General features: G+C 29.0%; 4 protein-coding genes and 1 long non-coding RNA gene across 14 annotated transcripts; all 5 read left to right on the forward strand.

The window, feature by feature from the left end:
* Nucleotides 1–17,068: 17,068 nt before the first annotated feature.
* Nucleotides 17,069–20,438, forward strand: LOC137820808 (root phototropism protein 2). Its single transcript, XM_068625064.2, has 4 exons — nt 17,069–17,371; nt 17,514–17,583; nt 17,680–18,801; nt 19,664–20,438. Exons 1-4 carry the CDS (start codon nt 17,316–17,318, stop codon nt 20,156–20,158), a joined length of 1,743 nt encoding a protein of 580 aa, XP_068481165.1. The 5' UTR covers nt 17,069–17,315; the 3' UTR covers nt 20,159–20,438.
* Nucleotides 20,439–21,900: 1,462 nt separating this feature from the next.
* On the forward strand, nt 21,901–25,177 carry LOC137825540 (uncharacterized). 5 transcript variants are annotated; one of them, XR_011083310.2, is made up of 3 exons: nt 21,901–22,920; nt 23,262–23,393; nt 24,715–25,177. XR_011083310.2 is itself a non-coding variant. In XM_068631231.2 (2 exons), exon 1 carries the CDS (start codon nt 22,062–22,064, stop codon nt 22,845–22,847), a length of 786 nt encoding a protein of 261 aa, XP_068487332.1. In that variant the 5' UTR covers nt 21,901–22,061; the 3' UTR covers nt 22,848–22,895; nt 24,715–25,177. The 5 variants fall into 5 exon arrangements, 2 of the variants coding, with proteins under 2 accessions (XP_068487332.1, XP_068487331.1); XR_011083311.2 differs by having other exon boundaries at nt 21,901–22,895; XR_016515106.1 differs by lacking the exon at nt 23,262–23,393.
* Nucleotides 25,178–38,503: 13,326 nt separating this feature from the next.
* Nucleotides 38,504–44,045, forward strand: LOC137827234 (putative inactive receptor kinase At5g58300). 5 transcript variants are annotated; one of them, XM_068633496.2, is made up of 4 exons: nt 38,638–39,165; nt 39,608–40,083; nt 40,670–42,018; nt 43,083–44,045. In XM_068633496.2, exons 3-4 carry the CDS (start codon nt 40,683–40,685, stop codon nt 43,712–43,714), a joined length of 1,968 nt encoding a protein of 655 aa, XP_068489597.1. In that variant the 5' UTR covers nt 38,638–39,165; nt 39,608–40,083; nt 40,670–40,682; the 3' UTR covers nt 43,715–44,045. The 5 variants fall into 5 exon arrangements, with proteins under 5 accessions (XP_068489592.1, XP_068489597.1, XP_068489593.1 ...); XM_068633492.2 differs by having other exon boundaries at nt 38,673–39,165; nt 39,232–40,083; XM_068633493.2 differs by lacking the exon at nt 39,608–40,083 and adding an exon at nt 39,232–39,405 and having other exon boundaries at nt 38,699–39,165.
* Nucleotides 44,046–46,957: 2,912 nt separating this feature from the next.
* On the forward strand, nt 46,958–47,823 carry LOC137826066 (uncharacterized). Of its 2 annotated transcripts, none has more exons than XR_011083399.1 (2): nt 46,958–47,189; nt 47,625–47,823. It is a non-coding gene; the product is annotated as an uncharacterized LOC137826066 (long non-coding RNA). The 2 variants fall into 2 exon arrangements; XR_016515161.1 differs by having other exon boundaries at nt 47,634–47,823.
* A 3,639-nt stretch (nt 47,824–51,462) lies between these two features.
* Nucleotides 51,463–53,481, forward strand: LOC137827235 (pathogenesis-related genes transcriptional activator PTI6). The gene has a single exon (XM_068633497.1). It carries the CDS (start codon nt 52,315–52,317, stop codon nt 53,155–53,157), a length of 843 nt encoding a protein of 280 aa, XP_068489598.1. The 5' UTR covers nt 51,463–52,314; the 3' UTR covers nt 53,158–53,481.
* The last annotated feature ends 18,608 nt before the right edge of the window (nt 53,482–72,089 follow it).

Raw genomic sequence — 72,089 nt, forward strand, 5'->3', positions numbered from 1 at the left:
TTTCTAATCATAATTAAGTTGCCAAATTTGAATTAGTTGCTTGGGAAGGATGAGATCCAATTTACCTTTATTTTAACTTATAGAACTTAATTATATAAATTGCACTTATCTTTACATCATTCTAAATCATCTTTATAATACATATTCTTATAATAGAACTTATTTATATCTTAAATTGCACTTAATAATATCCTTATTATTTTAAAATAGATATTTTTATATTTTTCATAAAATAATACTTATATTATTTTTAATTTTTAAATCAATATTTATCTCTGTATATATTTTTTAATCAATAATATTCATTTTTTATAACTTCAATAAAATAGAATTCATCTCTTTTATTTTATATAAAAATATTATATTCCCTTAAACTTAAATAAAAAAATTGAAATATTTAAATATAAAAATTAAAGCATTTTAAAATAATAAAAATTATATTTTTATTAAATTATAAACTTTTTAAAATGAATATAAAAAAGTTATATTATGAAGAAAAACATTATTTGAACATAAAAATAAATAAATAGTTATAAAAACATATAATTAAATTTATTAATTTATTATTATGTTTATGTATAATTATAAACAACTATAAATAAAAATAAAATAAAATAAATATAAATATTTCTTTATTAATAGCATAAAGGAGATGAATGTTTCACAACAAGAAAATCATGAAATAAAAAAACAATTTTAGAGATAAAAAATAATTAATTGTTATAGTGACTAAATTAGAGATCATTTTAAAAATTAAAAAAAAAACTTTTGGTTTCTAAATTAGTGTCTATTACTGTTAAATGTGGTTTCTAAATTGGTATATAATTAATTGTACCAATTTAAAAATTATTTAACAATAATAAAAACTAATTTAGAAACTACAATTTTTTTTAGTCTCTAAAATAATTTCTAATTCAGTCATTATAACAACTAATTATTTTTTATCTAAAATTGATTTTAATTTTATGGTTTCTTTTAGTGTTTATTTTAAAATCAGTGTGAGTTTTTTTTTTTTTCTTGAACTAGTTTCTCTTAGTCTCTTAGGTCAAAAATTAATTATGCTTGTGATATTCTAGTTTTTGCTTATTTCAAAACAAATTATATTTTAAATCTTCAATTTTTTGTTTACATTTTAGTTAGTATGTTATTTAAAAAAAATAGAAATTTCATCTCATTAAAAATATAATAAAGATAAATATAAATTACTAAAAACATAAGGAAAGTGATTGTGTACATAAAATCAATTGAAAATATAACTATCCTATTAAAAACATAAATAAAGTATTATTGATTTTAAAACTAAAAATAGGTTTTATTTAGTGTGACATGCCCGTAAGTATAGAATAAATAAATAAAGTCTTCATTATAACATCCGATTCAAACCATGGATAAATGATTGTATTTTCTTTAGTGCATTATATATAGGCTTAAATAACAAAAGTGACGCATCACATTCCATAAATTCAAACAACATATTATATACGATATATTACTATATTCATTCAAGATAAAAAAAATATAAAAAAAAAAAAAACATACACTATTACGAAACGCAATAATGTTCAATGTTCAACAAACATCAGTGGGTCAATTTAAAGATTTTATAAAAATATGATTACGTTTTTATGGATGATTCACTTCAATTTTACATTCCATTTCACACTCATATACACATTTAATATATGGTTTTGATTTTTCAAAGAGTCAAACAATTCTACGTTTTACCGACAACTAAGATTACTCATTTTATTTATCTCAACGACAAATTCCAATTATTTTATGAATATTTATAAAAGTATCATCTTATCCAAAAATTTATTTCTTATTTTTAAATATTTATGAAACAAATAGTGAAAAGAATTCATTTATGTGAACTAAACAAACCTTCTTCTTTTATGATAAAACCCAAAACTAAATATGTTGTAACTTGAAGGCTAGAACATTAAAAAGATAGAGTTTATTTTTGCTATCAATAAATAGAGAGCAATTTAATACTTTTATGATTACTTGTGCAATATCACCATTATAGGAAGCAGAAATATCACAACACGACTCAAAAAAAAAATGCAAAACACTTACAAAATGATAAAGACAGAATACCTGCCATGAGAAGTTATAGATATACTTAGTATTATACATTTATAGTTTAACTTTTCCTTTCAATTCTGGTCATATGCTAAAGAAAAATAGGTTTTTGGGATAAAAAAGATAAAGTATTATTATAAGTTGTTATATTCTTTTTTTCATATATTGTTTGTTAAGTTGATAGAATGATATAAATTTATTATTTTAGCTATACGGATCCCAATATATCTTAACTAGAAAAAAAAAATATTATATATTTATTACCAGTTAAAAACTTATCATATGAGAGTTAGATTAAAAATAAAATATAGAATATAGAATAAAAAATATTCTTCTCCGTCATCTTACTGGTACAACTTTTATTTATTTCATTGACCACTATAATTATTGTATATCATTATGGTCGCCATCACATTTATGTAAATAGAAAACATATCTGTATGAGAAAAAATATGTATATGGGCCTTCTTAATCTTATTGGTCATGTCTCAACAACCCAATTGTCACTCCAAATACTCTTAATACAAGTTCCTTTTATAAAATCCCTAACCTACCCAGGATCACTTTGCAAAGTAGCCTCTTTATTTAAGTTGGTATGAAACCTAACATCTATAATAACATTTATGAGATAAATTATTATTTTGTTCTTACAGTTCTAAATATTTCTTATATGAGATCCTTCGTATTCTTTTTTGAGTCTCTCTTCCTGTCAGCTTATTGGTATGAAGTATCTGTAAAAGTACTTTCACACTCAAGTCATAAGTAGTAGTAGGCAAAAAATCTAGTTTGATCAAACTGCTCCACTTTTACACTGTTCTAATCCAATAAAAAATCATTTATCTAAATCTAATTTTTAATTTAATCCATATTTTATTATATTTTCATATCAAATTTCCATTTTGTTTAAACAGGTTTTAAAATTGGAAAATCCAAATTTCCAATTCAAATATTTGGAAGTAGTCTCTCTCTACTCCTCTACCCAAACCACCTTTCTATATTTTCTTTATAATTTTATTTGTTTCAATATTTTATTTGCTCCAATATTTTATAGATAATAAATTAATATAATATTTTCAAATTTTAATTAAAATACTATAGGTAGGTGTATTTTAATGTTAATTTTTTTTTATATTATGTTATCTTTAATATTTTTTATATTATTAAATTATAATTTTATTATATTTTCTTAATATTTATATAATATTCAACTCTTTTATATATTACTATATTAATATTATGTTAATTGTTTTTAAAAATATGAATTTTGATTTAAAATACAATTTATTTTTTATATAAAAATATGGATTTGGATTTAAAATCCAATCCAAATATTTGGATTTAGATTTTCAAATTGTTTTTATAAAAAATATGGATTTGAATTATAAATCTAATCCAAATATTTGGATTTAGATTATCTAAAATCCAATCCATAACCACCCTTCATAAGTGATTATATTCAAGTTACAAATCCATGGTTTAAACATTCATTATTTTTTATCTAGAAAGTTTTCACCTATTTATCTTGTAATAGATCATTTTCTATGGAAGAGATTATTCTAGACTAATTCAAGTCCAATGTTCGCTTAATTACACTCTTAGGCAATAATCAAGTTTTATTCTTAATTAATTCTATTATGTGTGTAACTTACCAAATCAAGAGATCGATTCATCGTAACATTCTATAATTTTGACTAAATGATCCAAAAGACGAGTTGTTGTGAGTTCAATACTAATGGTTTGTTTGGTCTGTGTACCATGTAACAAGGTGTGAACTTAATGCATCAATCCCTCATAATACAATTTTCATAAAGACCTCAAAAATAATTCCAATTAAAATTGTTTACTAAATATATTCTTGCTAGATACATTTTTCAAAATAAACTCGTTTAATTTCCAGTTTGCAGTTTGTTATTTAAATACGAAAACTTACCTTGATTCTACTGTAAAAATGTCTCTAAACATAATTTTTCATATACATCAAATATTAAAATTTTCATATTTTATTTTTAAATATAGTATAGACTAATGCAAACTCTTTCTAAGTAAGATAAATATATTTATGGATGGGGTACAGTTTGGACGAATAAATTAATTACTTTCGATTTCCTAAATAAGACATGGTTATCAATAAAATTAGTAATGATTGAATTCCTTTAAGTATGTTGTAATGAGTTTCATTTGCTATTATGTGTATGAAGAAAATTGAATCTTCTAAATAGAAAAATATAATTAGAAAGTGAAATTTACTAAAAGAAAGTTAGTCATATTTTTTAGCAATTTTTTTATTATTAATAAAAATCTATATATATGTTACGCTTTTACATATAAAAAGGAGTTGATAAAGTGTATTTGTCCAAGACGATAATTTTGAGTAAAAAATCTTAAAAGACATTTTTGTCACTCAATAATTATTTACAATTAGTCATATAAGTGTGTGAATACTAGTAACTGAAAGAAATATTGAGATTAAAAAGATAGTGAATTGAAGAAAAGAAAAAAGGTTACCTATATTTTGTGTAATTGGATAAGAGGCACCACAAAGATATTCCAATCCAACTTGCATCATCAATCTGTGTCCAACTTGCTTATAAAAACATATGAAAGGGCCCAATTTAGTTGCTGAAAGCAACCTAGTATACAACAAAAGACAAAAATTTGTGGTTTCCACCTTCGAGGAGAAGATACGGATAAGCCCAGTGGGCCTCACCTTATAAACACTTTCATTCAATTCACCTCACTTATCGTGTAATCTTAAAATAATAACCTAAATAAATTTGTTTACCTAAATTTAAAATTAATTATTTTTAAATAATATATAAAAATATATTTTCTAAATTTTAAATATTTACGCCAATTTTTTATTTTTTTATAAAAATTTTCATATTAGGTATAGTGTAACTTACATCTCATATTATACATATTCATAAAGAATTTTAAGAATAAATTAAAACTAAAATTTGATAACAAAAATTAGATATCAATTTATAAATTATTTATCAATAACAAAAACTAATTTAAAAACTAATAATTTATTTAATCTCTAAAATAGTATATAATTTAATCAATATAATAACTAATTATTTTTTTCTCTAAACTTAGTTTTTATTTAATAATTTTTTATAGTGAAAATACAAAGATAAAATCATCAAAACCCAACTAGCATTATCTATCTGTATCCAACTTGCCGTAGAAAATCATAGAAACCCAATTTAGTTTGCAAAATTTAAAGAAAGGTTTCTGTTTATCATTCTTAATTGTTGCAAACACACTTTTTACACATTAAAAATAGCTGTCAACTAACAAGTCCATTAATTATTTTCTAAATTGTAAAATTCACCAAACTAATCCTTTTCGCCACCTTCAATTCAACAAAATATTTTCATAAGCTAATTAAACCTTAAATCAACTTGTTTAACTCCCCGTAACTTAAACCTCAATTCATACATTCATAGCATTTTCTTTTGTCTTGTAAAGTGCCTACACAATTCTTATTACCGACTGTTCCTTCAGTGCAACTACCAAAGATTTTTTTGCCGATTAAATATTTAGTGTTTGGATGTTATCAATGTTGTAATAAAAACGTATATCTACTATGTTTATAGTGTTTATTATTTGATGTGTATAATCATAATAGTATAATTATTTAATTTATTGTATCTTTTTTTTATCTTGAGATTTCTACATTAACCGATTAATTACAATAAAATTATGAAATAGAAATAAATTTTTAGATACCAAAATAATTAGTTGCAATAGTAACTAAATTAGAGACCATTTTAGAAACTAAAAAGAAATTAGTTTCTAAATTAGTTTTTATTATTGTTAAATAGTTTTTAAATTGATATCTAATTAGCAACCAAGGTTTAAAGACCAAATTTATAAACTAAATAATTGGTAGTTATTTAACAATAATATAAACTAATTTAGAAACCAATTTTTTTTTTAGTTTCTAAAATGATCTTTACTCTAGTTACTATTGCAACTAATTATTTTGATATCTAAAAATTGGTTTCTATTTCATGATTTTCTGGTAGTGATTTTCGATACTAAATATTACTAGATCATCCGATTTCATTACAATTTTGCATCCAAAAAAGTGCTCATAGTCTGTGATACTTGTTTAAGATGAATATGGAGTTTATAAAGTTGTCTTTTAAGAAGAAGAAAAAGAGTAGAAGCCAACCTTTCGTTCTCTTGATCCCCACACAATAAATGTTGACTACGTTATCTATTATATATCAAAGTTAAAGAGGCAAAAAAGTTCAAAATAATATTAAGAGAAAGAGTTAACTAATTTAATTAATTTTTTAAAATACTATCCTTTTATCTTTGTTTAAAATCTAAAAAATTCCATTTAAATTAGATTCATTCTTTGTATTCTAATATTTCATTACTTGGCTTGATTAAATTTCTCAAAATTCAAGTTCGATTTTTATAAATAAATAAAAATATCTAAAAGAGAGACTCATTAAAAGTGTTCGCACAAATTCTTCGAACAAAAATTAGTCATTAAAAATATATATTTCACTTCAAATGGTGATTAAAGTAAAAAAAAAAAAAACTAAAAACAAGTAAAAGAAACTCCTCATAAAAAGTTAGTTTCGTTATAATAATCAAAATAAAATATAAATTAATTCATTAAACGCATCAAAATACAGATATAAATTTTAAATGTAATGCCAATTTTTTAATCTTATTATTTCTTAAAAATTGTTATTTTAAATACGTATTAATTCATTTTGTTCGATTTAATTTTCCGTTTAATTTGCAATATATATAAATTGATATGGCCCAATTATTATTTTTTCTTTTAATTTTCAGTTTTCAATATTTTATATATTTGTTAAATATATAAAATAACATATTTTTTAAAATAATTATTTTAAATTTAAACTTGACTGATTTATTTAATTAACTAACTCGTGATAGATTAGGTTAGACAAATATTTTTAAATGAATCCGATCGAACTAACTCATTTATAAGGTGGATTAAACCCAATGAATTGAATTAATTCTTATCTTAAATTGTATCATACATTAAGTTACGAGTAACTTTGTTATTTTGCTTATTCTAAAATGTTATTTCTTTTGTGATACATTAATGATTAATCTAAGCAGGAATAGAGAATTTTTTTTCTCTTAGAGTTTTTTTATCGTATGAGTTAAGTCATAAGTGATGATTTTCTATACTTAGTTCTCTCATATAGTTGAGTGACGTAAATTTTTTCCTAATTTCTAACATTTTTATATTCTCATCTTATAAATTAGACTAATAATGATTAATCATCATCTTACTTATCTCATTGAGTTTGAGTGAGATAACTTTTTTTTTTCAATTTTTATCACTATCTTGCTTTTTCAAAATATCTACATCACAATTCAATCAATAATCCTTCAAAGATATTATGTGAGATAACCAAAAGTTCTTTATTAAAATTTGAGTCAAAAAGATCCTCCAACACAAGAAAGTCTCTTTGGTATCCTAATGAAAAAATGTTTAAAAAATTGTGATAGCTTCTGGCACCAGACTTTTACCATGTAGTTACTGAACATCTTGCATGATATGTTATAATCGTGTTTCCCTTTCCTCTTTCTTTCATTACCCCTTCTTATAACTAGTCTCATGAACCTTCGTATTTGGTGACAATCCTTACGAGGAGAAATGAGTCAAATGTGCAATCAATTATCGAATTATTCTTGAATTTATAATTTGAATTACAAATTTGTCCTTCAACTTGTGAATTGTTTTAAAGAAATTGTGACAAAATGATAACATTAAGGTATACTCTTTATGAGTGGGAAATTTGTTTTTTTTTTCTCTTAATTCATTGATTATTGAAATTTGTTCCTGCCAGTTGACCAGAACGTGCTTCGTCTTGGTTCCAAATCTTCACTCTATCCCGCCGTGAGTACTTGAAACAGAGAGAACAAAGGGCGTCCTCGCGGCCGTTTGCACTCCGACGATCAAGTCAGCAAGCAGAAAACATCAAACATCTCCGTATCGGAGCACCGTAACTGTGATGCTCTAAAGGCGCATAACTTAATTGTAACTAACTTCTCTCTCTCTCCAATCACTCGTGCATACAGTGTGTAAGCGAGCAAATGATTAGAGTCTGTGTAAAAACGTGTAAAGCATACCTCACTAAGCTTTCAGAGAAGCTTATATACCTTGGGTTTTAGTGCTTACTGCCACGTGGCCCTTCTGACTTAATCGCAATTCCACGTGGAAGGCCTTACGACGCTGTAACCCAACTTAGGGAAATTCCAGCGTGTAAGTCTTCCTTCCTCGAAGTGCGTCTGGCACAAGGGGTGACTACCTGGGTGCCAACTCATGCGCCCCAGGTTCTAGTCACTCGCCCCGGAAGTGTATCAGCCTTTCTCTCGTACCATGCACGTGGCTCACCCCTGGGCGTGACCCTCTCCCGGGTCGTATCTGTCCCAAGGATTCTCCAGAGGTGGCGTGGGTACTTCGCAAGTCAGGTTACTCCCTGCTGGTACTGGGAATATGGCCTTGAAGCCACCTTTCTCTTCTCTTTATTACTGCTCTGAGGTACCGGGGCCCGAGGCCTCCTCGCCCGTACCGTGGCCTCTTATCGTGCCGCCCCCTCCATGGTCTTCCCTACCCGTTATCGGGGGTGACACTATCGACGCCTAAACCTGACGACGCCCAAAGCGGTCAATCCTACTGACTTTCCTCCTTGGGACCTCCTTGGTGGGTCCCACCATATGTTTGATTTTGACCTAAGTCAATGTCCGGGGAAGGATCAGTACAAAATTGTTTTCAAATTTTGGAGTAAAAAATAAATGAAATTCCATAACATACATAGATTAATGTTGGATGGATGGAGGGAGACTGTATAAAAATAACTTTTACCCATTATGTTTATGTTGGATATAATCAATTATTTCTAACACGGAACATTATTTTCACTCACTAAATTAACATTTACTTTGTTCGTAACATGGCACAAAGGCCATGTAATTTTCGTTCTAGACATGTTAATGTCAATTTGAAGTTGTCATTTCACATTGTTGAGATTAAAGTGGAGTGTAGACATAACACAAATGTCAACTTTATTTCTTTTAATACCAACCAAGGGAAGCACTAAAATAGATAACACTCACTTAGTTTTGAGTAGGGCACTCAAAATTTATGGAGCCTTCAAATCATTATATTATGATATTTTTAAAGCTTCTAAGCATTTAATAAAATAGCTACATCACCAACACTTTATTTCTTTGACTTTAACCACATTATCATTATTATTAGTGATTACAAATTTTTAAATGGATTTATAGTCATATTAATAATTAAATTTCAAACAACTTCACTAATTTTACAAATATAAATATATATATATATATATAGTTCTAAAATTATAATAAATATTTCTAAATATATTTTTACAATTTATATACATAATTATTCACCATTCAAATGTAATTTCCACACTCTTAAAAAAACAATCCAGGAATATATTAGTAATATTTTACGTAACACAAATTTTACTATTTTCTTAGTCATATCAATTTTATCTCATACAAACTTTTTTTCTTATTTTTCACTTATCTTCTCTTAGTGCAAACCCATCCACTTTTCTATCTCTTTCTTCGTTTTTTTTTTTCTTTTTCTTTCCAACCACCCCCAATTTAAACTTGCATGGAACCCTTTCTCTTCTATCCTTTCAAAGGACTATAATGATTTATTTTAATCAGAGAGGATAAATGTGAAAATTTGAGGGAAGAAATTTAAAGTAATTTGAAATAAAAATATGAAAAAAATGAGATTATTTAAATTAAGATGTATAATGAATTTGTAAGAAAAATTTAATATAGTTTCTAATTGATGTAAGTGAATTTGTAATTTTTTTAATTAAAATTTATAAATCGATTTTTATATTTAAATATATTTAATTAATAAAATATAAGATATTTTTGTATAAATTTAAATTAATTAAAATTTTATAAATTATTTCTGAAAATATTAAATAATTATTTTTAAAAAATACAAACAAAAAGAATCCGAACCTTTCATTATTCGTAAATATTACTTGACCTGGTAGAAACACAGCGTTTAGACTTGCCTGTGCTAATAAAAATAATTGATTTTAAAATAAAGTAGACAATTCTACAAACTTATGTCTTATCTCTCATAGATGTTTTGGTTGTAGTGCAATTTTTTCAATTGTAAATAATGATAGTTTGAATTATGTGGAGTACGTCAAAATCAATGGTACGTCATGTTAAATTTTACTATATTTGTTTCTCTTTCTACGAAAATTACTTTAGAAGCTTAAAATATGTTGTTTTATATATAAAAAATACTAATTTCATCCAACCAAGGTATATCTAAGTTAATAAAGAAAGTGAAAGAAATAAAAAACAAATCAACAATTTCTTATAAAATATTTCTGAACATAAATAAATATATATATATAAAAGGAAGAAGAAGAATTTTAATTTCTTTTAGAAAGTTCACTACATTTTATTTTTCTCTTCACTATTGGATGAATATTTGCCTTTTCTGGCTTTCCCCATTTTATTTAACAAATTATAAAATATCAAATGAAGAAAAATATTTCATAAACGCGTTTCCTCTCATAAATAATAAGCATACATAATTTTGAGAGAGGGACATATTTTCACAATATTTTAACTTTTGTTTGTTAAAAAAAACATTACACTCTGGTAACTTCATTCTCATTTCTGTTTTGTTACACACTAATTACAGGTAGAACAATGATTTTTTTAAATAAAAATTATAAATGAGATACAATGATTAAGTCATTAACTAAATATGGTGTCTAGTCAACTAAACTCAAAAAAATTATTAATTTAATTAAAAAAATATATTAAAACACATATGAATAGAAAAATAATATAAAAAAGGTGTATAAATATGATTTTTTTTAATAACCTAAAATATAAATCTTTATCCGTGTAATACATTCCTCTTTTATTTGCTTAAATTACACAAATTATTCTTTAGCTAAGAAATCTTGATATTTTATGTTTAAAATAAAATTAACTAATCAAGTTTAATTTTCATTTAAAATATTTTTTTTTGGTTCATGTATATTAGTTTGATTTTAATAAGAAATTTTGTTATGTTAAAATAATTAGAATAAAATAAAAATAAAAAATATTTAAAACACGAGATTGCATTGCATAAAAATCCATCATCGAGATTATCGATTTAAAGAAAACTGATGTAAGCTTCATGCATATAGTGGATGAAGATAACATAATAATGTGAATTAAAGAAATGAAAGTGAGAAACAATAATAGTAAACAGAAAACAGAGGAAGGGAATAAAGATAGGACACAATGAAAATCACAAGCTTTAATTCTAGAGGCTTAAGACTAAGAGGAAAGGAGAAAGATAGACATTTAAGGGATATAATTAGAAAGGAGGAGATTGATGTGGCATGTATCAAGAGACTAAGTTGGCAATTATAATCTCGGAGAAATTTCAAACAATATAGGGAGATAATAACATATATTGGATGCACAATGTTGAAGAAAATGGAGACAGAGGCATACTAAGTGTATGAAAAAAAAAAACTCACATTAAGTATAATTAAATATTGTAAAACTGATTTATAATGTGAGATTTACACCCATTTTAACACTATAAATGTTCTAGTCGATAACAAATAGTTTGATAAGCTCAAAAAACACTCATTAGTATAAACTTTAAATGATTCTAACTTATAAGCCGAAATTTGCACTCATTTGTATACTACAAAATGTTATAATATATAGTTGATGTGCGATCTCCAACAAGACTTCATAATTATAGGGGGAATGGAGAAAAGAACAAACAACCTGTCACTATTGTAAATGTGTGCTCTATAGGTATGCTTAGTGAAAATAAAGTAATGTGTTTATGTTGAGTTATTTCGTTTATGAATCGTCCTTAATGTATATATTGGCTAAAACAACATTACTGAAATTATCGCGTGTTACATTATTTGTTAAGTAGATTTGTCGTGTATCTCCTTATCTTATCTTGATGCATTAGTTTTATTCAATCGGTACAAAACATTTAACAATTAAAAAACATATTTAACAAAATATATATAAATATAAAATTTAGCAATATTTTCAATTATAATATTATAAAGTTTAAGCATGAATTAAATATGTTTCGGTACCGCCAATATAATCGTTTAGGAGTCAACGTACTGAGACGCCTTCTAAGAATAAAACCGTGAGGAAACACCTACCTTCAAAATGAACAATACTTCAAATGTGATTGACCCTAACGATGATATATGTCGAACTTGAACAAAATCATTTATAAAATAATCAGATTAAAATGTAACTCTTATAGAATATTACAAATAATCATTTCACTTTTAATATAACTTGCTCCTTTTCAAATTCATAAAATTAATTAAAGTTATTATATTATAAACTAATAATTGGTTTACCATTGTTTAAACAATTCTAACCTTAATTTTAATAATTTATTTATTAAATAAAATATTTCAAATTATTTATTTTTAATTATAAGAATTAAAGAATTAACACTTCCATAAAAGTTCGACTAACCAATTTCTTAAAAATAATTTTAAAAAATGAAACTTCAGGCTAAGAATTCGTTCTCTCCAACCCACTTTTTAACATGAACAGTCATTTATAATATTTAGGTACATGATAATGAAAAATATATATATTATATATTAGGGTTTATATTATTAAAAAAGGTATAAATATGGATAAGAAAGATGGTGGATCCAAGGTGGATTAGACAGGGACAATGTGGAGTGTACGGCTGACGTGGCGCATCTGTATCCTAGTATCATTCTGCTGTCGCTGTCGAAGCGTCACAGCCACTTGTTTTTTTGTGTGGAGGAGATACGCTGCCCTAATTTGCTGAATTCAAATACATGCATGTGCATGTTGCCGTTTCAATTCCTCCCATGCACTTCACATCCCATCGCCATCTTCCACCCAATTCTTCATAATTAGTTTTTGAAAAATAAACGTAGACTCTCCAAAATTTATGAAAAGAAAAAACAAAAGGTAAATATTCTAAACAATTATATTGAAAGTAATTAAAGAAAAAAATTAAATAAAAATAAGAAAACAAACAAAATTATATAATGCATGACTCTAATAAAAAATGAAAAAAAACTATTCAATCCAACAAATATAAATGAAATTGACTCTTAGCAGTGGTATATTAATGCACGTTACTACTATTCTTTACTTAGTACTTTTTTATCGATTAAAAATAAATAATTTAATTAAAATATTTAAGGGATATTTTAATTTTATATAAAAAAATAGAAGCAAGATGCGCAGTATCCAAAACACCAATTTACTTAGTATATAAACATAAATATTTATATATTTTGTTACATTACTATTTAATGTTATTGGTTTGGTTCAAAAAAAATCGTTGCAAGGGTACTCTTTAAATCAATTTAACTTTATTAATTTTTAAGGATCACATAGAGACTAGAGATGAATATATATGTCCACTAGTATAAAATTTTTATTTATGAGAATACATTTATAACATTTTTACGAATAGACGTTGTCTCTACACGGTGATATTTTTTAAATTAAATTCGTCTAAAACGATAAAGTCGCCTTTTTTTATGAAATGTTTTGGACTAAAATGATGACTTTACACCATAGCCGCCGTTTTAAAGTCTTTTTACTACACTAATTCATTGCGCGTAAGTTACGCTTTCATATTTTCTTATCTTGTGACGATTTGTTTTCCTCTTCTTTGCTCTTTATGCTTCTTTTTCATCTCGAGTCATTGTCATTTTCGGACCATTGCCATCTTCGAGCCAATGTGTAAGTTTCTTTCGAGCTCTCTACTTCTTCTTCACCATTGTTTATTTGTTTATTTTTGTTTCTCTTATTTGTTTATTTTCTCCATTGTTGTGAAGGTTTTGATACCTACTAATGTTTCATTGCCTTGCACGTTGTTCTTTGGGTTTTCACTGTGCCTCCATTTGGTTCTTCGTTGCTGTCACTGCCATTGCCATTGTCGCCGCTCTTCACCACCACCATTGTCTTCACTCACAAGGTTGGTGGTATTTTAAATTTTTTTAATATTTTTTTAGTGTTATAAATTTTTTTATTTTTTATTTATTATAATTTATAATTTTTAATTTTTTAATTTTTTTTTTAGTTTTTATGTTCGAGTAGAATTATTAAATTATTAGATTGTAGATAGTTTTATATTATTTACTATTTATAATTAATTAAATGATTTTAATTAGTATATTTAATATTTATTATAATTTGTATTTATTATTAATTTATATTATGTTAGTTGTTAGGTTAGAATAAAATTATTGTTTTGGTATTGAGTTTGAGGGTGTTCGATCCTGGACGATTGATACGTGTTGGTATTGAGTCTGAGAGTGTTCGACCCTCGATAATTGATACCTGTTCTATTGAGTCCAAAGATGTTCGACTCTCGGCAATTGATACATGTTGGTATTGAGTCTGAGGGTGTTCGACCCTCGACAAATGTGAGATTTTACAATCATTAGTAAACACCTGAATAACCACTACAGAACATAATAGATCGAAATTAGATTAATTATGTTCACATAAGTGATGAGTATTAAAGAGGAGTAAAAGAATTTATACAATTTGTTCAACGTAATGCCAATAATAGTGGTAATGATGGAGTAAAGATTAGGTGTCTATGCGTTAATTGTTTGAATGGAAGGAGATTGAATGTTAAGAAAATCATGGAGCACCTTCTATGTGATAAGTTTCTTTGATCTTATACAACTTGGACATGACATTGTGAATTCTTGAATTTACCACGTGTTTCCGTATCTGAAGAATATGTGGGATCCGATGCATTACATGGTGAAGTACATGATGATCGATTGGAGGACATGATTCGTGATGTGGGAGATGAGTCTTTTGCAGAAGCGCATGGATATAAACGTATGTCAAGTTATGCAAAGACTTCATTGTATCCTGGATCAACTAACTTTACACGATTTTCAGCGGTGTTAAGATTGATAAATTTGAAGACAATAAATGGATGGACTAATAAAAGCTTCACGGAATTGCTTCAATTGTTGAAGGATATGCTTATAGAGAAAAATACTCTACCTAATCGTAATTATGAGGCCAAAAAAATGTTTTATCTGATGGGTATGGAGTATAAAAAGATATACATGCATGTCCTAATGATTGTAAATTATACAGGAAATATTTTAAATTGTTGAAAAGTTGTCCGAGGTGTGAGTTATCATGTTATAAGTTGAAACAAAAAGATTATGATACTATGGAAGAGATAGAAAAGCATGGACCCCAATGAAGGTTATGTGGTATCTTCCCATCATTCTAAGGATGAAGTGATTGTTTTCAAACACAAATGATGCTAAGAATCTTAAATGACATACATATGAGAGGAAATGTGATGGAATGTACCGACATCCAGCTGATTCTATTCAATATAAGAAATTTGATGACGAGTTTTCAGAGTTTGGTAAAGAATCAAGAAATATCCGACTTGGTTTAGGTACAGACGGAATGAATCCGTTTAGTAATATGAGTACGAATCACAGTTCATGGCCTATGGCCTATTTTACTAGGAGTTGAAACTTGTTTATTAAGCTTTTCTATGCTAATATTTTTAGCATTGAACTTTATACGGTGCTCAATAATGTGCTTTTTTTTCTTCTCTTTCTTAGGATGGTGACATTAAATTTGAACATATAATATCAAGCACCAGTTTTCCTTCCTGCATTTAATTGGTTTTGGTACACATCTTTTCTTTTTATCACTTTTGATACTTCATCTAGTTAGGATTATCAGCGAGAGGAACATTTTGTCACACTCAAATATTGAGGTAGACATTATTTTATTATTTTAATGTTACATTATACAGAAGTTCATAATCGACGACATGATTAAGGTCAACTCATGTTTTGTTATTTTTTGTCTCTCTCAATGAGAATTATAATTGAGGGGGCGAATAACAAAATCTAACAAGCTGGATATGGTAACTCGAAATTCCTAGGAGTTCATGAATGAATGATTCGCCCAAATATGATATGAATGCAAGCTTTTTTTCTTTCATCCTTTAACTTTTTTCTTCTGCTTGCTATTTACAGGGTTAACCCACCAAATTCTTTCTTCTGCTTGGTAATAACCCACCGACTTTCAGCTTTGAATCAATAACCACTAAACCAATCCTTTGTGGACTATAATTTTAGCAAGTACTATTGATCAATCTGGATAACTTTCCAAGCTTCCCATGTGCAAATTATGTGGGAAGAAAAGCTACACGCCAGAAATCCTAAACATTAAAGAATAAATTCTAGAAAGTGAAAAACAGAAAATGAAGGTTAAGAAAAAGGAAACAGAATAAGATAACCTCAGGAAGAAAAAAAATAGTAGCAAATAGAGGTCGTGTAGCTACAAAAAAATTCATTGCTAAAGGTCAATTTCAAACTTCCCACTTGTATGGAAGCAGCTAGCGGGTTAACCGTGAGCTTGGTTCGAATCAATAGCCTCTAAACATGAGTTTGAGTAGAAAGAAGCAAAGGCAAACAGCTGCTTTTTTCAGAAGCAACTCATTGCTGTGAATATTGTGTCCTTGACGGTGACAGGTTAACCAATGAAAGTTTATTGGGAGTCACTGAACTCGTGTAGAACAGTTTTCATATGATATACATTCAATTTTTTTAACTATAAAAATTAAAATATCACTGTGTAGATAATGATTGCTAAGAATCATCTAATAATTTTCTGAGGCTAGGAATTAAAACATGGAATATCATTAGATAAGAGTACTACATATATAATAATTTTTCATCATACGTGATTAGTTTACTTTTTTCCTCATCTTTCAAATTACCTACTTATCTTATAACATTTATTCACCTTTCTTTTTCTCTTCATATCTATCATCTGTGCTACTCCCTTTTCGAATTAAAAATCTATGAACTGTCTTAAATTTAAGTTATGAAGAGTGTGATACTCTGAGCTTAAAAAGAATCACTTTAATGAAAGGATAAATAAGACAACAACAAGCCAGTGAAAAGAAAGCATGCCAGACTTGGACCACAGTGACAAACTCAACTCATTACTAGACAACAGTCACCGTAATGAAATGAATGTACAGGAATAAAAACAATCTCCTTATAGCAACAACCAAGCACGCCATATAACCCGCTGTTACTCTCAAACCCTTAATCTATTCAGACCACGAAAAACCAACTACATCATCCATGGCAACCCCCAGCCCCACCAGATTATCCCTTGCCATGGAGAGAACCGGGCAATGGTAAACACCACTCGGCTCCTTCATTTTCAATATTCTCACGACTTAACTTATTCTCCTATGCACAGTTTCAAGAATCAATTAGTGAGTTGTGTTAATGTTAGTTGTTATGAGAATAAATTTCATGAATCAATTGTTGTTGCAGGATTTTCTCCCCAGAAATTCCAACCGATGTTATTGTTGCAGTGGGAGAAGCCAATTTTTCTCTCCACAAGGTACCAAAATTTTGCACTGTTGCAAGGAACTTCATCAATTCTTCTTATATATGTGATTTTGGGTATTGAATTTGTAAGTGTTGGATTTGTTAACAGTTTATTCTGGCCGCAAAAAGCAACTCCATCAGAAAGGTCATAATGGAATCAGAGGAGAGTGACTTAACCAGAATAGACCTCACGAACATACCTGGAGGCCAAGAAGCTTTCGAGAAAGTAGTGAAGTTTTGTTACGGCGTCAACTTCGAGATCACCGTTCACAACGTCGCTCCACTGCACTGCGCCGCCGTATTCCTCCAGATGACCGACGAGTATTGCGACGGAAACCTTGCCGGAAGAACGGAGGATTTTCTCTCACAGGTGGGCGTCTCCACTCTCCACAGCGCCATCGCGGTTCTCAAGTCCTGCCGGCAGCTTCTCCCATTGGCCACCGAAATCAACGTCGTTGACCGCTGCGTTGACGTAATCAGCTCCAAGGCTTGCCGCGAGATGAACTTTCCGAGCCAGTCGCCGCCGAACTGGTGGACGGAGGAGCTCGCCGTGCTCGACGTAAATTCATTCGCAAAGGTAATTGCCGCCATGAAACAGCGAGGCGCTAGGTATCTATCCGTCGCCGGAGCGTTGATCACGTACACCGAACGAGCGCTGCGGGAGCTCGTCCGCGACCACAGCGGCGGCGGAAGAGGAATCCTGTCGGCGCATTCCGGTGATTCGGATTCGGAGTCAAGAAAAAGCGAACAACGCGAGGTTCTGCAGTCTATAGTCCCGCTCTTCCCGGCGGAGAAAGCGGCGTTTCCGATCAACTTTCTCTGCTGCCTCCTTCGGTGCGCGATCTATCTCCGCGCGTCGACCGCGTGCAAGCGCGAGCTAGAGAAGCGGGTCACAGAGATCCTGGAGCACGTGACGGTGGACGACCTCCTTGTGCTTACGTTCACCTACGACGGAGAGAGGCTCTTGGATCTGGACAGCGTGAGGAGGATCATATCCGGCTTTGTGGAGAAGGAGAAGAGCACAACGGTGTTCAACGCAGGCGCCAACTTCAACGAACACTTCTCCCCCTCGATGCAGCGCGTGGCCAAAACCATCGACGCATACCTCGCTGAGATCGCCGCTTACGGCGAACTCCCCATCTCTAAGTTCAACGGCATCTCCATCCTCATTCCCGGAGGCGCTAGAAAATCCGACGACGATCTATACCGTGCCGTTGATATCTACCTCAAGGTACACACTATGTCATTGTCATCAAGTTCCCCCCAAAAGAGGGATTAACTAAACAAGGACACCTTTTGGAATTAAACTAATTAACTAATAGTCTGCAAGTTTTTTTTTTAATCACCATACTGAATAACTACCAGTATACTAACACATTTAAAATTAAGGTTAAATTATTTGAATTAATCTTTAATTTAGTATTTTAAGTTTTTTTTTTCTTTCTTTTTTTACTCACTATCATTCTTTCTCTTTAAGCTCTTAAAGTAATTAAATTGCATAACTAGTGCTTCAATTATTGAATATCTATCAGTTCAATTGTTGTTATGTCACTAACATTCCCTAAATAATTTAGAAAATTAATTAACATGATATCTAATACTTAAAAAATTAGTTATGTAATGTGTTTTACTTTAGAAATTACCTAACAGAGAATAACAGAGCATTCTCAGGATATAATTGATTATTTATTTATTTATTTCAAGTATATAATCAAATAAATACATCATTCTCTCTTCTAATAGAGTATAAAGCATATATACAAATTTCTGGATATTAGAAATGATACTTTAAATAATCTTTTAATGTTAAAAATTCTTTACAGTAACTTTGATATATCAGCAAAAAAGGTTGTGCAGAAATAAAAAGATATAATGATAAAAAAAGAGTCTATATATAAATAATGTGCAGTTATTATTTTAAAAATTTATCTAAATTTATATTTTAAATTATACCTAAATTAATAATTAGTTAAAAAATTGTCCAAAATGCGATTAACCATACAAGTAAGTAACTTAGGAAAGGCACGATCTAACCTAAACCTAACCAGTGATCAAGTAACTAACTAACTAACTCCACACGCGTGTTGTTGCAGGCGCACCCGAACCTGGACGAGATAGAGAAGGAGAAGGTGTGCAGTGTAATGGACCCACTGAAACTATCATACGAGGCGCGTGTGCACGCGTCGAAGAACAAGCGGTTGCCGTTGCAGATCGTCCTTCACGCGCTGTATTACGACCAACTACACTTAAGGAGTGGTGCGGCGGAGGACAAGGAGGCGGGAGCGGCGGCAGTGGAGAAGAAACAGCTTCAAGCTGACGTGTCGCTGGTGAGGGAGAACGAGGAGTTGCGATCGGAGCTGATGAAGATGAAAATGTACATTACCGATATGCAGAAAAATGGTAACGGAACGTCGTCGTCTGGGAAGGAAACTAGTGCGCCTGCGAAAAGGCCAACGTTTTTGTCGTCCATGTCGAAGAAACTGAGCAAGTTGAACCCATTCAAGAATGGGTCTAAGGACACGTCACACATTGACGATGCCCCCGTGGACTTGACCAAGCCCAGAAGGAGAAGGTTCTCCATTTCCTAGATTTCTTCTGTTCAACCGTCATCACTGTTCTTACTGAATTCAAATTTCCTGGTTTTTTAGTCAAAATATATCCCGTGAAAAGTATTTTTTTGAAAAGTTAGTTACGTGTTTGTTACTTTTTTAGTGGTGTCAATTTGTAATTAATAAAAAGAGTGAAATATGATTGGATTTCTTATTTCTTATACTAGATTTGATCATATTTGTATTTGATTGGGATAGGAGCTACAAGTTGCAGTGTGAATTAATTATAATTATAATACAATGTTCTGATTGGGGCTAACTTTCCATCTTCTTTCATTCTGCCATGATATTTTGACTCACTTGTATTTTCTTAACTTAACAAATACATTAATTAATCAATATTAGTCTCGCGACTTTCAATTTTGAAAAGTTAACATAAAACATAAATATAATTTGTCCTTAATAAGAAACATATCAGGTAAACTTCAAGAAGTCATAAAATATAGGTAAGTACAAAATTATTAGATATAATTTCTAAGTTTAATGAGATTTGTGGTCAAATCCCTCTCATAAACCTTTTAATAAAAAAGTATTAAACAAATCGAATTCTCACTCCCACCTCACTAATAGAAGTTTTATAAAGAGAATGGGAATAGAATGTTGCTTCCCACAACACCACTGGCAAGAGAGAAGAGAGCGTCAATCTCGGAGCCAAATATATTAAGATACTTAATATATTTTTACCAAAAGAATTATACCTATTTGGAATTTTTCTTGGGATGCAATGGAAGAGCCCATACCCATAATTATCCGTCACATGATGTCCAAGATTACTCAATTAACTGGTAGCTAGGATCCTAGTTCTCACATTAAGACTTCTCGAGCTTAAATGTTGAACCGAGTTCTAATGAAGTACAATTTAAAAGTTTTGCCAGCACATTGGCTGGTACAACTTCAGACTGGTTCAATAACCTTCCTGATAGAGCAATACAGTGTCTTGATGACTTTCTTCGTCTTTTTATCGACCAATTCACAACCAACACTGTAAAGTCATCAAAGTTAAGTGATACATTTGATGTAAGAAAATAAAGTTTTGAGTGATTGAAGGAATATCTCAAAAGGTTTTGCGAGATCACGGTAAAAATCTTGCAACCGAATGAAGCCACCTGCACAAAATAATTAATATGTTGTACGAGGTTGAGACCCTTCTTTGGATGGACTTAAGAAAGGGTTGGAGAATAATTCCTTAAAATAGGATAAGGGCATGATCACACCTATAGAGAAGAAAACAAGTAACACCTATATACTAGTGATAAAAGCGTAGAACCTGCACTCTGGTCAGAGGTGGTGGTTTATTTATAAAATGGGGGAGTACAGATTCAAGGAAATAAAATTAAAAAAAGGTGTATGGGTGTAAATAGCAACTCCCCGAGTTGTTTGCGGCTGAATAGTGACCAAATTCTTCCTACATCCAATATTTTTGAATCTGCAACCAACACAATTTTAAAATTCCGAAAATATCCTTTATTTCGGAAATGAAAATCTAGAATTAAAAATAATGCAGTCTAAAGTAGATATAAAAAACTTTTTATGTTTCCAAAACAAAAATCAAAAGCCCATTCCGAATAAAAAATAGTAATACCAAAAAGAATACATTAAGGGCATTTTCGTCATTTTTTACTGGAATTGGGTGCAGATATGGTGCAGGAAGCAATTGCCCTAATTTATTCGAGTACAGGCCCAACCCACCCTTCTCAAACAAAAACACCTTTGCCATTTCCATTTTCTAGTTTCACCATCTCGTTGTGAGAAAGAAACTGTAAAACCTAGCCTCTCCTTGTATATGCGTCGCCGGAATCTACAAAAGAAAGGCGAAGAGAGAGTTATTCCAATATTTGTCAGTGATAAGATACAAATTTGAAGATAGATAGCGGTATTCAATATGTCTTCAAATAAGAGCGAGGAGAAATCTCAGGCCGCGGCGGACAGAATTAAGGCGGCGGCGTTGACTGCGGCAAAGGGGCTGAGCCGTGCGCAGGCGGAGCGGGCAGCGGCGGCGGCTGCGCGGAACGTGAATGCATACGGGCAGAAGGAGGAGGGGCCGAGCCGATGGCAGGAGAAGAGGGAGGCAAAGCGGCAGATGTATCTGATGAGTACCGAGAAGGCCGTGAAATTGGGCGAAAGGAAGGATCTGAAGCCTTCGAGATCCGCTTCCGGCGGCGCTGCGCAGTGCCAAAAGTGCTTCCAGAGCGGACACTGGACTTACGAGTGCAAGAACGAGAGGGTTTATATTTCAAGGCCTTCGCGGACGCAACAGCTTAAAGACCCTAAACTGAGACCGAGGGTCGATGCGCCTGTCGCGTATGATTTGGATTTGGATGGCGATGTTCCTGATGGTGATGTTAAGGAGGAAAAGGAGAAGGGAAAGAGGAAGAAGAAGAAGAAGAGTGAAAAGAAGCGTCGTCGTTATGATTCTGAGAGTGATAGTGGCAGTGTTACATCTTCTGTCACTGGATCGGATTCTTCTTCTGAGAGTAGTTCGAGTTCTGATTCGGAGGAGGAACGGAGGCGGAGGAGGAGGAAGAAGAAGCAGAGGGAGAGATTAAGACGCAGCAGGAGGAGTCATAGTTCATCTTCAGGGTCGGAGTCCGATACAGATTCTGGTTCCGACTCTGACTCGGATGATAAGAGCAGCCGGAGGAAGAAGACGCGTAGTCGTAGGCGTTAAATGAGATTGTGGCCAGGTCCATGGAGGCAATCATCAACTGCAATTATGGTGATTGTTTAGGAATTGCTAATGGGTAATGTAGAGTTTTGGTGGATTTTGATTGGGTTGTATTTCCTTGTATTCTTTCAACATTTTAATCCTGGTACTCGCAACTTAGGTTTATTTTTTCGACATTTAAATTTGCGGATGTGCTTTGTGTTATTGTGAGGTGCTCAAGATGTTGGATGGTTTTTGTTTCTAGCTTATAATTCTGCTGTACTTACTCATTTTTCTTGCCTAAGAACAGGTCTTGTCAGCACCACGTTTGATACATTGTCATCGAAGTTCTTGTCACTTTTTATTGTTTCGCCAAAATTTAGCCGCTGGTCCATCCCTTGTTTCATCTTGAGCGTCTCTGTTTTTTTTTTTATGCAGGTTTCCATCTCAGTTTGCATTTCTTGCGTCAAGTTAGTCAACCCTTCACGCAGCTACCTTAGCCGTCTTCAAATCTTTTGATCAAAGCTATGGAAAATGACTCTCAATGTTTGCTCCGAACATAGAACCAATGTATTACAACACACTCCATGTTCATAAATGTTTATTGTAGATTATGGAATGAATAAATTTCTTGTACCTCAAAGAATTTAGTAATCCAACCAATTGGCATACTGTCAATCCCAGTAGATTTTGGTTTTCATGAATTCATGCTTCTGGTCAATCGATATTTTGTTCCGCCATCAATTTTAGTCTATCACTTGGTCTTGTTACCTAAATTTGTCGATTTTTTTAATCAGCACTTAATTTCGTTGATGGGTCTAGATTATATTAAACTGACTGAGCATAATTTACTTTATCTTGTTACCTAATTTACTGCATCATGATATTTCTGAAAATGAAAATGGAAAATCATTTCCTATCCTAGGATTTCCATTTTACATATTTCCAATGGCCATTGTGCATCCTGACATTGTTATCTCTTCCTCCTTGTTCATGCTACTTTAGCTTGAGAAAGGGTGTTGGATTATCTTGAGTGTTTTAGATTATCTCTACACTTCTTTAAAATAGATATTTAAAACATTATTGAATCAATTATTCATCTGATTGAGGAGGCAATCTTAGGACTTGTTTCTTAACTGGATTCCCGTTTCTTTTTTAATTAGGGTGGGCGGGCAGTGTTATTCTATTTGTGGGTTTGTGCTTGTGTAAGGAATATTACTCTATCTCGTCATTTTAAAGCTAGGCCTAATGCTACCCAATACTTAATTATCAGTATCAGTAAATAGGTCGCTTGGATTAGTATTTTATATCACATCTGATACATCATTAGACATTATATCAATGTAATGGAGTATTATTGAAAGCCTCCTTCTCTTCCTGCCTAAACCCTATAATTTCTACAGTTTTGAAAAAGTTTGTCTGTGAGTATGCCTTGTTTAGAATCCAGTCTTGATCATTGCAATTTTTTAGTTGCTACTTCGCAGATTAATGAAATCAGAAGATGCAATATTATTATGACCGTCTTTTCTCTCTATTTTTCTCCATGCATGAAATTAAATTAGTATTCTTTTGCTACATTTGAATTTTTTATATTTAATGTAAGCCACTTTCTTGTTGAAATGCTAAAGTAGTTCCTTAACACTTGGTAATAGTGCACCTCGCAGAGTTCACTCTTATTATTTGCAAGTGTCCATGCCATACCATTAAATTCTAACATGTATATGTTCCTGTGTCCACATATATCAATGCATCTATGATGTGTGGGTGAAAGAAGTTTCACTGTTACGCCTTTAATCCGATGAAATGTTTGAATCCCTTTTGAAGTAAAATTGAAAGATACTCATATTTTTACTGGTTCTGGGGGTATTCTGAAATTTCTGAATGTATGTAGGCACCTGCTAAAGCGGGAATGCATGGCACTCATTTTTGTTTGCTGCAACACAACTTGTGGCGACCGTGGCTGGGACTGCGACTCTAAGTATCTTGGTCAAGCCGAAGGTTCAACATAGGGGGATTCAGCATATCATATTCTTCACTCTTGGATACTTTTTCTTAGGGATGGCAAAGCCGGCCAGCCGTCCCGCATTGGCCCGCCCCGCGTTTGGCCCGTAAAAATGCGGGACGGGTTGGCCCGTCCCGCAAAGTTATTGCGGGCTAGAATTCCCAATCCGCCCCGCATAAGAGCTGGTCCGCGGGTTTGCGGGCCAGTCCGTGTTCTTTTTTTTTAAAATTAAATATTTTTTTTTTTTTACATTTTGTTCTTAAAAAATTGTCAAATTAAACCTATATATTTGTTATTATCAAACATAATTTTTTTTTTCTTTTCAAATATAGTCAAACATCAAAACATTAAACATTAAGATAAATATCAAATATCACTATTCTTCCACTTCCAAAACATTAAAAATACCTAATTCCAAAACAACATAAACATTAATTCTAAAACATTAAACATAAACATTAATTCTAAAACATTAAACATAAACATTAATTCTAAAACATTAAACATAAACATTATTGACATTCATCCATTTCAATAACATTAGATGCCACCCTATTCATAATTATAATCTTCTCCGTCATCTGCATATATTAAAACAATGACAATTAATTAATTAATTTTTCATAAAAATAATACAATAAAAATAAGATAACTTTTGGTTCAATTGAAGGCTTGGTCATGGGTAACTTCTAAAATACCTTCTGACTGGTGTCTTGCTCCAAGGGTTGTTGTTCTTTTGCAGTTTGTTTTGAGTTTGTACGGGTTTTTAGTGGTAGATTTTAGTGGTTCCTGTTATTCAATCCTTATTTATTGCTGATAAAAAAAAACAATAAAAATAAGATAAAATAAAATAATCGAATTACCTTCAGAAAATCCATGTTTCCAACTAGAAGTACAAATGATTGCTTCCACGTTTGTGGGCCAGCTCGCCCCGCCCCGCACGGGTTGCGGGCTAATGCGGGGCGGGCTAATGCGGGTTAGCGGGTTGAAAAGGTCAGTCCGCCCCGCATTTTTTACCTGCGGGCCGCGGACCGGCCCGCACGACCCGTCCCGCTTTGCCATCCCTACTTTTTCTCACTGGTTATAAGAAAACAAGTATTTGCGCTCACTCTTTAAACTCCAATCAATTGTTGTTGACATAATTAATGATCTAATCCTTTAGTTTGTGGGTTATTAAAGAAGTTTGCATTTAGTTTATGAGCTCCTAAATAGTTAATGAAAGGGAAGTGTGATGATTAGTATTCAATATAAGGGCGTGTAACAAGAGTCATGTATGTGTAATGGGCTTAAAAAGGTTCAATCTCAAAGCACTCGATGCATACTAATAAAAAAGTACTCTATTCTCCAAAAGAGTTAAGAGGTTGTGACAATAGTCTTGAAATGCATTGTTAGATAAGTCTCTGAAATTAAAAATAACAAGTAAATAAATTTTACTTTATTATTGTTATTGTAAAGTATAAACATTAGTCAATATTATCATATAAATTAAACATACACTTTTGTGTATGTTTCGAGTATAAAATATTTAAAAATTTAATCATTAATTATTATCATTCTTACAATTATCAGCATTATCAATATTATTTCAATTTTATTTTTATATTTAGATTAATATAATTATATTAAGTTAATTAATTTTTATAAATATTGTAGTAAATTTAGCTTTATTTTCGTTGTCTTGTATTCATTATCCATTATCCAATATAGAAGATAAAATTAGTCTAACAACTTAAATATTTATCTTATATTCATCACATATAACAACTTGTTCAAATTACTCACAATTACATTATTAGTATTTTTTCCAAACAAGAGTTCAAAATATTCCGAGAAAAAATTGTTTTAAAATCCCTTGAAAAAACATTATTAGAATGAGATATAGAAAACTTGATAGGGAAAACAAATTGGATATTATTCTTATTATATTTTCTTTAATGTATACCAAACACTTAAATATTTTTTTTTAATTTTCTTATATTTAAAAATTAAGAAGAAATAAAGTAAGCGATTAAATGTGTTTTTTTTTATGTAATGTGAAATTAATTTTTGTTAGTACAAATTTTACTCTTACTGTAGTAAAAAAACTATTAAAAATAAGTTATTATTAATTTTTTTATTCACATTACAAATAAATTTCTTTATATTATAATATTTGTATATGATTCATTATTAATATAAATATTATAATATAATTTATGTTAAAAATTTATTTATCACGTAAGAAAATTAATAATGTTCCAACAATTTAAATTAAAAACAAAAATTAATTTTACATAAAAAAAAGAAATAGAGAAAAGAAAATATATATCTAACCTAAGGTAACTATTACACATTGGATCTATGCATTTATTGGGCCGTGTTTGTGTATCGTTGTCTTGTACAGTGAAAATAGCGAAGCACAAGTCCAGACTCCAAACTAACCCTAACATTCAACAAAAAAAATAATGAATATAGGGGACCATGTTCCATTGGAGGACCATCTCACTCTTCAACTTTATGAATTATTTGTTATAAATTGTTTACCATAATGTTTGTTTTGAAACTCTTAAATGTGTACTGTAAAAAGTAGATTTATGGGTACAGTGTTTGTAAATATGAATATATGATTTTTTTTTTATGATTTCTTAAGAAAATCATTTTTATTAGAGTTTTTTTCTGAATAAGATTACTTCACTTATTTTTTCTTTTGGTTTTTGTTTTCAACTGTGCAACTATAAAGAGTTGCTTGAGTCTCACTTCACATATGAACATAAAATAAATTTGGCAACTGTTTCCCTGTTTTTAATTTTTATAGAAATAGCATATAAAACAATTACATTGATCATTCATTTATTGTCACATCTACAATTCATATTAAAATGTCACCATTTCCCACGAATCATTAATGCACCCTCACTTTTCTTCATAAATGCTTATGTGTTATACTACTGGGAACATTTAATTAACTCGTTTTCTTACCAACTCTATACGCAACTTTTTCTAATATTAATTTTTTCCCAAGATTAAATGAAAATATATTATTAAATTATTTAAAATCAATTATTCATCAAAAATATATTCTACATTTAATCACAATTCACGAAATTTATTTTTGCATGTGTATGTAAGAAATATAATATTTTATAGTATTTGTGTATTGTATAATTATAATTATTTTATCACACATTTCACGCTCTTAAAAGAATTTGACTCAGATGTATTACTAATGTAAAATATTTTATATTATTTGATTATAAAGTGGAAAGTGTAATAAAATCGTTAGTATTTTAGCAATTATTTTAAAAATTACATTTGAGATAATCCTAATTAGCTAATAATATAAAAACTAAAAAATAGATATGTATTTAATTTTTTAAAAAGATAATATTTATTTCTAGTCTTTATTATAATGGTACTGTAATACTTGTTTTTATATATAGGTTTAGAGAAAAGTAGTTTAAATTAAATGAAAATGTTATTTGAAAAAAAGTTATAAAATTGAAGTAAAATATTTTTTTAATTCTTGTAAATATTTATTTTTGTAACATTTTGTCGTCGACATTTTTTTTGTAATTTAAAATTCATATCTTAAGAAATATGACCCCATTATCATTTTGATTTTGAAAAGATAGGTTTAGTTAAATTGAATTTTTTAAATATTAAAATCTTATTAGAAAGGACTTTAAAAACACTTTTTTTTTCTTCATCTTCTTCTTTATTTGAAAGCTAATATAATTCAAAATAAACATCATGTGAATTTGAATGTCAACACCAGGACAATAGTAGACATAATTGGTGTAAGCTTTTTGAAATTCATCATAAGGGCATCTTATATGATAGTATATGGAACCATTTATCATATGATATACCCCACTTTCATATGGTAGATTTTTAATGCCAAATATATTGGCATAAATTTATACAATGATGCATAAGGTGACAATCATAAGCCACGTGAAAACCCTTACGTAAATCCAATTTCGTTATAAAAAATTACATGGCTTTTGTAGAGAGAGCAATGTTTGAACTATAGAAGAATCGATTATTCAAATTGGTCATGATTCATATTTCATATAATATAATAATAAAAAGACAAATCTCTGTCAACAAGTTTACTTCTGATTGTTATCACTGTGACTTGAGTTTGATTATAAATTGTATTTATTGATAGGGGAATCAAACGTTTTTATACTCTTAATATAAACTTTTATAAATAATGAGCTTCACACAAATGTCTTAAAATTGTGTGTATGTGTTGCATAGAATACTGACACTTATTTTTAGTTTAAAAAATATATTTTAAATTTCTAATAATTTTAACATAGTTTTACTATAATTTTAAAAATGAAAAATATATTAATTGTTTAAAAATTTAAATTTATTGTAAAAATTATTTATTATGATTATAAAAATGAATAACAAATTATTTTGAATCCGTCATTAGAAACATCTTTATGCTAAAAAAATTTGTAACATATTTGTGTACATAAATCTTTATTTTCAATTGATATAATTCATAATTATATAATATATAAATATGCATCATCGTGTATTTTACACTTTAGAGATTATACTTATTTTCGTGTTTATGTATACTTATCTCCATGTCTGTGTCGTATACATAGTCGATAAAAGAACACAACTCTCTCTTTATACCCATGAGGAAAATATAATACATATTATTAATATTTTTATCCATAATGTTGTTACTATTCAGTTATTAAATTATAATTATATATATTATCATTGCTAATGTCACTGTTTTATTAAAATTAAGGAATAAGAAGAAAAATATTCAAATGACATATTGTAATGTAAGACATCATTTCAATTTTGATAGTAAAAATGTTTAAAATGTTATTTAATCTTTTTATAAAATTCAAATACTGATACTAGGATACTGAAAGCTGGCTATTAGTTTAAAGTATTAATTGGTGATAGTTATTCACTACCATACTCAATCTTCATTTATACTTATTGTTATTAAAAAAAATAAGAGATAGTATGTGTAATACGATTTTATTTTTTTAATAGAGCGCAATGTAATTTTAAAATTCAAGTAATAAGAGATAGTGTGTGTGTGATTTGAACTTTTTTTACCATTAGAGTTAGTCTAATAATAGTGGACGTTTGAATACTTTGCATAAAGTCTTAGAATTAAATTCTAATAGTGTTGTTCAACACCAAAAATGCATTTAAAAAAGTGAAAAATACTTCATTTTGGTTTTCACTTGAAGGTCGTTAATAAATAATAAAAAAATTGAATATATCTCACATATTTTATAATTATTTTTTTAGTTTAAATATTTAAAACACATATCTTGACGTTTCACAAGTAACTTATAATCTCCAAGGTAAACAACACTATGATTAGTAACTAATAATCATTCCTTTTGTATAAAAAAAAATGGATTAGAATATGAACAACACTATGATTAGAATTTGTTCTAAGATTAGTTTAAATTCTTTAATATTTTCTACGTATCTGAGTTTTTCTTCTTATATTCAAAACTTATACTAAAAATATGATTTTGTTGTCATAAAAAATTATATGTATGATTAGTGTGTAAAACATTAGTACGATAGATTTACTTTTTTTTTAAAAATGTTATATGTATACTATTAGAATAAACAGTTATATTTACGCTTATAATTTATTTCTTTTAGATAAAGATGAGAGCAATAAAAATAATATCCTAATACCTAACTCCTTTTGGCAATAGCTAACATTATTTAGTGATGGTTGTTTTTTAATCATGATATTCAAATATGATTATGAAAAAAGAAATAATTTATAACTAAACATTAGTGTGGATTATGCTAGAAGGGATAGCTCCATCTTATAAGTGTGGATTATACTAGAAGGGATAGCCCCCATCTTTTAAATCACTCTGATAGTAAATATGACAAATAATTTTCCTACAATATATATAATATTTGGAGTAATTTACTAGTATATAACATTTTCGGTGAATGAATATCAGAATTAATTTATTATTAAATGTACTATCAACTATCGAGTGATATTATTATATATCAATCATTTAGTTCGAATATTTGAATAGTATTTTTGGATATCGATCATTCAATCCAAATATAAATCACACCAAAGAATGATTTGACCTTCAAGCATAATGGGACCAATCAGTATAAGGAACTAATCATTCTCTAAAGATGATTACGGGAGTATTAAGCTTTCATGGGCCTGAGATAATCTTCAGACCTATAAGAAAACTATAAATAGATGAGGATCCTAAAGGAAAAAAGATAATGATTCTCTAACTATAATATTCGTAATCTAAACATATCCACAGTTGACTTGAGCGTCAGAGTATCTTTGCAAGTACTCATCCCAATATACCAAAAGATCCAAAAATGAAGTCTTCATAGAGAAAATTCAACCTTTCATGGGTCTGGGATAATCCTCAAACCCATAAGAAAACTATAAATAAATGAGGATCTAAAGAAAAAAAAAGATAATGATTCTCGAACTATAATATTCATAATCTAGACATCTAAAGTTGACTTAAACGTCGGAGTGTTACTCATCCAAAACACCAAAAGATCCAAAACTAAATTTTCATAAAGAAAATTCAACCTTAATCAATTTATAAAAACACTAAATTTATTAATTTAGTTATAGAAAACTTGTGTTATACCGTTGTTCACAACTCTATGATTTGTTTCTCTTTCTTTTGATGAAATTTTGGATGCCAATTCACAACTTTCAAAAAAAACTGGTGGCTCTTGTTCCACCAGCATCTTGTAATAATGTACTTTAGGAGGCCAAAGTAGAGACATGATAAAAGAGTTGGAGCTTTAAATTCGTTAGGTTTCTCTATTATTGACCATTGCTATCATTGAAGATTCAAACAAAACCAACACAAGTTTTTTCAGCTTCCATCATCATTGTAGGTTTCAAAAATTCCAATATGTATGTTAGAAAAACATCATTATTGTATGCTATTCAAATGCTATAATGTTTATGAATTAGTTTACCATATTTCATCAACATAACATATTTCAAAAATAATATTTACAGAAATACTTTAAGTACTGGTCAGTAATAAAATTTTCACATTAATATTAAACAACTCACATTCTTATAATGGATGTTTTGTCTTCCAAACCTACCTGGAGTTTTTGGATCCCCATTTGTGCATAGTTTACTTCACCATTTTATGTATTTCTTAGTTACTAGTTTTGGAATATAAAGTTCATTTAATTTTGTAGCCATAATAATAAAGATTGAGATCCCAAAAAATAGGTGGAAGTGGTTGGCAAAGAAACAATGGGAGGAGTAGTTGGGTGCAGATTTGTTTGTTTGCTTTGATCTCACTTTCTCTCTCTCACTCATCTTTTTATCATCTGTCAAATCACCATCACTAAACTTGTGCTTTGACTTACTTAGCACCACCAACTCCTACAAAATAAAACATTGTCTTTTGCTAACATCACGGATTTACTTAAATAAATACATTTCTAGATACCTTTTTTTTTCAATTTGGTTATGTTAGCCATTTAAATTGTTCTCTTAGATTCAATTGGTGTGCTTGATCATTTATTACATTAGTTTAGTTAATTTAGTAAGTTTTAGAAAACTATGACATAGATCATCATGAATGAATGTTTGTTACCAGGTAAAATAATATTGTTAATGTCAAAAAATACGGATTAATGGATATTTAATCTAATAAAAACTAAGATTAAAGTATAAATTTTTAAAATAGGAAATAAAATTGATAGTTAGATAAATGTATCGTTTTTGTTAATATATGGATTTTGATCTAATTCTCACATATTTTTGTATTTTTTGTTAATAATATTTTATTTATACGATGATTGGAAAAAAAGTTCAAAAAAATTACAAAATTGTCACCGCTTCGTTTTTTTATGACGGATTTCTTCGAACCGTCTTTAAAGAGTGTCGTTAATGAAATATTTTGTACTAGTGGTTGTTAGTGTCAGCATAATTAATTGAGATGTCAAGTTGCATAATGATACCTAACCTGAAAGTTTTTATTTAAAAAAAGAAATAAAAAATAAAACTGAAATAAATAAAAAATTAGAAATTATATTTTATCTCCCATGTTATTGATATATGCATGACTGAATTTGAACCTCTTGATTGTACCCTCTGTTATTCTGTCTTCAATGTTGAACAAACAAACATATGATACGACAAATTTTGGTTGGAGATGCGAACTCATCTTGTTTAAAAAACATGTTGACTTTGTTTTATCAAGATTCGAGGATTGAATCCAATGCTTGGGAAGACTGAAGAGAGTATAATAGTTTTTATTTTATTTTATTTCATTGCTCTATCATGGTCTATGAGCTCAATTAGAGAACCATTAAAATTAAATTTTGTGTGTTCAAACTTATTTTCAACTAAATATGCATTTAATATAATTTAAAAGAAAAATAAAATTACTTTTCAGAAATTCTTTAATGAATTTGTGAAACAATTTAAGAAAAATAATTTTCTAAAATAGGTAAATCGAACATAAATTGAGTTTATTAGATCTACTTAAAAATAAAGCTCTTCCCACAATTTTGTAATAACACTACAAGAAAATCATGAAATAAAAACAAATTTTAGAAACAAAAAATAATTAGTTGTTACCGTGGTTAAATTAGATATCATTTTAGAGACTAAAAAAAATTTTAGTTTCTCAATTAATTTTTATTATTGTTAAATAGTTTCTAAATTGGTATCTAATTAACTACTAAAGTTTTAACTATCAATTATTTAGATTCTAAATTTGGTAGAAAAACCTTAGTAGCTAATTAGATACCATTTTAGAAACTATTTAACAATAATATAAACTAATTTAGAAACCAAAAGCTTTTTAATTTCTAAAATGATTTCTAATTTAATCACTGTACCAACTATTTATATTTGTTCTCTAAAATTAATTTATATTTCATTCCTTGTTTAGTGTAGAACTTCATCAGCATATTGAATTGAAGCAGATTTATCTAAATAAAATCTGTAGATATTCTAGCATTTGATTGTTTTCTTTTTCTACCACTTGGTCTTATTATTATAAATTAATTCTTATGATTACTTAACATTTCTATTTTTTTCTAAGAATTAATTATTTTTTAGTGCAATAAATTTTTTATTTTAATTATTTTTAAAAAAAATATTTTGTATCCTTTTATAGTTGAAGTTTGTGATTTAAATCATTCTTTAGTTAGTTATATCTTAAATAAAACATGATCTGATTATTATAAGTGACGCTGTAACTTTATACGGTTAAACTAGTCTCAATAAATATAATTTTAATCAACAAAAATAAGTTATTCGTATAAACATTACAAATTTATTAAATAGTTCCATTAAAATATGAAGTAACTAGTATAATCACTATAGAAAATGTGAACTGATATAAACATTATCGATTAGAATTTACTTTAAGCAAATAAAATTATACAAATAAAAAATCTCAAGTTTCAACATTGTTTATGTTACTAAATAACTTTATTTTCCACAGAGGCTGTAGGAACTCTCCTAAAAAAAGTATATATGTTTACAAAAAAAAATCATTCCTACGAAGAACATGGCTATTTATTTTAATAAAGTAGTAATAATTTAATATACATATATCTTCCCATTGCATTTTTTCCACCAATTAATCATGTTTCCTAAATTCTATAAAATAAAGACATGTTTGTAATGAAGACAAACTAAAATGAATAAAACTATTTTTTTTTGGCAACTTCAAATTAACTTAGACGTTATTTAAAAATGATATTTTATATAAATAAGTAGATTTTTTTTTATAAAACCTAATCATACATAAATTAGAGATATAAAACAGGTCATCTTCACGTATTTAAACTCAATTCGATTTTGGAATTCCAGAAATGGGTTGGTAGAGTGTACAAATGAAAATAAATTTGAAAATTAAGAAAAGAAAGTATTTTATTTATCATAAAATCTAATTAAAATATATAAAATATAGATATTTTAGTGTAAATTTCATTTAAACATTATTTTTTTAATATTAGAAACATTATATTGATAGAATAAACTAACAATGTTGACAAATACATATTTTATTTGTTTTTAAATATTAAAACATAAAAAGAATATATAATATAAACTTTAAACATAACTTTTAATATATATTTATTTTAAAAAATAGTTCACGAGCTAGTCTATATTGATTCATCAATATTAAGATGAAAATATGAGATGGATTATATTAGTATAGATTTGCATAAAATGTGCTAACCCACCTCACGCTTATGTCTAATTATTTTTTGTGTTTAATATTATTAATATTTTTATTTATTATTTTATGAATATCACATATCTATCTATAATATTTCTTATTTTATTTTAATTTTAATTATTATGTTTCTTTATTAACTTGCATTAAGTAACAAATAATTAAATTGAATACATTACCAAGATTTAATACGATTAATGAGCAAATTACACAAAATTAAATATGTTTATCTTATTTTTAATTCAAAACTTTAAGGTCGAGAAATTGTAGATTTTTTTTTAATCATTCTCTTATTTTTACTCGTGAGACTTTCAACTCATACTTAAGTTTTAAAAAAGTCTCTTAGTGACTTATTGGTGGTGAATGTTTCCAATATAAAAAAATCATTGTGATATCAAAGTTGATGGTTTAGCTTGATGATAGACTCAAAATGAAAATAAGCATATTTTGTGCGGTAAAAACCTAACAACAATTAGAGTTAAAAAAAATGTGTTGGGATAAATGGGAGGAGGTGATAAACATGTTTCATTATCATAGAAAATTCATGGTAAAACGGTAAAATTTTATTCACACTTGAAAGAGAAACTATTAGAAATATAAGTATGAATTTTATATCTAGTATAAAAATGAAAAAGTTAAAATAACATACAAAAAAAACACTAACAAATTGATCATAAAGTTTTTGAACTAATATACTTTACTTAATTCTTAATTATAAATATTTAAATTTGGGATAAAAAAAAATTTATGACTTTTTTTTTTCATACCCACAAACATCTCATATGAGACATATATGTAAGTCTTATGTGAGTTAATTTGTCTCATTATTTTTTACAGACCAAATATTTGATAGATTGACATGCATTATCAGTTAGTTATCAACCACCTAGAGGAGGACAATTTAAAATAATAAAATTGTTTGAAATCTTTTACCTAACTCTCATATCTAACTCATTTTGTCATTTTTAACACAATATAATTATAATATTTATAAAAAAATCCAGTTTCTTGTTATTTTCTTTATTAAAAGTAATGATGAAAAAAATCTTTAAATATACTCTCAATAATTTATGCAGAGCAATACTTTTCATATTGCATCTAATAACAAATTATTAAATATAACAAAGTTATCAATGTTTATGTTAATTTATTTAAAATTATATTAAAGAGAATGTCTTACTCATTCAATATAGAAAAACTTTTACAATCACATTCTTTAAAGAAATAAAATTAAAAAAAAAACCTCGTCCACTAGGAGTAAAGGCAAACTACAAAGAAACACAATTTTTTAAAGCATTTAAGTCTTTTCCATTATATTTGGTTGATTTTCTCGAAATACAGAACATTTTGCCTAGTTTTATGAGCATATTAATTTTCAATGGAGAGACCCCATTTGACTCTCTTCTTTTACCAATTTCCCCACTGCCACAAATAAATGAAGAAATAAATACCCACTTCCTTCTTTTCTTTCAATATTCAAAGAGTTTCACTAATATTATATGCAAAGTTGTCTAATCTTTTATACTATAATTAGGAGATGACAAATCATATACAAAAACTATTTCACCCTATTCATTTTTTACAACACATCATCAATCAACTTATTTTCATGTCAAACATTGTTTTATCATTGGATTCGAATCACTTCTGACCCACAATGTTAATAAACTATTTTCTTTTTTGATACTACATAAACTTATACAAGAAATTAGGTTAAGAAATATAAGAAAATGATAAAAAATGGTAAGAAGAAAAGATGTTTCTTATTCTCTTATGTGTATATTACATCAGTCATGTATAGGAAATATATAGGAGTTTCTCTCTCACAAATTACAATCTAATTAGGTAGGATACTAATCATGAGATTCTATAATTATTAAATTAATTGCATATAATTGGGTACAATATCGTCAAATATTGCATACAATAATTGCATATAATTTTATAATTATTATTTCCTTAATAAGAAAACTAATTAAATACAACTTTTTTTTTCCTTTTGATCTAATATATTTATTTTATGTAACCACGCTTATTGTTGATAGTAAATTACTACCAAATCTTATAATATAATATTTTTCTTTCTCCAACTTCTGAGATTATTGAAAGATAATTTGTGAATATCTTTTTTAACAAAGAATGAAATGAATAAAATAAAAGGATACATTTGAAGAATTTGTGAATATTGTATTATTAGATTATAAACTATAATAAATAAAATTATATTTAAAAATATAGTATGTGTTTTGCCACACATTGACAAAAGAAATTACGTGAAATCGAGAAAAAAATGTTTAAGTTACTTTAAATAGATTTACGCTGGATGTTAACCATTTGAATTTAACTCAAACTCTTTCTTTCTTTCTTTCTTTTCTAACTTTCAAATTCTATAGAAGTAGGAATTCAAAACTAGTTATGATAATATAATTATTCACTCACAAAAATGGATCTTAAATTATATGCTTGAAGTTGGTTTCAGAAGGGAAGATTAAAATTTCCATTTCTAATAATAATATATAATTTCTAATTTTCTAATTTTAAAAAATAAAAATTATATGTTAATATGTAAACTTAATGTTTCAATCATTTATTTGTAACTGTTATATAACTCTTTTAACTATTATATAACTCTTTTAATTTAAAAATGAAATATTTTTCATTTTATCTTTCTGTATAAAATCCAATTGCTCGATCATGGTGCCTCAATGGATTCCTTTCATTAAAATGGACAACATTTTGATGTGAATTAATCTTTCAGAAAAGAAAAAAACATAATTTTAAAACAAAAAGAAGAAGATTGTGTAATAAAGTATCATTTAGGTAAAGGAAATTTACTTTTTGTGTTGTCGTTATAAAGTTATACGAATTTGTTGTATTGCTTCTCTCTGAAATTATCACTTAATTTACAGTAAATATGCACTGTAAATACTATTAACAGGGTAAAAAAAATACTGTTTTCTTGTAAAATAAAAAGTAAAATTTCTGCTAAAGGAAAAAATGGAAAAGAGAGAAAAACAATGAGAAGATAATGGAACAAACAAGTACAAAAAAAAAATGAAATGTGTGTAATGAGAATGAGATGCAGAAAGAAGTGAATGGATGATTCCATTAAATGTGATGGCAGTCCATGCATGTGATGCGAGGTATAAAAACTTTCAAATAAAGAAACCTAATTTCTTAAGATTGAAAGGGAGAGGATCAATAACAAGTTCAACTCTTCCTATTTTCTCTAATTCCTAATTAGAGAGAAACCCTCTTTCCAATTTTCTTTTATTTTTATTCATTTCAAATTGTATCCATATTTTTGCATGTACTATTGCAACCCAAAATGTTCAAAGAAGGGATTTTTGTAACAGTAGAGATATATATTTTATTTTATACATTACATTTGAAAGTCTATTTTTCTTTATTATATCTCTCTCTAATTATCAATTTATTTTACAAATGACATTTTTCTAGAAAATAAAAGGTAAACAAACAATAGGGATTGGAAGAAAAGCATATAAAATTGCTTTGTTTCCCCTGTCATGTGCAATTGCTAATTTTTTTACAGTGCTTTTGATCTGGGCCGTTTAAGGAGTTATCACACAGTATGATAGTCGTGGTGCTTCGTGTGCATTGTTATCTGACTTTTCACTCTCTTTCTCTCTCTTCTGGTTTAGTCAAGAAGCAAGAAAAGAGGTCACTGTGTGTTATGCATTGCTCTGCTGGCCAAACCATTCTTTAATCCTTTGCTACCTTTTTGTTTCCTCTTTGCTTTTTATTTATATCTATCTTCAACTTTGACATAAATAATTAAAGTAAAAGGGCTCACTTTCCTGAATCTTGAGCCTTTCTTACTTTAATTTTGAACTCCCTAATTAGCCATGCGTCTTCACTTCTTCTAGCTGCTATAGTAAGCTCTACCTCAAAACGCCCCTCCATTTTCATGCAAATTCTCTGGGGTGTTGAGCTTTCATGCTCCAATCGAGACATCATTTGTTAATTACTTGAGAATCTGAAGCATAGTTCAAGACTGCAACTTGCTCAGCTTCTACAGTGTGAATGCATCTTGCCTTGTGGTTTAATCTCTGAGCTGTTCCATGAATCCTTGTGTTTCTTCCTGTTTGCTTCCTTTCAGGTGATTACTCATTGAAAAATCTTTCCTTTCCTTGTCTCTGCCTGCTAACTTATGCTTGTAACTTAGTTTGCAGATCTGGGGTGATTTGTTTCAGTGGTTTTCATGAATGCCCACTTATGGGCTTCAAACTATAAAATGGGTTCCACATTGTGGGTTTGGCTTCCAAGGATGTGTGCTTCAAAGGGAGTTTTGGGGTTTCTTTCTGGTGCTAGTGTTTGGTGTTTTTCTTCTTGATGTGGGGTGCTACTTCTTAATGATGTGAACTCTTGGGGTTCTGTTTTTTTATTTTATGTTAGATGTTTTGTTTTTAGTTTTTTCGATGAAAATTTAGTTGTTGAACAACTTTGACTATTAGTGGTCTTTTAACTTCCGTCCCAATACATTAAATGTGGTGTGTGAACAAAATTTGGGTTCATAATTCATTCATTTGTATTCAATGTAGAAATTCGGGTAGTTCCTCTTCCGTGCAGGAAAAAGAAAAGGCAGGAAGGAACCTACATTGGTTTCTGGTTGGCAAGAAAATGTGTTCTGAGAATTAACTGCAGAAATGTTAGTTCAAGTTTTAAAGTCACAAGAAAGCTAAAGTATCTACTCCAACAACTTAATTGGACAGTAAATGTTGTTCTTAAGTTCTTTTATATTCTCTTCAGCTAAAAATCCTGGGATTCTTTTCTTTTGGGGTTCATCTACTTGGCTTTCTACTTGGGACCATTTGTTGGAAAAGCTTCTGTCTCTCAAAAATGGCTAATGTTCCAGCTAGTTGACTAATAGCTTTCGGCTAATTAAGAAGGAATTGGTCATTTCTTAGACCAAACATTTCCCTTTTCCTTCTTGACCAAGCTGTCTTAACATTCTTTTTTGTAGTCATCTTCTCCACTGCTCATTTCTCTTTGTAATTGATTAGCAGCTATGATTTAGGTATGGCCATTGTTTGTTTCAACTGTAACTTGAATATTCTCCTTGTTGGTATAATTTTCATTTGATATCTTTTAATGTCCACTGTTCAAAACTGAAAATGATGCTATTGTTTTCATTCAACATCATGTAATATTTTTTTATTTTCATTTTGTCACTTATACTCTTAGTTACACTAAGCAAGGATTGTGACTGATGTATATAACCTGCTCCAAGATGAATGTTTTCGTTAGGTTACTGTTGTGCTGTCGTTTGTAAGTGTCACACTGCAAAGTTGAAGCTACATTAGGCATTTTTAAAATATTAAGTATGTTTCTGAATATCAAGTATTTTTTGTAACCTCAAAAGGTTTAATCCTCCATTACAACTGTGATGGTAATGGAAATCTTACATTAAGCAAAAAGATATTGCAAAATTGATTCAGAGCTTGCAGCTACCTAAATATTTCTTGGTTGATTCAGATGTTCCTTTTAATTAACTGTAATTATTCTATGAATACCTTCAGAAATGTTGTCATGATAATTGATAGTGGTTGCTTCTTCATGCTATTGTATTCTAACTTAGATTTGTGCTCATGGTACTAAACCAGGAAAATATGAAGGATGGCAGATATTACTTCAAATTCAAGTGTCAATATCTCATACCTTATCACCAAAAAACTCTCCATGAAGTTCTACTTCCCTCGAGTGCATCCTTTCCTTTTCATAATTGTTATTCTCTGTCCTATGGTCTTTGCTGACTTAAGTTCTGACAAGCAAGCCCTTCTTGATTTTGCTGCCGCTGTTCCCCATCGCCGTGACCTTAAGTGGAATCCAGCTACTTCAATCTGTACATCGTGGGTAGGAGTCACATGCAATCCGAATGGCACCCGTGTTGTTTCTGTCCGGCTTCCTGGAATTGGACTAGTCGGCACCATTCCGGCCAATACACTTGGCAAGATTGACTCACTCAAAAACATCAGCCTCCGTGCCAACCTACTCAGTGGAAGTCTTCCTCCTGATATTTCTTCTCTTCCTTCCCTAGAATATCTTTACCTCCAGCATAATAACCTTTCTGGTAACATACCTACCTCATTGTCCACCCACCTCAATGTACTTGATCTGTCATACAATTGCTTCACCGGTGCTATTCCAAAGACATTACAAAACTTAACACAACTAACTAGGTTGAACCTCCAGAACAACTCCCTATCTGGTGAGATACCAAATCTCAATGTCACTAAGCTCAGGCACTTGAATTTAAGCTACAACCATTTGAATGGCTCTATCCCTGCTGCCCTTCAGACTTTCCCCAATTCTTCTTTTGAGGGCAATTCTCTATGTGGATTACCTCTAAAGTCATGCTCTTTAGTCCCCCCTGCACCTTCTCCATTAAGTCCTTCCCCACCAAGTCCTTCAAGACATAGCTCCAAAAGTAAATTGAGTAAGGCTGCTATCATTGCAATTGCAGTTGGTGGGGGTGTGCTATTATTACTTTTAGTAGCTCTCATCATTTTTCTGTGTTGTTTAAAGAAAAAGAATGACGGAAGCCCCAGAGCTACTAAAGGCAAGGGTCCTAGTGGTGGGAGAAGTGAGAAGCCAAAAGAAGAGTTTGGAAGTGGGGTGCAAGAACCTGAGAAAAACAAGTTGGTTTTCTTTGAGGGCAGTTCTTATAATTTTGATCTAGAGGATTTGCTGAGAGCTTCGGCTGAAGTTCTTGGAAAGGGTAGTTATGGTACTGCATATAAGGCTATATTGGAAGAGTCGACAACAGTTGTAGTGAAAAGGTTGAAGGAAGTTGTTGTAGGCAAAAGAGAATTTGAACAGCAGATGGAGATTGTGAGGAGAGTTGGACAGCACCCTAATGTTGTGCCACTTCGTGCTTACTATTATTCCAAGGATGAGAAGCTTTTGGTTTATGACTACATCCCAAATGGCAATCTATCAACCCTCTTGCATGGTATGCATTTCTGTTTCTCTTTATTTCAGTTAAAACTTCTAAGCTTGTTTTAGTTTTCTATTATTCTGTATTTGAGTTTATACATATTTCGCATGAAATTTTACGTACAGAGTTGAACTTCATGATATTTGAGTAGAAGGACTAGATCTATTATTATTAAATAAATTGTAACAAAAAGTAATGGGGAATCAATTTCTGACATCTCCATTGAATGTGACTATGAAATGTTGAAATAAGTGATCCATTGCTTCACTATGAGGTGATGACACTTTATCTTAGTTAATTGATAGAAAATACTCTTATATCATTAATCCCGCAAGTAAAGCTGTAATATGTTTGACCTTATAAGTAATATGTATTAAGTTTTGACTGAATTTAGTCAGCATACTAAAACTGGTAAGTACATCATTGACCACTAGTTATGTGATAGAACACCTATTGATGAAGAAATAAATACATTACAGAACACATAATCCTACATTATACAGCAATACATTTGCTGTCTTCGAGACAAGTTTAGTGAGTATTTTCTACCCATAACTGCAAGTCATACACTTGCCTAATTACACTCCCTTTTTTTAATATACTGCTAATACACAACAGCCATTAGTTATTTTCCATGAATAATTGCCATCGTGTAGTTTCTATTACAGAACTAAGAATTACAAATACAAGTTATTTTATATCATATATAGTCCTTATTATAGGTGTCTCTAATCCATCAATGAAAATCCTTCCTAGCCCATTTTGTAATTAGTTCCCATCATTATGTACCTGCAACTGAAACTGCACGTAGTTTCCTTATTGTAGTCTGTCACAATCATCATCATATATAGCATGCTATTTGCTTCGCATATTCACACTGAATTTCTTGTTTACTGCTATGAAAGCAGTAGAAATATGGTCATATTTGAAAGAGATGAAAATTCTTATCATAGTTTTGGAAACTATTCTATTGTTTGAATATGTCTTTTAGGATAATCTCATTTTCTGTACCTGTTGATGTTGTTTACCTTCTTATGGTATATGTACATGAGTTAAATTGGATCTGATTTCAATGACAGGTAACAGGGCAAGTGGAAGAACTCCATTAGATTGGAACTCCCGAATAAAAATCTCTGTTGGAATTGCCAGAGGAATTGCTCACATACATTCAGTTGGTGGTCCAAAATTCACTCACGGAAATGTGAAATCCTCGAATGTCCTCCTGAACCAGGATAACGATGGCTGCATCTCTGACTTCGGCCTGACCCCACTTATGAATGTTCCTGCAACACCTTCTAGAGCTGCAGGCTATCGCGCCCCTGAGGTGATTGAAACTCGTAAGCACTCTCACAAGTCAGATGTGTACAGTTTTGGTGTTCTCCTTCTGGAAATGCTGACCGGAAAAGCGCCTCAACAGTCTCCAGGACGCGATGACATGGTTGATCTCCCAAGGTGGGTGCAGTCTGTTGTTAGGGAGGAGTGGACTGCTGAGGTTTTTGATGTGGAGCTAATGAGGTACCAAAACATTGAAGAAGAAATGGTGCAAATGTTGCAAATTGCCATGGCCTGTGTGGCAAAGGTTCCAGATATGAGGCCTACCATGGAGGAAGTAGCGAGAATGATTGAAGAGATCCGGCTATCTGACTCCGAAAACCGGCCATCTTCAGAAGAGAATAGATCCAAGGAGGAATCAACTGCTCAAACTCCATAATTAACTCTGTCTTTCTTTCTTTCTTGTGTTCCAAGCAAATTGGTTTCTTGAACTTGTTTTTTCAGAAAGCAACATTCAGTGGTATATATAAGAGTGCATGAAACAGTTCTCACAGATGGAATCACTTCAGTTGTTTTGTTCCCTAGGAAGGTTTATTTTATTGTATTCTTGTGATTAACGTTGTGATTCAATTGATGATCTTCATTCAAGAACAATCTGTCCCCTTTGTTCTACTGATTGTTAGAACTATGCAGTGTTTCTGAATCACCAAATCATGCCATGGATAGGCAAATGATATGATAAATAATTAATACCCTGTTGTTTGTCTGTTGATTCTTTCAATTACAGTGTGGTGATGTCTTAATATATGCTTCAAAAGGCATCTAATATATATGGATAAATTTAATATTCATTTTTGGCATAAATTCCATGTACATACATCCCAAAAGTTTCACTTCACTGGTTTAATAAAATCTACCAGTTAATACTTGTTCATTGATATATTCCATCCAAATAATGGCTCTGATCGATAGCATAATACTACTGGTTTATTGTAAGATAATATTTTTCATAAATTTTTATTGAAAATGAATTTTATTTATTCAATTATTAAATTACTTGATAATTTAAATCTAATTAATATACACTTATATTATCATCTCTCCATAATTTGTTTTATATCATGACATTATTAACTTTACCATGTATCTTAAAACATGTCATACTTCACTCTATCACATTATCTGAATAAATGAGAATAAGAGAGATTTAACATCAATGAAACATAAATCAAACTTAAATAAGGGATTAATATACCTCCAATCTAAAACCTTGATGAATTTGTTAGTCTTTCTATTTTTATTTAGTGTGACATTTAGACTAACACTTTAAACTTAAACTTACACTCTTGGGCATGAGTATCCCAAATACAGGTTGAAAACTGGGTGAATAGAAATAAATTAAATTTTTATCAGCAGCTTATCTCTAATGCATGACCATGTCACCTTTTTCACTATTCTAAGTTCTATACATTAAATAAACTAACAAAAAAGCCACAATCATGTTGTTGGAAGGCCATTATCAATCATTGCCATTTTTGTAATCCAAAGATTTCAATAATGACTGCTTCTTCTTCCTTTTCCCACTTACCAAAAGAAAGTTAATTGACTGTGATTTTTGCTGTCTTTGTGTATGTCTGCATTGCATTACTCATATAATTTTAGGAAATAAAATGACCTGGCTATTATTATTTTTTGAAAATTTAATGTGCCCTCTTTTTTTGCCTCCTTTCATAGAAATGACACTGGTATCAAGTAAAATCTATTATTGTCTTGACGAAATTTTATTAAATAGTCTTAAACTATAATCTCTTGCCTCAGTTAATATTTGTACTAGTTTTCTCCCTTTTGGGGTTTTTGTGGATGAAATTTCCTATGAGGATTTGGGGCAATCATGGATGTTCATGTTCCTGTTTTTCCTTCTGTCTATTTGATTTATGGTTTTCTATAGGTATTTGTTTCTTTCAATTTGGTATTCATAATTTTATTTTACATATTAACTATTTTATTAATGTTTTCAAATTTAAATTATGAAATTACATTATCTTGAACTTTATTTGTTACTTTATTGTCTTGTCTCTAGCACCAAAATTTTGTTTTTTTTCTATAACTTTGTACTCAAATTTCTTGAGCTTCAGACAACTTCGGATCATTTATACTTGGAAGGATTTCTCCATTTCATCTAAGATGGGAAAAATTTGTTCTCTTTAAGAAGTTGAATAAAAGAAAAGAGAAGAGATCCAGATATAAAGAAAAGTCAGGTGTGTTTCTGGATTGATGGTAAGAAAGAAATTTAAACAAAAAATCTCATTGGAATGTATTAAAACTAAAAAGGAAAGAATACACAATAATAGAAGTAGAATTAATAAACAAAAAGTGTGAAAAAAAGGTAATTTAGTTTTTAAATCCAACTTTTCCATGTTTTTCTCTCAAAATAAGATGAAGCAGACTTAGCTATTAAATTCTCCCTTTATCTTCATACCTTCTCTTGCATCTTTATATTTTTTTTAATTTCAAATTGAAATGAACAAAACCTCTAATCTATAAATAAAAAGAGACTAAAAAGATGTTTCCAATAAAGTATAGGAAATAGTTAGTAGAATTTTTTTTTTTTAAGAGATCCCTTTAATTTTGTTTATTTTTAAGTACTAAAAAAAGTTAAATAAAAGTTATTTGAGCTAATTGTGTCATAAAAATAAAAATTAATAATTATTAAATTATTTCTTTTTTAATAATGAAAAATTAAATCAAATAAAACAAAAAGATATTTAAAAAATATGTTGTGAGGAATAGAAGTATTGCGGTTGGAAAAGAAGTATGAAATTGCTGTTGAGGTTATTTAGAAATCTCAGGCTATCCTTCATTTAAGATCATCTAAAATTTTAAAAAAGAGGAGGTGGAGGAAGAGTTTGTTCATTTAGCTTCTTAAAAAACTTGAACATTGAACCAAATTTAAAACAGCCTCTTATTAATTGTGGGCTTAGCATCAGTTTTGGAATCGAACTGGTTTTAAAGCCAGTTTTGAACCTAAAACCCGTTTATAAAAAGGTTTCGTATTGGTTCACATAAATCCAAACCACTTTATATAAAAAATATGGTTTGGTTTGGATTTGGTTGGGCCTTTTCAAAATACAAACCACGCCCACCCCTATTGTCTAAATTCAGCATAAACATGTACGTTGCAGAATGAGTTGGCATGAATAGGTTTTGTTTAAAAAATAGCAAGTTTTTTGCTCATTGAGCTGTACTACATGTATCAAACAGCACATCAGTGTCTTTGTCGAAAGCGAAAACGTAGAAATACTTTATGATAAGGGTCTTAAATGGTTTCTCTTGTTGAATATATTTCCTTAAAATGTAAAAAATTTGTATACAAACTTTGTTGTTATTATTATGATTGGTTTCAGCATTGTACTAGCATTGCACAATTGTCTTTGAATCAACAGGCATTGTAGATACTACTGATAGGAAAGATTTTATCTTTAAAATCATTTTCTGTAAGAAATTTTGACCCGAATGATACTCTTTTATGTGGAAAAGAAATTTTCACTCTAATCTTCTATCTAATTTGAATGAAACATAAAAGCAGAAAAGCAAATTATTACTTGGAAAAGTAAACTATCGGGTTGTGTTGGGTAGGATTTGACGTGTTCTGAAGTCCAGACCAGAGTCCAAACCATTCCCTCTCTTTCCTCTTTCGCGTCTTGCTTGATTCCTGATCTAAAAAGACCAAAAATGATCAATCAGCTTCTAATTTATATATTTGATCTTCGAAGCAAGCTAAACATAGCCTACTTAGATGTGATGACACTATCATGCTTATGACTAAGGTGTTCCAACTAAGCATCAACAGCAATGGCAGTATATGTCTTGACATTCTCAAGGAACAATGGAGCCCAACACTAGCCGTTTCCAAGGTTTTATTTTACTTTGCTTTTTCATCTTGATATTTATTACTTTTGCATAAAGATTGGAGTTGTATTCAACTTTCTGATAGAAAAGAGATGGATTTTCTGAATCACCATCTCATATTTTGTCTGTGATAAGCTAAATCAGTGCATGTTTGAGCATTGGAATATAGTAAAAGTTGTGTTGAGTAAAAAATTTCAAAGCCTGTTGTGCTATTGGGACTTGAGGGTTGAGAAATGGGAGCTTGTAAGTACATGAACAGGGGTTATTTGATGTGTAAAAGTTGTCTATTAGGATATGCATAACTGATTTTCCTTTTCATAACTTCAGATTTGTGTATGATTGTCTGTTCAAATTTTTTAACTTCTGCACAGTTGACTTGAACTGCAGATTATATACTAAAGAAATCTTGATTATTTGGAAACTAATTCCACTATTTTTAGGTCCTTTAGTCAAATGGCTCATTTTGGACGGATCCCAACAACAATGATCCACTTGTACCAGAAATTGTACACACGTACAAGACAGAATTATGCCTTGGGAGATGATCATGTGTTAGCTGTTTAAATGAAGCAGCAAAATCTTAATTTATGTAAAAGAACAAAATATCTTTCAAATGAATTTGAATACTTTTTTTCATTATTAGCAATTTCTGGGGACTGGAGAATGTAGTGCTATGCAAACTTTCGGCTAGTTGAGTTGATATTTCAAACAAATAATCATTACAAATTAGGCAGTGGCTACTTATACTTTTACAAAAGAAAAATGAAATTATGATGTGAGCATGTAGTCTATGTAGCAAAGTTTTATGCAGTTTTATCTATCATTTTTGGTGTTTCTTCCCAAACATCAGTCTAGCATAAGGGGTAGAGAAGGACTCATAAAATATTAGTTTGTAATTGTAGAAAGTGGATGTTGCAAAGACCAAGGTATTGATATTTAGTAAGGTCTGTCTTTGAACATTATTTTGATGGAGACAGTCCAACCTCAAACTTGTCAAGATAATGAGGAATATATTTGTCCTTTGGCATAAACAAAAGGAAAGTTGAATCACTTGGGCGTGTTTATTGCCTGCTTAGTACTTGGAAAATGAAAGGCATGCTATGGATATGTTCAATTATAAGGGTTCTTCAGATTTTTTTTCCACAGATAAGATTTGAAAGTTCATGTTGGTATGATGTGATGCTGCAGAGGAAGAGGAAGCTCTTCACTTGTATTCCTCCCACTTTATCATTTCATATCATTCCTATAAAAAAAATGGTTGAATCATGACTAATTTTTTCCTGTGTTCTGTTTGCCAAATCATGCAGTGAAATTAGGCAGATATCTAAACATAGTTGAAGGGTGAGGTTGAGTTGTTGTGGTGCATGAAAAATGCATGGTTGAAAGGCACGTTTGTGTGTGAGGTCATAACAAGTTGCTAGAATTGAAGTGAGTGGTTAATAGAAAAATGAAAGACTTGGAGGAAAAGTTAAGGAAAAAAAGTAATGAAAAAGAGTCTTGACTTGGTTGACAAGCAAATTGCGGGGTCACAGTCTTCTTGTCAAATGTTTTCGCACTCCCAGAAGGGTAACACCACACGTGTTTAACTATCTAGCACCCTTATTTTGCCTCTGCTTCTCCTTCAAGCCAAACCCTAACTAAACCTTTTAATTAAGATCCATCATATCAGGTTAACATTCCCTCATTTTACTCATTCCTCCTTCTTACGTGTATCATGCAACTTAATCAAATAGATTAACCCAACTGTTATAACTCATCTAATATCTAAATTAAGGGGGTTTGAATTTTAGTTCGGAGATTAACTTAAAAAAAGTAATTAGCTTTAAGTTAGTTGGAGTTTTATCTAAATTTTGCATTTAACTAAATCCGAATACAAAACAATAGTTGACCCAATATTTAGTAGAAGGTAAAGTTAAAATTGGTTCATTTGTTGCAACTAAAATCTAAATACTCTCTAAAACTTCAAACAAAAATATCGAACTCTTCAAACTATTTTGAATCTTTCTTTGTACCCATCTTATTTTGAAGCCTATTTTGTGGCAGACTAATTCAAGTCTGTCAAAATAGTTTGTTTTAAAAGTAGTTTAATTTAAAAATAAAAAAAAAAACAGATGACGTAGTTTTTTGTTTTAGTTAATTCAGTTTATTTTTATAATATAGCAATTTTGATAAAGCATGCAGAGTCCTTCTTGTCTAACTAGAAATTTCAACGGTTGAAGTATTAATTATTGGTCCAACTCATGCTTCAGAACTTGTGTTTTAAGATTATGATGTAGACTGGGAAGAACATCACACTTTAAAATTGAATTTCTTCATACCACACCCATACGAAAATTTCTTAAGAGCTTAAAGTGCTGTTTCAAGAGTTATTACAATTAAAACTTTAGAGGAGATCAAGGGAATTTAGAATAGGTGATGGTAAATGAAAATATTTAATATATTAAAAAATTGTTCAACTCTTGCTTTTTTTTTTTAAGTAATTTGAAATATTTATTAAGATGTGTGTTATTGTTTTTACATTTTTACAGTGTATATATTCATAGTCACATAATAGATAACCTCTGACTTCAAAATTTGAAACAATAATTTGTCCATAAACCGCCATTTGAAGACGACAATTTACCTTAAAAGAAGGGTCCATGTCTGATTATGATAGTTAGAATTAAAAAAGGAAGAAGAAGAAGCAGCAAGAGACACGTCTCTGACGATTGAGAATCGTTTGTTTGCCCTTCGAACAATGCAGAGGTGGTCAGATAGGGCGAGGGGAGACATGGGTGTGTCATGGTCTTCCTAGCTTTGTGTTTTGTTTTATTTTAGTTTTTGCTATCAAAACAAATATTTTTATCAGATGTCAGACATAAAATAAAGCATCTATTAACTAAAACGAAGAAAAAAAAATTCACTTGTCTAAATTAAAAGTTTAGTAAAAGGGAAATAAAACTTTGTTACGTAATATATTTTAGCTCTGTGTCCATAGGAAAAGATTAGATTCAAATGGTTTATTTGCGTTTAATGGCGTATTTAGTGATCTGTTTAAAATAAGTAAACCCTCATTTAACCCTAATCATGCAAATCCTTGTTTGTTTGTTTCATACTTTGAAAAGTAAATTTATCAGTTTCTTGCATTTCTTTCATCACATATAATAAATGTAATTCTTTGTCTTGTTTCTATTTTTCTCTAGGTATGAATTAGCATTTAAGTGTGCATGGATGGTTTTCACTGAAATCAGAAATGATTTAAATAGTAAGAGGTTGTCCATTTGTAGAATCCTAGTTTGAAATACAATTGCGGTAAGTGTATTGTGGTTTGAGATAAAAAAGAATAGGAAAAAACAAGTTTCTCGGCCACCACACAAATTTGGTTTGGTTGGTGAAATACAATCCGTGCATGATGATTTTTGGACCTTTTTTGCTGCAGATAACTAATGCTTACAGCGGAGCAGTGTCCTGAAAACTCTGGGTAGACAAATGCTGCACAAGTTTGTACTGAAAAGACTCTCTTACAGCCTCATCATGAGTTGGACTAACCCAGCCCAATAGTGTCCTTCCTAAATTATACATAACTTTTCATCAAAACCTTCTGTAGATAGGTAGAAGGGAAGCAAGACAGTGAAATGGAGTAGAAGAATGAAGAAAAAAACAACACATAGATGTCTTAACAAAATATTTTTCACACTAACATAATTAAACTGTTGTGGAGGTATTTAAGGAACACAATTATCTGAGTTAGAATTTGTTGATGTGAAATTATATGTTAGTTTATGTTAGTGATGACCCTTTCATAATTTGGTGTTTTTGTTGCATGAGGGTCTTAGGTCATTGGACCGCGTTGGCAAAAACTAGAAAGCAAGACACATTGACACCAATTTCAACGGTAGAGAAAAAGTTTCGAAAGTCAGGGCTGGTGAATTGCGTGGTGCGAGGGAGCTAAGGTTGAAGAACGTGTAAAGCAGGGAGAGTTTTGGTTGGACCCTCTTTCTCTAAACCCTTCTTCACTGTGAAAGCATACATTGGGAGTAATAAAATAGGTTGAAAAGTCATAAAGAAAGTTCACATGAGGTATTGTCAGCCATGCCCCCATTAGGAAGCACGCCCTTGTGCATATAAGGCCCGCTGGAAGTAAAAGAACAAAATGAAAATAGGTAGGGCTTAAAAGGAGATGATGATTATGAATTTTGAAGAGTAAAAGGTATGAGAGTTAATTGGGGGGAGTGGGAGTAGGAATATATATATATATGTAAGTGAGTGGGATTTTTTAGTTGAGGGAAACTTGGGTTGGGACACGTCACCACTGCCTGCCAGCTGGAACCTCTGATTTTTTCTACTCCCGACAAGGACACATTCACACTCACACGCACTCTCGCAGGTTACCACCCTCCACTCACACACTCACACTCACACCCCTTACCTCACTCCAATCACTCCAACTCAATTCCCTCTTCAATCCAAAACCCCACTCTCACGAGAAAAATGTTTTTCACAATCTAACCAATGGAGAAACACCACCCCGTGCACTATAAATACCCCTTACCCTGTACCCCTTCATCTCGTTTTCTTCTCCGTTTCTCTCCAACCTCTCGCTCTCTCTTCAGCCCCGGTTGCCGTAAACACATCTTTGCTCTGCCTTCCCGCCAAAACGTCCCCTGTCATCACCAAGGATTCAAGGTTCGGCCTTGAATTCTTGAACCTTCTTCTTCACTGTCTCTTCACTCACTCACGCTTACCCCGTGTGTGTTAGATCCTTCCACCAAAAGTGGAGTGAGATTTCATTAGAAGCGTATCCAAGGTTGGCCATATTCTCTTCTCTCTCTCTCTCTCTTGGAATATATCTCCGGAAGAAAAGCAAAAGTTGTTAGTTGTTACCCATAAACATCTCGGTTTCTTTCTGCATCACCAGCACCAAAAGTTCTCAAACGTCTCAATTCCCCCAGCATATACATCTACTTGTTCACTTTTCCCCCATACCCTCTAAATTCTCTAGCTCTTTAAACCCACCCTTCATGCACTCCAACACCACCACCACTTTCCCTCTTCCCCCTCTTACTCTCACACTCACTCAAACATAAACAGCCTTCACAAAACTTTCAATTCTTCAGTTTTCTTCCATATCTCTCTGTCAACCCTTTAGACATGTCCGTACACTCCACAGTGAACCTCCACCCCATGAACCTCGCCACCCCAAATTCTCATTTTGATGATAACCCACCATGCAAAACCAAGACCAAAACCCAAAAGAGGCTCCTTCGGATCATAATCACCGACCACGATGCCACTGATTCTGACTCCGACGACGAACAGCAACAAAACAACCCAAAAGCAAGAAAAGTCAAGAGGGAAATTACCCAAATCAGTATGCACCTTCCTCTCCCTGACAACTCCTTTTCTTCTTGTTCCTATTCTTCTGCTTCAGCTTCTGTTTCCACTTGTTCCTCCGAACAAGCCTCAAAGTGCAGAAAACCCAAAAAACCTCCACCATCCTCCGAGGCGGCCAACGGCCGTAGTAAGTTCCGCGGCGTCCGCCAGCGGCCGTGGGGGCGGTGGGCCGCCGAGATCCGCGACCCCAACCGCCGGAAACGCCTCTGGCTCGGAACCTTCGACACGGCGGAGGAAGCCGCCACCGAGTACGACAAAGCCGCCGTCAAACTCAAGGGGCCCAACGCCGTCACCAACTTCCCCCTCACAACGCCGCCTCCGGCGGCGGCGTCTCCCTTCGCCGCAATCGACAGCTTCAGCACCGACGGTGGCGCGTCGTATTCCGACTTGGTGGCCTCGCCCACGTCCGTTCTAACCTACGACTGCGACTCGACGCCGTTCGACAGTTTCCCTTACGGCAACGTGGACGCGCTCGGGTTCCACATCGACGCGCCGTTAAGTCTAGCGGACGTTGACGTCGCGCTGACGTGTCATCACGGGAAGGAGGAGGAGGCGTTCGATGAATTCGATCTCGACGAGTTCATGAAGTGGCCTTACTAAAAGTCTGAGGGACAGTTTGGTAATTGTGTCGCGTTTTGGCCCTTGGTGCAGTGTGAAAGTTGAAATTCCGAATGTGCCCCTGTCATTAGTTTGAAATTTTGTCGTACTCGTTGGATCTTTGGAAGAGTGTAGAGTTTCTAGTCCCATTTCTACTACCACCTGAAACGGCGATTCTTTGTGTCGTATTTGGCAGAATTTAATTTGTAATTATCACGAAGAGTATAAAAAAGTTGAGTGTCAAAACTAGTGAATGAGAAGGAGATCTTTTAAGCAAGGATTATATTGTAATTTGGTATATAAATTTTGATAATTATTATTTAAAGAGATTTTGATGTTATCTATATACAATGATGGGTTAGTGCAAAGAAGGGACACACACATTCATAAAATTTGGCTGCTCAATCCCTGCCATCAATGTTCATATTTGTTTGGAATCATTCTATTTTCATTATAAGATATTTTAAATTTATTTATTATTTCTTGGTTTGGTTTAATTGATATCGTGCTTTATGAGTTATTTATTTGCATGCTTTGACGAAATTACTAGCTGATGGATCTTTGGGACAGCACAAAAATCATACCACTCTCTTATTAGTGTTGTTTAAAGAAAATGCTTTATAATAAGATTCTTGCAAGTGGGACTCTACTGATTTTTGAACTATACGATGTTGATTTACCTAGCTAAAGAATAAATATTAAAATGCATATTCTAAAAATAATTGACTTCAAAAGAGAAAAGAAAAGTCCTGAACAACTATTCGAACTTAGTGTCTGCTACATGTTTTTAAAAAGTTATCTAATCGTGAATTCGAAAACATGAATCATTCACCATACCATAAAACATAACAATGTCTGTTTGTTGAATATTACAAAACCAGTCAGTAACATAAGATAATCTATATAATTGTAGGAATATTTTTATATGACCAGTCTCTTATGAATTACATGTTTTTTAATCCTTAAAATTCTCCAATTTGTATGGTTGTTATGTTGTTCCAAGAGCCTTTTCTATAACTAGTATTTGCATTTCTGAAATAGGAATGATTTTGTTAAAGTTAAGCTACGAAATAGGCTTCAGTATCGACCAAAATTTTGAATAACACGTATTTTTCAAAATTTATTCATGTTACTACTCACTTCTTTAACAATTTATCTTATGTATGTGGCAATGTGTCTCTTGAGGTAATTTGAAGGAGGAAAAGTGCATTTATGATAGTAATGAAATTTATATATGGATATATACCATGTATGTATATAGAAAATAGTTAAGGGAGGAAAAAAAACAAATAAAAAATTGACCTGATTTTATGAAATTAATTTCGATAAAAAAAAATACTTAAATTAGTTTAGTTATGTATGGAAACATTTACTTGAAAGGTAGGTTTAAAGTATTGAATCGTGAATAAATAGTATTGATATAAATCTATTTTAAAAACCGTGATTACTAAAATGGTATATAAAATTATGTTAAAATGATTTTGTTTTCAAAATACACAAGATTTTTTTTATCAACGGTAATTAACTTGAATAATACTATATTCGATATATTTAAATCAGGTTTGGAGTTTATGAAGTGTTTTGATTTTGTATAAAATTAATAAAATATATTTATGGAGATTTTGATTTATTATACAAACTTGTTTTTATTTTAAATTTTATATAAACTCTCACACACATCTTATAAAGGTATTATATATATATATATATATATATATATATATTATCTTCAAAATAATGGCTATTAATTTATCATTATTGTAATAAAACCTACTGAAAACATAATATCATAAATTGTTGTTACACAATAATAAGTTGGATTAAATTAATTTTATGGATCAATTAAAGTTATAAAACAAAAATATTATTCAAATTAGAAAGGAATAATTTATTTTTGTAAATTTTTAAATTTATAATTAGAAGAAGAAAAAACAAAAGGAGTGAAATGATGAAGGACGCCAAGTGATGATTTTGCTTTTGTGAAAAGAGGCATTTTTTTGGTGCAGACGATGACATTTTATAAACATATTCCTGCTCACAGTTTTTGGATTTTAAAATAATAAAAAAATCCTTGCATAATGTTCTTAACAAAATATATTAGTTAGGGTATGTTTGTATGTTTCTAAGAAAATATTTTAAAAAAAAATCTAAAATAGAGAAGAAGCTTAAGTAATTTTTTTAAAAAAATAAATAAAAAATATTGCAATACTTAGGTTAGATGTGAAACTTGTTTTCTAACAAAATCTATAGGAGTATTATAAGAAATCTGGAAATTTATTCTATTTTAAATGGATTTTATTACTTCACGTAATTTTGTTAATAACTCACAATTTTGTAATTTTGTTATTTATATTGTAATGTTTTATAACTTAAACTACCATTGAAATATTGATTTAGGGTTTAGGGTAAACTCTTGCATTTCATTGAAGATGGTCAACATCATATAATAGATTAGAGGTTGAGAAAGTGTGGTCAACCCTCTAAATTTGCATTTATGTTTTCTAATCCTCTGTAAAGTGAAAATAATTAACACTGAATTAATTGATAAATTAAATTACAGTTTCTACCATTTTCTTCCGTCGAAATTTTGATATTTTTAACTAGTTTTGTGACTGGTTTTATTATTTCTGTTATTTAAAAAACAATATCATGTTAGATTTTATGAAGTTGTTATTTTATTTTTATTTTTAATTTCAAGAAGTTTTCTATCTCAAACATTTTATCTTTAAGATTTTTATTTTAATTTTGTTTCAAGATCACATATTACAATTTATTAGTTGATGAGTTTGAATTTTTTTTTCTCTTGATTGAGTAAGATTTTTTTTTCTCTAAATAAACTTTGTTAATTTCTTTTATTTTAATATTTAAGTTTAATATTGGTTAGATCAATTGATAAAAGTGTTAATTTCAACAATTGTTTGGAGTGGCTAAATTGAGCATTATTAAATATTTTGGACAAATTTCTTTTAGTCTAAATTTGTTAGAATATTTATTTATATAGATTAATGTATTCTTGGACGAGTTGTGAGTTTAATAAATAATAACATTTGTTTATATACAATCAAGCTTGTATTCGGACAACGCTTAATAGATAATTTTAACTTTAAGCAAATATGACTATCACTTGATCAACTAATTACACATTTATATTTAACATTTTTAAAGTCTAAATAATTATTAATTCAAAAATTAAATATAACAATAATATGATATTATATTATGTTGATTTGGATGATTATATATTACTTAGACATAGTGTTAGAAGAGTATGTAAAATTACATTCTGTTTATTTTTTTTTAAATAAAAGTTTTCCTGTTAGGCATCACTACACCTCAAGTAACAACCATCATTTGTCATCACATGAAAAAAGTATTATTAAACAAAAGAAAAAAGAAAGAAAATACAAAAATACGGGAGACTAGACCAAAACCCATATGTTAACAATACATAGGTAGACTATACATATTCATAAAGAATTTTAAGAACAAATAAGGTGGAAGCCTGTTATACAAAAAAAAATATTCTCTATAAAAAAATTATAAATTAGCCAACTTATCAATACATGCATTTATTTCACGAAAAATATGAGTAACCATAAACCTAATTTTTCCATAGTAATTAAGACAAGCATTTCATTGATTACGAAGCATCCAAGGAACATTTGCCCTAGCAGTAAACGCAACACAAATCAAAGCAGAATCGCATTCCAGCCAGACATTCTCTTTATTTATATATACATATATTGTTTATTTCAGTATATGGTATAAGTATGAACTAAATAGGAGATTTATTATATTTTTTAATTTGAAATTATAGTTTTGGGGCATTATAGAAAGTGAGTGAAAAATAAATGACTAACGATTTTTTTAATAATCTCTTATATTTATTGAAAAATAACCTTTTTATCATTTCATTTTCATCAAGGATATATCCCTTCATTTTTATACAACTAAAAAAGTATCTGTCTTTTTCTCTCATTTATTTTTCTACCAAATAGGCTAAAATATTATTTCACCCTCTAATTTTGTTCCACTTTATTTTCGTACCACCCACCATATTAAGCACTAGAGAACCATAGAATTCGGCTCATACATTAGTTGAGTCAACTTTAAACATTAAACAAAGGTTTTTTTTTTTTTTTGTGAATTGGGAGCAAGTCATGATAAATACCAAATGTATTTTAATGCACAAAAGTAAGTTTTGATAAATTTCTTTATGAACCGAACATAGATTTTAGTATAAGTAATTAATAAAAAGGAGTGTGAATAAAAAAAAAACTCAAAGAATGAGAACACCTCATGCACTGACCAAATATATTTATTTAATTTTTGACAATAGCTAAGTCTTATCACCCCATGCTGATTTTATAACATAATCATAGCCCTAGAGCGTATGTATTCAAAATAAAGGTCCTAAAGCAACATAATAATGAACCCTAAAGTTCAACAACTTCAAACTTTGTAATTAAATATCATAAATAAAAATAATGTTTGTGGAAGAAAATCAGAACAACACTTTATTGCTCATTAAAATGAATAAATACCAGGTGTTGCATATTAAAAACAACAACAACTTCTGATTACAAAAATCAACACTTTATTTTGTAATCAATAACAAACACATATAACTTTGAATATTTTTTTCAAAAAAGTACTCAAATTAATTTTAATAAACTTAATTTCTAACCTAGCCTGTTCCCATCTTTCTTTGTGCTAACTTAGTTTTTTATTTTTAATGATTTGAATTATGACATCAGTAATCAAGTTTATAGTTGACATCCAAACTAACGTAAACATTTCTTTTTTTCTTTTTTTTCTTTATATGCTTGATTCAAATATTGTGGTTAATCTATACTTTTGACTTCGTACAAGAAAAAAGTAAATATATATCAAATTTTAAATAAAATCTATCTATATATATAAAATGGAATAATTTTTAAAAAAATAACTAAATTCATTAATATCCTCGTACGGATCAAAAACTAAACCTACTGTTTAACTGCAACATCTGACAGCATCCTAGCTACAATTCTAAATTCTAGATCTCATATATAGGTACAAAGGGTCACTAATTAATTTTTTCTACAAAATATAATTAATATTTTTTCAAAGTCAAAATGTTATCTTTTTTAATAATTTATTTATAAAACTTATAACATCATTGGCATCTTGGTTTTGGTGAGAAAGATATTTCAATCTGAACAAGATAATTTCAAAACCCTAATTTTTTTTTTTTACTGCAATTGTGGTTCCCCTGTCCCCCTCCTCCTTTTCAGTTTTTACGTGTCAAGATGAGACCAAATCTAAGTTTGATTGACCACAGTTTAAAGACAAGTAACAAAGTGGGCCCGTGGGGCCCATGAGCCCACCAATAGGTGGCTACACAGTTAATTATAATAATAGCGGGAGGGCCCACTAAGCTGCTTCGTGCTTGTACATAATGGCCTCTCCATTGGGCCTGGGGCCCACCCAATAAAGAGTTACCGGCGGCTGAGGCTTCCCAACAGTAGACACTCTCAAAGGGTGAGGTGATTGGACTTTTCAGTCACAAAAAATATTTGTTTTAATATAAAATAATATAATATTAATACTTTAATAATATTGCTCCACATTAGTTGCATTAATTAGCTGAGATGTGTTTGAATCTGTTGACAACCATCTGAAGTTAACAAGTAAGATTTGTTTTTGTTTCCTCACAAGCTATTTTTTATTACCTTCTCTTTTTGTTAACAAGAAAGATTAATTATTATTTTTTACTCATTATTATAATTACTTAATAATATAAATTTAAAAACTAATGTAAAAATATTAATAATTTTTCTTCTTCTACTTAACACAACATTTATATACGAAGCTAGTAAATGATCAAGACATTAAATGATACATATTAGGTCTAACATAAAATTTATTGATTGTTGAATTTTATTTTTAAAAAATAACAATCCAACACACCCTAAAATAATTATTTTTGTTTCCATGTAGCTCTTTATTTTATTCGATACTCTTAAAACAATTATTAACACGGAGTTTAAATTTATTTTGAAAAAAAAATATTACATTTACGATCTTGATGTTGATTCACCAGTAATCGCCTTTCTCGAAAAAGGTTTCAATAAAAAATAATTTGCAACGTCTGCTAAAATAATTTTTAACATTACATTACATTTTATATTTATGTAGTACCTATTTTTTAAAGGTATATTATTAAATAGATAAAGAATAAAATATTTATAAATACAGTGTTTATGTGTTTTTTAAAAATTAGTATATTAGTTAAAAATTATACGTTATAATTTACATATTATTTATATGCATCTATTTAATATCGAGATGTGACACGTTTCAACCTTGCAGTGGATCCGAAAATTTGAGATAAAGATAAAGATAACGGTTTCTAGTTTTTTTTTTCTTATACAAACACGGTATTGTCACTATCATTATCAGTACATTCATATTTTTATTATATTAAAAAAGTATAATTTTATTATTTTTATTAATGATTAATTAAAAGTAAAAAATAATACATTTTAATGTATATATATATACTTTTTTCAATAATAAACTAAAAAATCATGTATTCATTATTTTAAAAAAGTTATATTAATTATTTTAAAATAAAATAAAATAATTTATTTTATTAAATAAGTAATAATATTTATTTTATCTGATAAATATAAAAATATTTTAAAAAATAATTTAAGTAGAAAATAAAATATACTACAATGTAACAAAATTACAATTTAAGCATCTATAATTTATTTTTTAAAGGATAGATTATATATATTAAAGTGTAAGTCATAGTTATAAATAGTAGTTATTATTTTAAAACTAAATTACTATAACAAAATTATTAAATAAAAATTAATTTTAAAGATAAATAAATTAATTGTTATATTAATTAAATGTAAGACCATTTTAGAGACTAGTTTTTTTCTAGTTTCTAAATTAAGTTATATTATTGTTAAATAGTTTTTAAATTGCTATTTACTTAGCAACTAAGATTTTAAGTAACAATTATTTGGATTTTAAATTTGGTAGCAAAAACTTTGGTATCTAATTAGATACCAATTTATAAACTATTTAACAGTAATAAAAATTAATTTATAAATCATTTTTTTTTTAGTCTCAAGTGGTCTCTAATTTAGTTAATATATAGCAATTAATTACCTTTTATCTCTAAAATTAATTTTTATTTAATGATTTTATTGTAGTGAAAAATATTTTTTTTAATTAATTATTAAAAGAATAAATATTGTATAGCTGATATATGTAAATAAATATTTTTAATTTATTTATTAAAGTTAAATTATTATATATAGGCATTATTTAAGAAAATTTATTTAAAAAAAATATTTAATTATTCATTTTATTAAAAAATAAATAAATTATTTTTTATTTATGAAAGGATAAATGATTTAAATATTATTCACTTTTTTCTTTGACAAAAATATTATTATTTTTATAATTATTGAAATAAAAATTAAATTATAACAATATTTTTATTAAAAGTAAATATAAAAATAAACCTTTTTTAATTATATTATAAATAATTTATTTATTGTGTATGAAATTTTTTATTATAAATAATTATTTAAATTTAAAACAATATTTAAAGAATAAAATTGTATGAAATTATATATAATTTATCTTTTTATATATTGTTATAAATCATTACATTATTATTTGTAAAGTAGGAGTTTAACTCGCTACTAATTCTTAATATCAATCACAAAACTTAGTTTAGGGTTTAACTACCAAGAATATCATCAAATAGAAACCAATTTTTAAAATCCAAAATAATTAGTTGCAATAGTAACTAAATTAGAAATAATTTTAGAAATTAAAAAAAATTGGTTTCTATTATTGTGAAATAATTTATAAACTGGTATCTAATTAGCTATCAAGATTTTAACTACCAAGTATTTAGATTCTAAATTTGGTAGCAAAAATCTTAGTTGCTAATTAGATATCAATTTAGAAATCATTTAACAATAATAGAAACTAATTTAAAAACCAAAAATTTATTTAGTCTCTAATTTAGTCATTATAACAACTAATTATTTTTTTTTCTATAAAAATTTATTTCTATTTCATGATTTTGTAGTGGATTAAGATTTAAAATAAAATATATTTTATAAATGTTATTAGTTGAATTAACTAAAGTAGGTAAGTGATAGTTAAAGAGATTTAAGAAGAAGAAGAGGGTTTGATGATTGAAGATCTTGTTTTGTGAATTGGTAAAGTAATTGACTATAAAAGAAATCTGAAAATGAGTGGATTTAAATAAGTTGGAACTTGAGAGAACATGAATGGTGTTGATTTGGTGGGTCCCACGGTTGGTGACCGAAAGAGATACGAAGTTGAGAAAAAACCTAAACATGACGACCCACCTCCCTATCCTACGTAGCCGCCTTCCACTCCGCATTATTATTTATTATTATTATTATTTTTTAATTTGAAACACTTACTTACGTTGTATTTGTATGGTCATAGGTGGAAATTTTGAAGTGAAAGCATGATTATAGTAGTACTAGATTGCAATTTGTGTCCAATAATTTGCATTATTAAATGCTCACACACTGTTCCAAACCAAATGCTTCTGAATATTCATTTCTTCTTTCGGATGCGGATAAGAAGAAGATCCTTCCACAGAAAACAATGTCTTTGCCTAATTGGGTAAACTACACCTAACAAAATATCCACACACCACAACTATTTTTTTTTTCTAAAATTAAACTATAATTTTATAATGATATTAATAATAGAAGACTTTTTGGAAAAAACGGGTAATTTTCCCACTAAAACAGAACCCGCTACCCGACAAATAATATTGAATAAATAAAGCGGAATAGTAAAAGAGATAAAGAGAAAAAACACACCAAAAAATTGTTAACGGAGTTTGGCCAATTTAGTCTAATCTCCGAGCACAGCTCAAATAGCCAACTTTTATTATTATGGGAGAAGATATTACAAATTGGTATATATAACAGTAAAGGATGAGGGTTTAATTTATAACCCTCAAACCTCCTTCCCAAACATGAACCCACCGATGTGGGACTTGGGATTAAGCCAAAATCAACAAGACTTTCACTGAAAAATATTTTACACCATTAGTAAATTAACAACAAAAAAAAATTAAGATGTTAAATATACAAATTAATAAATTATTATAATAATTTGTGCAGGGCAACCATACGTTATAGATCGATCTAACTGACTAGGAATTAGGTAAATCAATCTAATTTGGCTCCTTTATAGTTGAAATTTAAAGAACTAACATAGATATTATTAGTATAACATATGTTAATATATATAAAAATAATACATATAAATTATCATTTAAATATAAACATTAAATTATAATTCTAAATTTCTGGATTGAGTATTTATTATTAAGTTAAAAATTATAATTGATGGTTAAGATACAACTTTCAGTGTAACAACTCAAATTTACAATTTTATTGTAACTTGACATATATAATTTCTGTTTGGTAATATCATCTATAACATAAATAACATTCAAATCAAATCTAAACCCTAAACGAGATGAACACAAAAATTTTAAAGTTTGAAATATTTTGATTTTGAGAGAAAAGAAGTAAGAAATTAGGAGACTTAGATGGATATGTATTTTTATCATCACATTGTTCAGTTGTGTTAAACTTACACAAAGTTAAAGCATTTTTTATTTTATTATTAACGATTGATGTGTCAATTTAGTATAAGATTTAGGATTTAGTTAAACAAATAAGTATTAATAAGTTGGGTTTAATTTATCTATATATCAAGATTTGAATATTTATTTTTAACATCTCGCTTTTGATCTTTTAGTATATGAATTCACTAACTTTTTTTAATCTTAATTTAGTGTTTGATTTATCTTTTTAAATTTCATATTACATTTATTCTATAGAGAAACTAAAGTCTTGTACTTTTTTTTAAGATTTCATCGTCCAATTACAATAACTTCTAAATATATGCCTTTTTTGGATGTAAAAAATCTTATGTGACATTATTAAACTAAATCAAGTTACAATACTATATCTCAAATTTAAATTTGAAATGAAGTATGAATTTATAAGTTTAATCATTCATAAAAGATATTTTTTTCTAGTTTTTCTTTTGTTTGATATTTGTTTTGGATTTTTCTTTCGTTTGGTATTTGTTTTCGACTTTCTTGGTTGGAGGCTTCTCTTGGAGTTTTGGGTATGTTGTTAGGTGTTAGCTTAATTATGTGTTGTGTTTCTTTTAATGTGTCATGTATATCTCCTATGGTATGTATAATGATTGAATTATCCATGAAGGGATCCTTATTTATTTATTTATTTATATTTTGTTCATAAAAAAATTTATAAAAATACGTTGTAAAAAAGTTATATTTCTACTCGCTTTATAAAATTTTGAAAAAAAATATATTTTAATTATTCTTTAGAGCTATCTTTCAATTTTTATAAAAAAAATCGTAACTATAAATAATTTTTAAATGAAAAACATTTCTCACTATAATTAAATAAAAATATGTCGGATAAAATATGATTTTTCATCCTTCTAAATATTGGTAAATTAATTTTAGTTACTCAAAAAAATAATTATACATTTTTTCTTTATAAAATTAAAATGTGTCAATCTAATTTCATATAGTATTTTTATAAACGAGAGACCTGCATCTCAAATAAAATTAGTAATGTAAAAAATACTTCAGATAAAATATTTTTGTTATTGTTAAGATAAAATTCTCGGTATGTCAAAAATATTTTGTATGATTTTAATTCTTATAAAATAAAAATTGTGTCATGTGTACTAAGTTAACCATTATTTTAGTAGTTTGTGTCCTTTATTACTCAATGAAATACATTGATATATAATATTCTATTTTTATTTAATACTTCGTTATGAATAAGAATAAATAATAACCCTTATTTTTGTTATGTTTTTGAAGGTGAGAATGGTTGTTTAGAGAAAGTTGAATAATGAAAATATTGTAGGTCATGATTTCTTTATAGTTGGTGACTTGTTTATTTTTCATTGAGTAAAGAGAGAGTAATATAAATAAAGTTATAAGCATAAGTGTAGGGTATGTTATAAAGTTAAAACCAAATTTAAATTTATTTATTTATTTATGAAAAAGTTTTTTTAATTGAAATTCTTTAATTTTATGAACAATATTTTTCATTTTAAGGGATTTTTTATAGTCAAGAATAAACACTATCGTTTGTCATAAATATATGAATTTATAGTCGAATTGTTATCTGTCTTCTCTTGATAAAATATTATCTTTTGTCAGAAATATATGAATTTCTAGTCAAGTTGTTATCTATCTTCTTTTAATAAAATATTATCTTTTTATGTTAAATTCTTCCTATTTTTTGTGTTTGATCTTGTTTCTAATTTTTTTTATAACAATAAACACTATCCAACATTTTAAGTCAATTTTAAAAAATCATGTGTTTTTTTATAACATTAAACACAGTTTTAAAAAATTACTGCATTTTGAAAGAAAAAAATTGTACTTAATATGTTGTATCTTATTGTTGGACAACTAATCTACTTATATCTACTTATATTGTGAACTCGATCCATGACATCACAAAACAAAAAATAACATTAAGTATATTAAACAGACTACAAATTAACTATCAATATTTTTTAAAAGGATTAAAAATGAATTCCACATGTTTAAAAGTTATTTATTTGATCAAATTACTCATTTCCCCAAATATAAATTATTTTAGTTTTGTGAGAAAAAAGAGAGTAAATTATCCAATTGAAGGTAATAAAATTTAACATATATATATATATATATATTAGTTTAATATGTTTTATAAATTAAGAGGAAAAAAGTAAAGAAAAGGAAGCATTGGCAACAGCATATGTAGACTTATCTAGTTTGTGTTGTTTGATTGAGATGATGGATACATTTAGTAGTACAAGACAAAGAGACCATAAAGTTTAAATTGTATCAACAGCTCAAGTGGCTGCTTTTGCAAACCATCAATCAATTTCACCACCTTTTCATCAAACATACATATAAAAATGTCACTTCTAATTTATTTTTTCCAACAATTTTCTCATCATTTTTAACTTGGAGGATTTACTATCATGTTTATACACACATATATGCTTTAACCAAGAACAATAATTTTGTGTTTTTTCTCCTTTTTCCTCTTCATCATTTAAGTCCTAAAGGACTCTCACTCTTCCGAAGACCCTTTATTATTATTTTTCAACAGGTGAAAGAGACTTTTCTTCCTTATTTTCCATCACTGATTCGTGCATTATTACAATCTAGAAGGAAGCAGGAAGGACCAAAATCATACATGGCTGTGCGACACAATTAACCTTGTAGAGATATGTTTCTATGCTTTTAAATTTTTTCATTCATGGGAGACCCAGCCATCGAAGCAAATAGTACATAAATTCATTTTACACATAATGTTTGTACATTTCTTTCATTTTTACAGACTGTGCACACCTTTCACACACACACAAAAATTGCATTTTTCTAACTAATTAAACTCTATCATGGATAATATTATGTTTCTTTCTTTATTTAACACGGTTACATACTTAAAAAACTTCATTGTTTAGAGTAAATTGATAGAAAAATATTAAAAAATCTATTTCAATAAACATACATTTAGTGTATGGTTATGGTTCTGATTAGTTTGTCTCAAAGGTATTGATTTGATGTTAGAGGATTGTGGTGTCATAAATGGGATTCGAACAATTTTTAGATTCTTGTAAATAAGAATAAAGTTGACATGGATACAGATTTAAATAATAATAAATATTTATTGTATTATTAAAATATTATAAGAAAATTAAAAATAGGACTGAATAAAGAAGAGTGAGAAAGATAGCCCTACAAGAAAATCATCAAATAGAAACTAATTTTAAAAACTAAAATAATTAGTTGCAATAGTAACTAATATAGATACCATTTTAGAAACTAAAACAAAAATTGGTTTCTGAATTAGTTTCTATTATTGTGAAATAATTTCTAAATTGGTATCTAATTAGCAACCAAGGTTTTAGAGACCAAATTTAGAAACTAAATAATTAGTAGTTAAAACCTTGGTTTCTAATTAGATACCAATTTAGAAACTATTTGACAATAATAGAAACTAATTCAGAAATAATTTTTATTTTAGTTTCTAAAATGGTATCTAATTTAGTTACTATTGTAACTAATTATTTTGGTCTCTAAAAATTGGTTTCTACTTCACATTATTTTCTTGTGGTATAGATAAAGTATAAAAGAAATGTATATGATAAAAAAAATCAAACAAAAAATCGATTGTTTGTAGCTAAAACTGAATGTTATAATTGAAATTCATTCTTATTTACTAAAACATTGTTGTAAAATTTAAAAATGAGGAGTATTAGAAGCAATTAAAAAAAGAATGTTTATGTGAAAGAGGAGAAAGTATGCAGGGAGGTTATTGATGTGACAAAAGGAGAAAGAAGAAAAATGTAAAAGAAAGTATTGTGAAAATGTGGTATAATAAAGAAAAATGATTCTGAAGGGGACCCTAAGATTTGGCAATCTGAGTGGTACAAAGAAATGAGGGTAGATGTTGAGTAGGGGAATGACATAAGGCAATGAGAGGGTAGGAAAAAGAAGAAACAGAGTTGTGAAAATTTACATGGAAAAGTTAGGGACATGTTGATGGAGTAGCCATGATGTGGCATATACAGAGTCAGTTACATCCACATGCTGATAATTGCCATTCACTTCACACTGTGATGCTAATGGGTGGCTACAAAACCCCACTCTCTATCTTCCTTTCCCCATTCACATCCTCTGCATTAATCATCACCATCTCTTTCATCACAACTTTTCAACCTGTGTCTGCCAACTCCCTTCATTGCACACTGCAACTTTCTTCCTCTCTAATCTTTTCCACTTTCTATATCTCTTCACATTAATCTCAACTAAACATCTTATAATTCTGAAAAAATTGACCCTATTGATTCATCTTGATTTGGTTTTAATTTAACTATGGAAGCTTTAGTGTATATACTTGTTGTTTTAGCTTCTTACAGAGGGCAGAAGGACCCTGATTCACACTGGGAACAACTCATTTTCGTTACCTTTTATAGGAATCTACAGATTTTGGTCCCAACATCTATAATTGTCTTACTTTTCTTTTCTGCACATTTGAAAATTTGACAAATTTAATCCCTTTTTTCATTTAATTTCAATGTGTAATTTTGGGTTGACTGAGACTATTCTAAAGGGAATTTGAGGTAGTGGCAACTATAAAAGATTTATGAGAACTGTGTTTAAATGGCAATGTTTGTAACTCCCTTAGGTTCGGTATTTTATTTAAAAAAATACTTAAATTAAAGATAAAAGTAAAAAATAATAATTGGATTTTGATTTCATTTTAATATAATATAAATTTGAACTAAATTAATCAAATAAATATTTTAGAATTGTATTTCAATTTTTTAATACAAAATTGTGAATTAAAAATATATAGTATGTTTTTTATAATACAATACTTTGAAAATGAGTATATATAGTATGTTTTTTATAATAAATGAGGAAACAACTTTAAAAAATATATACATGTTACTTTGTTGTTAATTAAAGTTAAATATATAACATTAATGAAGTATAATAAACATTTTGATTCAGTTTACAATTTTAATTTGAAAAGAAAAAAAATTACTCTATAAAAATTGATAAAAAAAATATATAAACTCATCACAATCTATTTACACTTTTAATAAACTATTTGTCCTTCATTTAAAGTATTGAGATAAAATTTTGTTATGACTGTGCTTCTCACCTTCTTAGAAAAGAAGGTTGAAATTTAACGAAAAATATGTTATTAATCATATTTTATTAACTCACTAAGATAGGATACCATATTACGAAAGTGAACTTTAAGTCTAACTCAACTCCATAAAACCGGCTAATAAGATTGAAGTTTGCACCACTTATATACAATGAAAGACTCTAATCTCTGGTCGACGTGGGATCTCCATCAGTTATATCCTATTTAAAAATAAATTTAAATTTAAATAAACTTAATATTAATTTATAACAGACTTACCTTCACCTATATTATATATATATATATATATATATATATATTTATATTTGATCTTACAGAATTGAACAAAATACATCTTATCATATACATTTCATCCAGTTTTACTCTGTTCATCTGATTTCTCTTGGTCAACCCAAACATGGCGGAAAGTTAGGAAGATTAGGTGAGGAATAGGAACAGTGTTTTTTATGAGACAAAACTAAGGAGAAAATGGAAAAAATAAAGAAAAGCAACAGCAGATTATTTTTTTGGTTAATACTTTTTACTACAAATTTTCTAAGTTCAAGCTACCTAAGAAACCAATTGTCACAGTTGGTGTTCAGTCCAGAAAATCATTTATTTTGAAATCGTAAGGCAGAAAAGAAGAAAAAGTTTTGGCATACTCCTCCTTTGCCACCATGAATTCTCATTGACCATGTCTTGTCAAGACAATAAAGACTAAACATCACATAATGGAACCAATCAACTCAAACCTTCAAAATCTTAAGCATTTCCAATTTAACAAATCCAACAAATTTCATTAACCAAGATACACGATAAGCAACACATCTTTTCAATACATGCATGAGTTAAATAAAATTTGTCAGAAATTATAAAAATTAGTCGATTACATGATTATTTACTTAATATCTCTTGGGATTTTGCAATTTTAACATAAAATTAAGCAATAAAAAAAATATTAAACGATAGATATGATGATGAGGTGATGGTAGGTGGATGAAGGGGTCAGAAAATAATAGAAAGTAGAAACAAGTCTAACACGTGTTTTCCCTCACGCAAGCACACGGCACAGTGTATTGATGAGAGAAGGACAAAATGTTGAAAAGTGTAGTTAGTAGAAAATTTGTGAAGACCAATTAGCATCCATAGCACCCAAATCAGTGGTTATAAACAGTTTAATTGTCAATTTCAGTGAATAAGGCCATCACTTGTTCCGAATAAGACGAAACAGCTGCTAAATGTGATTAACTGATAAAGTGAATAAGAACAGAGAAAAATCTTGTATTCTGCTCTTTTCTATGCTTCCAAACAATGTTTCTGTGTTTTCTTAGAAATCTCTTGGTCTTTTGGTCCTTCAGACCCGTTCTCAAGATCTTGTGAATGCAGAATTTTTGTTAGGCACAGTAGTCAAATTCAGAGAAGAAAATTAAAAATTGAGCATAAAGTTATTAAGTATGTGACAGTAATTAATTAATTAATGGGTGGATGGGTTTGTAAGTTTTGAGTGGTGGATTGAATAGGACGTGGAATGGAAGGGGGGCTGAACCTTAAACCGCCCTTCACCTTAGACATTTTTATTTCTAATTTTAAAGTCTTTTTCTTAGGGATCTCACTTCATAATTTTAAATATATGAACTTTATGGGAAAAAATATCAAGTTATTTTATTCATTATTGTAAATTGATTAGTGACTTTATTTAAGAGTTTTATTACAAAGTCGACTTTTGGTTTGCACAAAGCACTTTTTCATGTTGATAGTGTCTTCGTGCGTGATATTATATTATAGGTGGTTCGATAACAGTTTGATAGCGGATAACCTGATAAAGACAACTAACACTCATTAGGATATGATCAAAATGGTTTTAATATTATATTACAAAGTGAATTTTAAACTTAATTCAATCTCATAAAACAGGCTCATGAGAATGAGATTTGCACGCACTTATATACCATGAAATATTCTAATCTCTAATCCATGTGCGATTCTAAAAAGTTTTTTTAAAAAGAATATAATGTAAGCAAAAGATGCCATTATAATTTAGTTTTATTTTATTTATTATTTTGGCAAAATTTATGTGCAGATATATTTGTATTAATTAGTGTACTTCAATTATGTTGAATACAAGGTCTCTCTTTGCATGTGCACTCTGCATACTGGTGACTCAGGTGTCTTTGAATTCAATAAAGGTTTCTTTTATTACAGCTTAACACTCACACCATGGTCAACACAAATAATTTTATGTATTTATTATATATATATAACTTTTCTTTTATATTGGTGGATACCATAGTTAGGGTTTTGAGTTTTTCATCGTCGACCAGAGCTTTTGATACTTTTTCTAATACAATTTTAATATTTTACAACAATGGATAATTTTTAATTATTAATTAAATATATTACAGACATTTCATCATGTTTTATTGAATTTGTCCATCAGAAGACCAACTTTTTGACTTAATAGTGATTACGTGTCCAAAACTGAACCACGACTACACAGTGTTTTTAGCCAAAGAAACTACTAATTAATTAATGTTATCACCATAAGATATTAGGAGTAGACTTGACCTTAATACCAAAGTGATATCATTTTTAATATAAATGTCACAATTTGTTTTTTTTTTATTTATAATTTTATTTTGTATTTCAACGTTAATTAAAAGAGGGATAAAGTTAAAAACACATTTAACTTTTTTTTCTACTCAAACATATTGAACATTTAAGGCAAAATAAGAGACGCAAACTAATATTGAAGCTCAACATACCCACCACATTATCCATGGTGTCTTCGAAAAGTGTCTTGATATTAATATTTTTATAAATTTCCATTTAAATTGTTTACGCCATTATAAAAGCATAACAAAATATTGCTTAATGTGGATTTTGTTCTAGATCCACTCCACAGATCTAGACCCACACAAATTTGGCCCAACAGTACTAGGTCCATTGTAAATTTCTAAACCTAATATTTTATGAGAATTGATGGATATAACGTGATATAATTCATAATAATTTTTTTTATCCTTTTAATATATGGTCAAAGTTTTAATTTTCAATTATATATATAGTCTATTAAAATATCTTGGAGAAATCTCAAATATTTAATGAGATTAAGAAATATGTAACTCATAACTATGTGATTTCACACTAATAAATTTTATACTAAAAATGGTATGTTATGCTTAAGAAATATTAACATGGAGTGTGTGAATTGAAGGAGATGAAATTCAGAAGATGGAAAAGTAGGAATGGAGTTTCTAGATGGAATTGAATTTTGTAGCAAACCATTAATTTGATTTTACCTACTTCAACATGTGGTGATAATATTTATTTGGAGGTTGACTTTAGGTAGGTTTTGATCTTAGAGTGAACACATGCCATGAATTCATTGGTGAAAGTTGAAACATGGTTGAGCTTTTTTTATTTATTTTTTTATTTTCTATTTTCTAGTGGAAAGGAAACTATTGATTGCCATGTGCTATGCTTCCTTGCCTTTGATATCTTTTTTCTACGTACATGAAAGTTTCTTTTATGTGTATATACATATGGCAATAATAAATTTCTCTTGGAGTTTTCCCTTTCAATAATTTTGGCTTAATTAATTATTTCATTTTATAACATAGAAGCATTTTAGTTTTAATATTTATTTGTTTATTTTATCTTTATTAAATTATACTTTTCTTTGTTTGTTTCAGATTCTCAAACAAACATGATTAACTCGATATAAAAAAATGGCATGTAAGTATAACTCTTTGACTAAATAAAAAGTGATATGTTAGTAGGTACTAAACAAATATTTTTTTGCATAGACCAAAATAAATAAATTATATTTTTTTGAACTAAAATAAAAAATAAAATATTTATAAGGACGGGAAACAATATCTAGAAAGATTCAAAAGCGAAAGAGAATGTAGTTAAGAAAAAATGGGATTAAAGTAACATTTTTATTAATATATTTAAATGTTTATTGAGTTTGATTGATAATTGTTTAATGGTGTATTTGCGTTGATTACAAAATTGCTAAATTCGTCCTTTTTAACATTAAAACAATTTATCAACTTTTCATTTCTTTTATTATTATTAAAAGTTCACAATATTTAACTAATACAAATTTTTCTTCTACTTGTTTGTAATTATAAGTTTTTACTAATG

Source organism: Phaseolus vulgaris, chromosome 8 (assembly GCF_051622355.1).
Source record: "Phaseolus vulgaris cultivar YP4 chromosome 8, ASM5162235v1, whole genome shotgun sequence".
Classification (NCBI taxonomy): Eukaryota; Viridiplantae; Streptophyta; class Magnoliopsida; order Fabales; family Fabaceae; genus Phaseolus; species Phaseolus vulgaris.

Bases quoted from the DNA above. Each gene is read 5' to 3' on its own strand.
- LOC137820808 (XM_068625064.2), top strand. From the start codon at position 17,316: ATGGCAACCCCCAGCCCCACCAGATTATCCCTTGCCATGGAGAGAACC. The intron at 17,372-17,513 runs GTAAACACCACT...TTGTTGTTGCAG, and splicing joins ATGGAGAGAACCGGGCAATG to GATTTTCTCCCCAGAAATTC. The intron at 17,584-17,679 runs GTACCAAAATTT...ATTTGTTAACAG, and splicing joins CCAATTTTTCTCTCCACAAG to TTTATTCTGGCCGCAAAAAG.
- LOC137825540 (XM_068631231.2), top strand. From the start codon at position 22,062: ATGTCTTCAAATAAGAGCGAGGAGAAATCTCAGGCCGCGGCGGACAGA.
- LOC137827234 (XM_068633491.2), top strand. From the start codon at position 40,683: ATGGCAGATATTACTTCAAATTCAAGTGTCAATATCTCATACCTTATC. The intron at 42,019-43,082 runs GTATGCATTTCT...TTTCAATGACAG, and splicing joins TCTATCAACCCTCTTGCATG to GTAACAGGGCAAGTGGAAGA.
- LOC137827235 (XM_068633497.1), top strand. From the start codon at position 52,315: ATGTCCGTACACTCCACAGTGAACCTCCACCCCATGAACCTCGCCACC.